The sequence below is a fragment of the Rhipicephalus microplus genome, unplaced genomic scaffold (assembly GCF_043290135.1).
Source record: "Rhipicephalus microplus isolate Deutch F79 unplaced genomic scaffold, USDA_Rmic scaffold_42, whole genome shotgun sequence".
Classification (NCBI taxonomy): domain Eukaryota; kingdom Metazoa; phylum Arthropoda; class Arachnida; order Ixodida; family Ixodidae; genus Rhipicephalus; species Rhipicephalus microplus.
In genome coordinates, this window is record NW_027464615.1 from 1,274,967 (window position 1) to 1,347,055 (window position 72,089).

The following is a 72,089-nucleotide window of genomic DNA, read 5'->3' on the forward strand; positions in this document are numbered from 1 at the left end:
AACTGAGGGTCGTGAGTTATTTGACGTATGCATGTGAGAGGTAGTGGCCAGATACTGCACCAGGCTGGCCAATCCTTCTCTGGTGAGGGAGTGCGTTCCCGGCGGTGGTTACCGGGGAGGCCGCAGCCCAGGCCTCTTAATGCAGTTCCATCAACACGCGGATTTTTATTTTTTTTTCCGGTTGGGAACTGCGCGGCACCGGAATTTGAACCACGGACCTCTTGCATGCAAGGCGGATGCTCTAACCACTATGCCATCGCCGCACCCGGATTGTTATGTTCTAAATGTAGGTTTCAGCGGTGTATCAGTCAAGTTTGTGGTTGTTTTTATAAAAATGTTTTATTGAAATGAGATTTCTGCTGATTACCCCCTTAATTAAGGGTCTAGAGAGTACGGAGTTGGGCCTCCGATTAGCCTATGGGGTGCTGTTTATTGATATATTAAGCGGACAAAATTTAAATTCGTTTGTGAGTTGATGTTACCAAATTAATCTTTTTTAGTGATTAGGATTAATTTTGGTCACGAAATAGTTCCGGTACTATTACTCCTGTCCTGATGAAACCTGAGCGGCGACAGGTCTACAATTAGGGCTTTGCACTGTATGAGTTAGAAGTTTCCCGGTAGGTTATTAGCAAAGTTAAAAGCGATCGTAAGGAAAAAAAAAAACACACGTGGTTCAAGACTTTGATCTGACGGGCGTACCTTTCTCCCGAGCAGTGAGCCACCCTTATCTTCTGAGCGAGGGAAGACGCGGGCGCCACACGTTTATTAGCGGTTTTCGTTATATTCTTTCTAACTCTGTATCTTCCGGTTACCTTAAGCTATCAAAATTATTTTTACACGGAAAAAACCAGACTGTTGTGTTCTAAAAGAAGATATTAGCTATTTTTCGGTGGCGTTTGTAGCTTCTTTTGAAAAATTGTTTTAATGGAATGAGCATTTTGCTGATTACCACCTTAATTAAGGGCCTAGAGTGTACGGAATTGGGCCTCCTGGTAGCCGATTGGGTGCGGTTTATTATTATATTAAGCGGACAAAATTTAAATGCGTTTGCGAGGTGATATTACCAATTTAATCTTTTTAGTGATTAGGCTTAATTTTGATTGCGGAATAACTCTGGAACTATAAACCTAGCCTGATAAAATTTCAGTAGCGTCAGGTCTACCCTAAGGACCTTCAACTTTATAAGTAAGAAGTTTCCCGGTAGAATATTAACGAAGCTACAAGTGATCGTAAAAAAACACGTGGTCTGACTGTTGTTGTTCTCACAGATTCACACTGTTTTTCGCTCCTAAAATTTAAATTTTGTAATAGCAGTATTTGTAGCGGTTGAACTCCTTGTATCTTCAAGAACAAATAGACACCACTCTGACCCTCCTAGAACCAAAATTGCTAAAGTTATAGGCAGATATGTGCAGAGCTCACTTACACGTGCTGCTGATGCGGCCGCTCCCGTGGCTCCATCCCCATTCTCTAGTATGAGCAGCCGAAATTACGTTCCCTTGTGGACATTAGTGTTTCAGAGATATTATTACCAGTCCGAAATAAGTTGATGTAGTCTTCCACAGTTTTATATCATTACACTTAATTTACCCCGATCAGATATATCCAACATTTACATGGTCATGGTCCTCTCGTATTGCATGTGCGTAAGAAGTTTAACCCAAACGATAAAATAAGATATCAAAGTGTGGGTTCTAGCTAAATATGTGCACGAAAAGGTACTTGCACCTGTCCGTATCTGCTTTGTTTGTTGTTCAAAAAATTTGATGCAGTAGTTGATAAAATCAGACTTTCTAGTCTTCACAATATGCTTATAGAGGACGTTCCAGTGCATAAGGAGTTGGCTGAAGCTCTGACTTTTGGCTCTTATCGTCCATAGTAGTGGAATGTCCAACTAAGAGAATTATGCAAAACATTGCATCAATAAAATCTTGATTTCGCAAATCACTTCTTCAATGCTAAAAAGTTAATTAAAGACAATCTGCTATTTATGATGATTGAAAAAGATAACCTTTATTTTCATGCCTTCAGTAATAAGCCAAATAAAATAAAAGAAAGAAATATTTTTTTTGTCGTCTTACTACGGACGTCCATCACTCCACATGTGATATTATTTCGCTACTTCCCGAACGATTTTTTTTGCAGTTTGAACTGTACAACGTAGTCACTTTCAACCCTCTTCGTAAACTATCAAATTTATTGCGACATTGCTCGTCAGGGTCGGATTCTACTGCGGAGTTTTTCAAACGTATATCATAGAATTTTCTCGTTCTGTTTTCTGAAACAGAAGATAAGTTTGGAAAAAGTTAGTGCTACAATTTTTTTTTTGACAAAAACTACTAATATAAAGGTACTCCCAGTTGTAACTTGGAAAAAAGTAAGGCATATCTATGTGAAAGCCTCAGATGGCAACTGGTAAGAAGAGCAAACTATAAAAGCTGATAACACAGTACGCCGCCGGAGACAGGAGGTGAGGGAAAAAATTTATCAGGTGGATGGAACTACAGGGTGCTGGCATATGCTGTTGTAGTTGCTTGGCATAACGTAGTGAGGACTCCCTCACTGGATTCCGTGCTGACCGGTTGTTCCCTCGCGATTTCCGACTTCAGCGTAGCTATGGCCGACTGCGATCGCCCTACGTCATCTCCTGACGCCGACCTCTGACGACAGTGTAGCTCTGACCGACTGGACTTGCTCTACGCCATCTCCTGACGCCGACAAGAGCTCTCGCAAGTGGTGCCCCGTCCTCGAACTCCTGTGACTGTGTTTTCATCTTTTCTATCTCTCCTATCCCCTCGATATGTCGTCGCTCTGGCTTACCTCACCTTTCTTTCTCTTTCTCTACACCTTTATTCCTATCCTTCTAATCCCTCTTCCCCCCCATCCCTTGTGAGCTACTGCTGAGGTGTCGCACCCTGATGCGGACAGTTGTGGGGCTAACTTTTCTTTTATTTTCCTTCTGCTAAACGTAAACACTCCCCCCCCCCCCCCATAACGTAGTGAAAACCACAGAGCATAATAATTTGTTGCATTTTGAACGAACGCTCAGGCTAAATGTAGGCTTCTTTCTTTTGTTATTCGAGTGCTTTGGTGATGCTAATAAGTGCGGCGCACTTTAGAAGCCCGGGCAGTCGTATGCTCCCTATACGCTGTGGTGGCTTTGTGAAACACAGGTATTCACCACTCCATATTACGCTCCACGTGCTGGCAACACTGGTCGAAAAACCAAAAGGACTACGCTAAACAGGGTCAGCGTGGCACTTTCGCTTCGCGCTGTGTTGAACTTTCTTGATTGTGGCATCAGATCTTGTTTCTTCGTCGACCATGGAGTGCCTTATTCTCATCAGCATGAAGGATTTCAATCACGAAACAGCGGAAATAGTTGCGTTTTGTTTGCAAACATCGAGTCTCTTAGGCAAACCGCGTCAGGTTTGGTTCAAGTTGAAGAACCTGTCTAGCACGCCCGAGATTAAAGAAGGCAATCGCTCATGGGTATCGGACTTGGCTCTCTGAAAGGTGCTAGCACTTTTGTGCTGCGCTGCTACGCTGTATACAGCAAGCCCTTAATAGTTTTTGAGGTAACTACGCTGCGACTCATAACAGCGAAAGCTGTTATGAGATCCCTTTTCGGATCACGCGCAGTAGTTGTCCACCGCCGCCACCGTCGGGGTCCGTAACCACATCGTGCGAAAAAAAAAAGGGCCTTCTACAGTGGGGCTTCGACCAGGGTCCACTGGGTGCCAGCTCAATACTCTACCACTTAGTTACGCCGGTGCTTGTAACTTGTTGTCAAACTTGGCTTAGGCATTCATGAGCTATAGCACCGATAGCACGGTGGGGCTCGAGCTCAGCTCCACTGGGTGCCAGCCCAGTATTCTACCACTGAGCTACTCCGGTGCTTGTCATTTGTTGTCAGACTTGCGTTAGGCAGGCTTGATGAGCAATCGCGTTAATACGACTTATAAAGCGGTTTGCAACAGCAAAAAAACAGCCAGTCATCACACAATGCAAGTAGCGTATCGACTGGGCCGTCCAATGCTCCAAACCATCACAAAAGCTTGTTCTTGTTCCTCTATTAACCGTGGCGCATACCTACTTGAGCAATTTTTTCTCATCTTCGTCATCCACTGCATGGACAATTGGCACAAAATTTCTTGCAAGTGTTTAGCGGATACCACGCTTCTCATAAGAATGACAAAAAAAAAGCATAGCGAATGCGAGCATACTACCCAAAAGTTTATTATTAATACCCTAGTGGGTATCAAGCAAGCTTGCTTGTAGTCGTTACCCAATGAGTGTCTTGAAAAGGCTTTGAAAGGCCGCTCTTTAAGCTTTCGCTGTGACTGTGCTGCGCCTACCGCGCAGGCCTTTTTTTTTGTTCGCTGATCCATGTTACTATGTTTCTATTGAATAAGGTCGTGGGCCTCCGAACACTCGCTTGCTCGGGTTGGCAGTATTTGATATTCAAAGCAGATATATGCACGCACACTACGCACACTATACATGCCGGACATGCCACATATACGCACTGACATACACACACGCACACTATACGCACGCGTGGCCGACGTGCGTCCGTTTGTGTGCGTGTATTTACACACATGCTAAAACAAAAAAAGGCTCGGGGAAGAATTGGAGCATCTTAATTTGAAAATCTGTAGCACTACGACTTGCGCAGAGAACAAGCGTATAAACACACACACACACACACACACACACACACACACACACACACACACACACACACACACACACACACACACACATATATATATATATATATATATATATATATATATATATATATATATATATATATATATATCTATATATATATATATATAATGGAACAATTTTCTAAAGCGCTTCATTATATAAACGAAACTATGCTCCGCGCTTAGAGAAGCCATAATAATATAGAGAATGCATACGCGCTAAATAATGGTGTACTCTTCAAAGGGGATGAAGTAGTTACGAGCGAATTTATTAGAAGAAACAAACTTAGTGTCCGTCACCTCCTTTCTAATGCGCACGTTTCTGATTTGCGCCCTTCTCTGTCGCGGGTCGTCTACACCCGTCAAAACGTAAAAGAACAATACCTTGCCATCTTTCTAGCGGGCTTCTACGCAGTGCCACACACTGCAATGCTCTCTGGACATCAATTTCTTTTTTTTTCGAAATCACGCGTGTGGCATGGCGAAAATAAAGAAACTATGCGAGCGCTTCTGAATGCGTGCACCTAGAGCGCGCATTGAGGCACCTTACGGGCCACGTGCTAACATATCTCTTTTCAAGATATACCTTGTTGGTACCGTTTTCAGGCGCGGCCGCTAGGTGGCGATCTTTCAGTAGGAGTTGCGAATACCAAATATAAAGTTTCAAAGAGAGGAAGCAAATAAAAAATACAAAAAAAGACAGAAAAAAGGAAAACAATTGCGAGGAAACACAGGAATTAACTTCAAAGAGAACAAAGTTAAGAGAAAACTCTAAAAGAGAACCAGAAGGAAAGAGAGGACGAGAAAAAGAGAAAACCAAAGTTAAACAAATAGTTCCTACAGGCTTGGTGCCGCAAGTGCGAAAATTCATTAATTTGTTTTTTATATCTCTTTCTCTCTCTTTCCTTGCATTCGTTCTCTCACCCAACAGTGATATTGCATCAAAACTAGAGAAACAGGCGCACGTATTCTGCGAGTTAAGTAACAGAAGATGGTGACCCGAATCATTGTCAACAGGACACTATTATATTCACGATCTTGATCGCGCTCTCTTCGGAGCTGAATCCGCATCATAATGATGATAGTGTCCTGTTCGCTCTGCACGGAGAACGTTCGGCTAAAACAGATTCACTGTTAAAAAGCGATGCAAGTACACATCGTGAAATTCTTGGGGAATGCCTTTGGGATGCTCACTTTTGTTCGCTGCTGGACGTTTTGTTTAACCCAGGATCAGCACGCCTTCGATGGTGTAGTGCCGCTACTCGATTAGCGAGACGCATTCGATTACACCAGCTTCACGTCGGTGTTTATGTTTGCGTGCCAATGAGTGCGTATATTTTTAGCCTGGAGTATCAAATGTCTGCGGGGTGTGTTTTGGCCTGAGCGGCACCGGCTGACGTAGATGCACCTCCTACCTGAATGAAATACATGGTGGAAAAGACAATCGCAAAGAAGAGCTCGTCTTTCTCCTTCCATTTTCCCCTTTAATCATATGGCTCACTCTGATTTACTATAGATGTAATCCGAGCGCCACTAGTCGGATCTCAGTTTTTTTTTAGATGTCATGCGTCCTCTCAAGCTTGCACAAAATGGCAATTTCATCATTGATGACACATTTACAGCAAGGTTACCTGACAGGGTGAGCTGTGATAGAGCTCCGCTGTAAAAAGAAACAGGATTTAAGACCTTTACGCATCAAATATAGAATTTGTGATATACTCCTGTTGTTGTCGGTTACTAGATTAAATTGCGTCATGTGTAGCTCTTTGGTGTGCTCGTAAATGTCAGCATAAAAGGGTCCGCGTGGCGCGATAATGAGGCATATACTTAAAATAACCGGCGCATCACCACCCATACATCCACAAACACTTTCAACACTCTACCCGCTGCCGTCTTTACGACGTGGACATGAGACTTACGTTTGCAAGCTTGCACAGAACAGGTAAATTTCAGCGATTTGTAACCGGTTGTAGCTTTTTCAGGATGAATTTTTCAGTTACTCATGCAAACTTTCAGATGCAGGTATCATCGCGGCGCAGTGCCAAACGGTGCCACGGCCTTGATAAGTTAGGTGAAGGATGCTGTTGATAATGTACTGGAGCACCGCATATATATATACGTCGACCGGCAAATAGTTATGGTGACACGCGGTGTTTTACAGATAAGAATTGACTGGAGGGAAATTGTGATTTACTTAGCGCTGGCAAGGGCTAACCCGACTCAGACCAGCAATCGCAAACCGACGTCTTTCTCTTTCTCGCCTTGACCTCCGTGTCCACTGCCTTTGTTACAACGGCAATACAGCCATTTGGGCTAGTTGGTATTAGTAAATTGTCGTACAGGAAACGGGGCACACATATAGGGACACGGGGAAACAAAACTTGACCCCAGCACACACCCTAAACTCCAGTTCATTGAAAGCAACAGTAGTGCCGTTTACGCAATAATTTTGTGGTAAGTTGCACTTACCTCATAATTACCACATAAGGGGTGCGGCGATGGCGCAGTGGTTAGAGCATCCGCCTTGCATGCAAGAGGTCCGTGGTTCAAATCCCGGAGCCTCGCAGCTCCCAACCGGATTAAAAAAAATCCGCGTGTTGATGGAACTGCATTAAGAGGCCTGGGGTGCGGCCTCACCGGCGACCACCGCCGGGAACCCACTCCCTCACCAGAAAAGGATTGGCCACCCTGGTGCAGTATCTGGCCACTACCTCCCACATGCATACGTTAAATAACTCACAGCCCTCAGTCCCCAGCAGCTGCGAAGCAACTGACCACGGCGGCGGTCAGATCAGCAACGCAGCAGAGGGTGCTAAGAATCTCTGGATCCGGACAGGCCGCCATTGGAACCTCAACTTGGCAACATTTAACGCTAGAACCTTATCTAGTGAGGGAAGTCAAGCTGTACTATTCTAGGAGCTAGAGGGTGTTAAATGGGATATAATAGGGCTCAGTGAGGTTAGGAGGACAGATAAGGCCTATACTGTGCTACAGAATGGGCACGTCCTTTGCTATCGGGGCTTGGCAGACAGAAGATAACTGGAAGTGGGGTTCCTAATTGACAGAAACATAGCTGGAAACATAGAGGAATACTATAGCAATAATTAAAGGGTGGTAGGTATTGTAATTAAACTGAATAAAAGATACAAAATGAAGGTAGTACAGGCTTACGCGCCTACATCCAGTCATGATGACGCTTCAGTTGAAAGCTTCTATGAAGACGTGGAATCGGCAATGAGTAAGGTAAAAACACAGTATACTATAGTGATGGGCGACTTTAATGCAAAGGTAGGGAAGAAGCAGGCTGAAGACCAGGCAGTAGGAGATTATGGCATCGGCGCTAGAAACGCCAGAGGAGAGCTACAAGTAGAATTCGGAGAACGCAATAATTTGCGGATTTTGAATACCTTCTACCGAAAACGAGAAAACCGCAAGTGGACATGGAGGAGCCCTAATGGCAAAAATAAGAACTAAATAGACTTTATAATGACTGCACACCCAGGAATCGTGCAGGATGTGGAAGTGGTTGGCAAGGTACGACGCAGTGACCATAGAATGGTACGGTCTCGAATTCGCCTACACTTGAAGAAGGAACGACAGAAACTGATACGCAAGAAGCCAATCAATGAGCTAGCACTGAGAGAGAAAGTGCAGGAATTCAGAGTGTCGCTGCAGAGCAGGTACTCGGTTCTTAGAGAGGAAACCAACCTTAGCGTAGATACAATGAATGATAATCTGACAAGTATAATAACGGAGTGTGCAGTGGAAGTTGGAGGCAGGGTAGTTAGACAGGACACTGGCAAGCTTTCCCAGGAAACGAACAACCTAATTAAGAAGCGTCAAATCATGAAAGTGTCAAGTACAACCGACAAAATAGAACTGGCAGAGCTTTCGAAGTTCATTAATAGACGTAAAGTATGCGATGTAAGAAGGTATAACATGGAGAGAATTGAACACGCTCTGAAAAACGGAGGAAGCGTCAAAGCAGTGAAGAGGAAACTTGGGATAGGCAAAAGTCGGATGTATGCACTAAGGGACAAAGAAGGCAAAATAACTACCAATATGGATAGGATAGTTAAAATAGCGGAGGAGTTTTACAGAGATCTGTACAGTAGCCGAGACAACCATGACCTTAATACTATAAGAACTAGCAGTAACCCAGATGACACCCCACCAGTAATGATAGAAGTCAGAAAAGCTTTGGAGAGCATGCAAAGAGGCAAAGCTGCTGGTGAGGATCAGGTAACATCAGACCTGCTGTAAGATGGAGGACAGATTGTGTTAGAAAAACTAGCCACCCTGTTTACGAGGTGTCTCCTGACGGGAAGGGTCCCCGAGTCTTGGAAGAACGCTAACATCATCTTAATACATAAGAAAGAAGATGAAAAGGACTTGAAGAATTACAGGCCGATCAGCTTGCTCTCTGTAGTATACAAGCTATTTACAAAGGTAATTGCTAACAGAGTAAAGAAAACATTAGAATTCAATCAACCAAAGGAACAAGCAGGATTTCGAACAGGCTACTCAACAATTGACCACATTCATACTATCAATCAGGTAATAGAGGAATGCTCAGAGTATAACCAACCACTATACATAGCCTTCATAGATTACGAGAAGGCGTTTGATTCAGTAGAAATATCAGCCGTCATGCAGACACTGCAGAATCAGGGCGTAGATGAAGTATATATAAACATTCTTGAAGAAATCTACAGGGGATCAACTGCTACCATAGTGCTTCATAAAGAAAGCAAAAGAATACCAATCAAGAAGGGTGTAAGGCAGGGGGACACAATCTCCCCAATGCTATTTACCGCGTGCTTACAGGAGGTTTTCAGAAGCCTAGAATGGGAGCAGTTAGGGATAAGAGTTAATGGAGAATACCTTAGTAACTTGCGCTTCGCCGATGACATTGCATTGCTGAGTAACTCAGGGGACGAATTGCAACTCATGATTACGGAGTTAGACAAGGAGAGCAGAAAGGTGGGTCTTAAAATTAATCTACAGAAAACGAAAGTAATGTACAACAACCTCAGAAACAAGCAGCGCTTCGAGATTGGTAATAGTGCACTTGAAGTTGTAAAAGACTATGTCTACTTAGGGCAGGTAATAACCGCAGAGCCTAACCACGAGATTGAAGTAACTAGAAGAATAAGAATGGGGTGGAGCACATTCGGCAAGCACTCTCAAATTATGACAGGTAGATTGCCTCTATCCCTCAAGAGGAAGGTATATAACAGCTGTATCTTGCCGGTACTTAGCTACGGAGCAGAAACCTGGAGACTCACAAAGAGGGTTCAGCTTAAATTGAGGACGACGCACCGAGCAATGGAAAGAAAAATGGTAGGTGTAACCTTAAGAGACAAGAAGAGAGCAGAGTGGATTAGGGGACAAACGGGGGTTAAGGATATCATCGTTGAAATGAAGAAGAGGAAACGGACATGGGCCGGGCATGTAGCGCGTAGACAGGTTAACCGCTGGTCATTAAGGGTAACTAACTGGATTCCGAGAGAAGGGAAGCGGGTTAGGGGGAGACAGAAGGTTAGGTGGGCAGACGAGATTAAGAAGTTTGCGGGTGTAAATTGGCAGCAGCAAGCACAGGACCGGGTTAACTGGCGGAACATGGGAGAGGCCTTTGTCCTGCAGTGGACGTAGTCAGGCTGATGATGATGATGATGATGATGAAGTTGCACTTGTATGAAAACAGTAAGACTCCGCATGTTAGACAAATTCATGCAAAGGTGCGTGCTCCATAAAGAAAAAAAATAGTGCGGGTGAACAAGAAAAGTAGCGCAGCGTGTGGATCATATAGGAGTACTCCTGTGTTACGACAGTATAGTACATTAATGGCTTACAGATTGATCCCTGAAGCTCCTAAGAAATTGACGCCGCATAAATACATCGTGTCAAAACTACAATCAAAGCCTTTCATTTCACATTTTCACCAGTAACACGCCCTCTTTATTTTTTAACCCGTTCTCATTCATTTTTTTTTCAAGTTTTTCATCTCAAGCACTGAGTTTTTTTTTCAGATTTCACTTCTAATGAGCTCTTTTGTGTTCGATTATCTCAGTCATTGACCTAATTCATTGCCTTGAATTTCAAACTGCTGGCTTAAGAAAATGCAGCCTTCCATTTTCTGTGGAAATGCGCTTTTCATGCCGCCTGTTGTCTCAACACGAAGTAATTGGGAAGAGCACAGTGCGTGTGCGAGACATCTACTCATGCTTTCAAAATAGCGCGCGCTGCTGCATCCTTAGTATCAAAATTCATAGTTTGTGCTGGAGGAAAGCAGCCCCCTTTGCCACCTATAAGCGCCAAGTCATGGTCTGTGGAAGAAGGGCTTGTTACCTCTCTGCTTGACCAGCCGTGAATGGCGGTTATTCATGCGGCTCGATTTTATGGCATATGTCACTATAGTAAAGGAAAAACCGGCTCGTTTTGTCTTTGCATGAGATATGCTTCTCCTAAGTGCTCGCACGCTTTTAATGGTGCGCAAATCATAAGTTTCTATCAGCAATGTCATCAATTCTAAATTTTATGGAGTATGAAGGTGACCGGTGACAGCCAAAATCCACCCCGAATTTACGTACGCTTGCCGTTGAAATGAAGAAGTGTATAGAGACAAAAAGGCACAGCGAAAAGCTATTAGCCTAGCCTGTTAAATCGAGAGGGTGAACAGGAGGCTTCCTAAGTAATACAATTTTAAAGAAGCAGAGAGAGTTACCGAAGATATATACGTGATTTCTTTGCGTGAATGGCGTATGAAGGCATTACGATGGGTCCTTCACCAGCCTGAGATCAACAAACTCTGTTATTACACTTCACTTAATTATAGATCATATGTGAGAAGCAACTGAACATAAAAATCATGAGGTCAGAATTTCATGAATTCCTAAATGAGTGCCTTAAGGTTACAGGCTGTCTTTGAGTACCTACTATACGGGACAGATTCAAAGGCGACCTTTGATTTTGGTAGCTGTTTGGTGGAGTGTATTGAAATTGTGAATGAGACACACCTCTCAACATATTCTGCACCTCAGGGGCTAAAGATTCTGGCTGTTTGCAAGACGAACAAATCAGAAGGCGGCGGATACTTCAGCAAAGCCTGCTACAAAATAACTAACTCATCTTAAGGAGTCTATTTTGAGAACGCAGTATTTCGAAGTATTATGCGCTTGTATATATCGGCGAATTGTACATATAAGTACTAAATGCCATTTGTAAGAGTTTTCATACTCAAATCTGTACGGTGGGGTTCAATTGGTGGATGGGAAGAAGTTCTTTTTATGTGTTTATTCCTGCGTGTCAGCTCAATTTGTTCACTGAATATCCTCATTCATATTCAAAATAGAATGCTCCAAGGACGTTTCGGGGGTCAAATACTCACATGCGATAATGTACTGGTGTTGCGAAGTGCCCACTCGCTGGGCGGCTGTTCGGCAGATTATCAAGAAACTGTGCCGATTATGGGACTGGTAGTGCAGTGGTTATTTTTTAAGAAAAAAGGAGGCAATACGATCGTAAATATTACACTGTGGAAAATGTCAGTCTTGTTCAGGTCTGTGAATTAAATTAAATTTATCCAACGTTGATAGCTCTACTATGCTACGAATAATGAGTTACAAGATCTACAATTCGCATAAAGCCTATGGTACGACACCAACCGGGGATTCAGTTGTAAAAGTTATGTTGCAAGTGGCAATAACGAAATGCCTACTTACTGCCCAGACGAACCATGACAGTGAACACTCCGCACTTTCTATCGGAGCTCATATATTCAAGTCTTTCAGTCCACCAGTATTCTCCATCTGTAAAAGTGGGATAGCCCGAGTGAAATTATTTGCGAATGTTAAGATCCATGACCATGTTTTTGTTACTACATCAGCGTAAGCTGGTATATATTGTGTTCCTTGATAATAAAAATAAAACAAACATTATTATACAGTGCATATGAAGAAGAAACCAAGAAACCACCAAAACTGGTTTCAATTATATTTTCAGTAAAATTCTACGACTGATTGATTGAACAGAACTCCGTAAGGTTTAACTAGCCACTGTATATTTGAACATGGTCAAGGCGATGAAGACGTGATAGCGCCACCAGATGGCAAAGTGCGTTTGCTTTGTGGCATCTCTCGAGTGCACCGTGAAAGAGGACACTACTCTAATGGTGTAAATATGGTGCGTCGTTACAATGCTCTTATACTGAAGCTCCGATTGTCAAAATACCGCTGATGCTTTTTTCTGTTATTCGCTCATAAGCTGTATGACAAATAAAAGGCAAAAAAATGTAGTATAAGAAAGAAAAAATAAAGTAACAGGGGAATAATAATGAGGTGGAGCGCAATCACCAACCATTCCGAAATCATCAATGATAGATTGCCACTATCCCTCAGGAGGAAGGTATATAACAGCTGCATTTTACCCGTACTTACATACGGAGCAGAAACCAGTATGTTGAATACAAAGAGGGTTCAACTTAAGCTGAGGACGACGCAGTGAGCAACTGAAAATAAAATGATAGCTGTATTCATAAAGGACAAGAGAGAGCAGAGTGTATCAAGGAACAAACGGGTGTTAAGGACGTCATAGTCGAAATGAACAAAAGTAATGGTCATGGGCAGGGCACGTATCGCGAAGGCAATATAACCGCTGGTCTTTAAAGACTGTATTAAAAGAGAAGACAAGCGGGTAAAGGGGAGACAGAGAGTTAGGTGGGTAGATGAAATTAGCAAATTCGCGGGTATCAAGTGGCAGCAGCAAGCACAGGACCGTGTTGACTGGCGGAACATTAAAGAGTCATTTGTCCTGCTGGGGGCGTAGACAGGCAGATGATCATGATGATAAATAGAAAGAAAGCTTAGCCTGGTAATTCCCATTAACAAGTGACAGATGCTCGCATGTTTTTCATAACAATTATTTGTCTTTAACCCTAAATAAAGGGTGAAAAAGAAACACTGAGAAAGGGTGAAAGAGAAACTGCCTTTAATAAAGCTTTACGTTTAACTGATATTTCGAATAAAGAAATAGAAGAAATTGCTCGAATGATACCCAGAGAGACAAAGTAAGAAATAAGATTACCGATACTAGACATAAAATGGAACATTCCAACCAATATGACAGTGAAAAAAAAATGTTGGTGGGGCTTGCATTGAAACAAAGCGTAGCAAAAGTAGACGAATAATGGAAATGAAATTCGTGATCCCTTATTGGCGGATCCTTACTATTATCTCAGGGATATTCAATGTTCCGATTACATACATTACATAAAAGACTGCTATAACGAGCCCCAAATGAATCTCTCATTGTAGACTAAATAATATGATCGGATTTGGGCAGGACTTGTAATTAAATTACCCGCGTAATATCGCTATCACCTGGTAACTTTCTGTGTCGGTGAAGGTCAGTTCTCAACAATATTTTTTATCATGGTCGAGAAAGGTTGCTGGTACACAGGTACAACAACCCAATGTTTAAAAGGTTGTTGTCAATCGAGATTGTGGTGTGATCGACAGCACAATACTGCGGATGGCTGGATCATATATCGATACGGCCTATGCGGCAGCGCACAATCTGAAAAATCCGTACCGCTTTCAATAACCGTTCAAAACAAGCATTTTTTGGAAGAAAGTGTCTAGGACGCCCAACGTTATATATTATTTGAAAGTGCCGTCATGTTTAACTAGAATTGTGAAAACTACCACTAAGACTGTTAACTCAGTTTGTACATTTTCATTGTGATACAAATGTGCCTACGCCACGACTTTGTAAGGGCTTGTGGTCCAAGTCAAGCTAATTAAGGCTTTTTTACCACGGTCTTCAGCATCCCTAATGTTGAAGATGAAGTTTCAGAGTTTCAAAGGGTCAAAGCATTTTGTTTATCTAGACGTAAAGATAACACGAGTACAAATGTTGACTTGAGCTTCGGAATCCGCCCCAGTGTTCGAATTTGGTGGCGCAGCAAGCTTACGCACCGTGGAGCGCCCGAGACTGAGATGATTATAGCTTGAATTGTGCGTTCCTAGAAACTTTCCTCGGTGGTTTTCTTTGTATTCTTGAAGCTTTATTTTAACATTTACTGTACTGCTCTAAAGCAGCATTAATTTTAATTTAAGAAAAAAATGTGCCTGACGCTTCTTCAGAAGAAATAGAGTGAGGGAACCTAAAGGGGCCCTGCAACACTTTTTGAGCATTGTCAGAAAACGCTGCCGATTGGTAGTAGATTATCACGACAACACGCCAGACAAATAATATAGCGCCGCACGCGGCATCGGATTCACACTGAATTATCAAAGTCAGCTAAAAATACATTTCTCTTCTCTCGACAAATAAGCCCCGTAAGCCCATCTATCAGTCATTGGCCGATTCGAACATGGCGCGCTTGGTTGGTACTGAGGTTACCGTGAGAAGCCGTCACTTGTCCACGCGTGCGCACGCGATCACACTGAGAAAGCCGCGTATTCGAAGAAAAAGGAAGAAGAAAAAGCTCAAGGTCACGAGGCGCGAGTGACGTTTTTTGTTTGCCCCTCGCATCCTTCCCTGATCCACTTCTGCAGCGCTTTTGTCGGGACGAGAGAAGAGAGAACGTGATTGCAGCGTGGCAAAAAAATTTGTAACTCCGCTCGTACTAAACGGAAGCTTAACATTTTTGAGGCATTCTATTTGTGAGATAATACGCTTTTCACGAGAATTATTTCTAAGGTTGCTCAAAAAAGTGTTTCAGGGCCCCTTTAAGGCGCCCCGCGACTCGAGAGCATGTATTAAAGGAGGAGTGAGACCACATTGCAAACTCGAGATGTGGCGTTCACTCGATATTTTGGTATGCGTGAGTTTTTTCAGCGAAGTATGAAACGCGTCCGTTACGTGGAAGTTATTCTATACGTGTACAAACAGCTTCCAAGGCTCGTGGGTGCGTTTCTAGTGAAGAGACATGGACAGTATTGTGACCTCTTCAGCAAGCTCCTAGGTCATGCGAGGAGATTGTGGTCACGTGTCAGGCATCAAGTGATGATGAGCGCGCATCGATGTCGTCGACAATTTCAGTTTTGTCATCATGCTGCCTGTAAGTGGTACTGGAGTAACTGTATATAGTCCCATATACAGTTACGCTGTGTGGTACGGTCTGGCGGTGAAGCCTGGTGGCCTAGCAACGGCTTCACTTGCTTCGGTTCGCTTGCTTCGTGCAGCACGTTTGTGTGAATCCCGCGTTTCCCTTGCGCCGCTTCGGGTCATTTGTCATCGAGCCGTGAGCGCGTGTGTGTTTATTTGAAGCTACGGTCATGGCGAACAAGTAACATGCACGCAGCGTTCATATGTCTTAACAGCCAGCGCGGCCTAAGCGTGCATCTGCCCCTGCCTCTTCGTTGCTCGGTACGGCATCGATTTCAGAATCACTGATCAGAAGAGGATGGAAGGGAAAATTATCCGTCACGTTCCGAATTGTCCCGATTACATATCACTAAATGTTTTCACCGTCACTTGTGTACGCTGATGACGGCGGTGACGACAATTAGGGTGGCGAAGACATGCCTATACACATGCGTGCCCGAGCAGGCGAAATGTCAACTGAAAATTGTTTCATCATTTCTTGTGGCCGCATGGTCAGATGGGGCGGGACCGCAGGGAGTTACCACTCGGTAGCACTGTCAGAGCGAAAAATGATGATATTTGCACTCTTTTCAAATTATTTTTGATACTAGTTTTACTAATCAATATTACACGCATTATTTCGTCCCTTTGTTGCAATATTAGTGCTGACTCGTTGCTACGGGATGGGCAACTACGCGTTGACTAAAAAAAAAAACACGACATGCGTCAAGTTGATGCCACTGATCCTTCAAAGGTGCTCCTGTGACACAAACAAACTACGTACACTAGCAGAGTAGAGAAAAGTACGTATTGCGATTGAAACGCTGGACAAAACTTAATAAATGTTTATTGTTATGTGTGGACGCATCGAAAAGCTTTTTCTAAAGCGATGCGGCACTTAAATTTGCCTTGCTGCGGGCCCCGCAGAAACTGTCTTAGGCTAATCGTAGGCGTTGCATCAGTTTTCTTTTTATTTTTTGGTGAAGGCAAGTCATCATGGAGCAGTAATCGTTTATTCTGCGAAAATACAGAAGTAACCACGTCGCGGTTCAGTCATGCAGACTTAACAGCTCAGTAACTGCATTTACGTGGCATTTGTAGTTAGTCTGTACTTAAGACATACTTCGAGCATAGCCGATGTACTATTACAAGTTCAAAGATTTTGCTTTTAGTTGCACTGACCTTGTTATGAGATGTGTTTTAATCATGAGAAAATATGAGATATGCTCCTTCATCGCAGCCATACGTGCTATTCTAGCCAATGCCACGCAGTACTGGGAAGATTGTCAGGCACATAGGCTGTTACAGATGCCGCAGAAAGGCTTCTGGAGAAGTTCAGTATCGTGAGAACTTCGAGGTGAGTAAAAGGACGGTGTGGTGGTAAGCAAATCTTTGTGAAGCACATTGTGCTTACGCTTTCCTTGGTGTCATGTAAAAGCCCAAAGCTATGCTGCAATTTCTCGGGTGTTTCCCTATGACGTCACTTTTATACGTTGTACTCTTTGCCATCCTCCGGTCCTACACTCCACGATCGCCGAGTTGCTCCCACGCCAGAAGTTTACCCCCTACCCACATGCTCTAATAAAATGTTGCAAAAAAGTATAACTATTTATGAGAAGTCAATCTTGCGAACAGCTAGAAAATTCCCGAATGAAAGACAGCTTCGTGTCTCTTTACTGTTGAAAGCTAGAAGACTCCTAGGAAGCTATTTTATACGTGTCCAGCCGGTGGTCTGTCTATTTCGTCTGCCAATGTTTGGCTAGAATTTCACAAGCTGCGTGTTCTCTGCTTTTGGGACATCTTACGTAAAGACATTTTGAATGCACTGAGATTTTGAGAACTGCCTATACAGATGAGAGGGACGCGTTGAGTTTGAACGCAACGACCGCAGTCGTCATCGATTTACTTTTGGCAGCCCATATCTCGGAGAGCGACGATTCACTCTGATTCCATGACCACGTTAGCCTTAGTATTAGGGGAAATACGGCTGCCGGCCTAACGCTTTTGTAAGGTCAGCTAGCATTCGCTGCATCATTTTAGAGCATCTAAGACACGTTTAAAGACAGATTTACAAGTTTGGTTTGCCTAGCTAGTGTACTTTTCGGGCACTTTCAACTTGCGTTGAGATTATGTTGAGCTGGTCCTTTGCGTTCACGTGTTAAAGAGTGTGATGATGTCAAAATTCACCAGTTTCTTGAGGACCTGAATGCACTCCGCAGAAACGGGAATGTCCATTCGGTGGACGTGTCCCTAATAGGTGCCCATTTTGAAAGGCTCTCTGGCATCTTTTTCGGAAACCTTTTTAGCTTCTAATTTGTTAAGGCAGAAGAGGCTAAGTTAAATGGGGAGGTGCCACATTTTCATGGAATACAAAAACGTCATCTAGCCTATTAAGTGGTGTTCGATCTTTCACAATATATATGTTCACAGAAAAGTGAAGTAGCATCCACCCTTTCTAATCTAAAATAATTTGAGGAACGCTCATGAAACGTCAAGTAAAACAAAAGCTTACCTCGGTTATCCATTTCTGCTTTGTGCAGAACTATTGTGCAACATTCTCGCTTTCTTAGTTGCATGAATTCCTTTAATATAAAGGACCCTGCGAGCTTCACGTTTTATATAATCTGTGTATTGATTTAGCTGACGTAGATTATACAGCACTGTGAGAAAAATAATGCTGCGAAGTATAGTACTTTTGCCACTTCCTAAATATAGCATACGCTAGTAGTGCCAGAGTCAGCATTGAAAGTGCGGCGGCCGAACGAAATTGTGCTATTGTAACCCAGCTTATCTCACAATTTCACGACGCAAGCCCTGTTTCTCTAGCGCAAATGACTCTAAACTTCTATTCATCTTGAAGGCCTTGCTTTTGGCCATATCGGTTGTTGCCACCCTACCAAAGCATTACCTAAAAGTCACAGGGTAGCAGAGCAAAATGAAGTAGGTTTATTATGGGTGCGTGGCGACGAGCGTTTCTGCATGCAACCAAATGCAAAACGTGTTCAAGCGATTGCTCTGGACTATTTAACAGTTGGTTGAATAGCGTTGCGCTAATGGTTCATCATTAATATATTTTTCTGCATAATGTTAATGTGACACGCGAGATGTTGAATCAGTATTACTAATAGGCAAAAGAGAAGTCAGAAAGTTTTCTTACTCACCTTCATATACATCCATAGCATTGTATAGGTCTCCCATGTGGCTTCTGTGTTTGTTTTGATGCTCCCACTTATGGAAAAATTTCCCCGTGAGCATTGCGTTAACTTCACTAATAAAAACGGTGAATTAGGTTAGCTGGTAAAAAAAATAGGAGCGTGATAGATGACGACCCGTACCTGTCACTTTGTTTGGAATGCCTAATATATGTAACATTTTTGTCCGTTATATTATAGGTCGTGTCCCCGACACAGAGATGAATTGTGCGCTTTGTTGTGTTGTAAGTCCACGACGTCTCATTTGTTTCGTAATACTGCAATAAAAGGATGCAAAAACTCACGTTGGTGTTCTGTGAACGAATGGAAACAAAGAATTTACGAGAACACCGCTCCTTATTCGCAGTGCCCTGGTGGGGTGCGTTAATGCAAAAAGATCTCTAACCATTGTACACACGATATTTACCCCAAATTTTTACACATGTGAATCGCATAAAACTGGAATACTTACAGTGTGATCATAGTGCTGTGCAAGTGTTTAGGTTTCTATGCATTTTCGACGGGATTTATAAAAAAAGACCTGGGTTGCTAAATATCCTCATAAGAAGCCCTCGCATACAGCCTCAGTTGATTCCTAAGAGCAGGGCTGGACAGAAATTCGCCAATTTAATAAATGCCAAGTTGTGGCTACTGGTACTTCGAGTCCATACTGTATCATTCCATGGTGATACTACGAAGCTGTCATCATTATCTGGTTGCGATGAATATCCATTAGTAAAGTTTGGCTGTGTATCTGCATGCTTCCCTACAAAGCACGTCGAAAGACAATAGCATTCTGTCTGGTGAAAGAATAAAACGTTTATTTGATGCTCTGCGTAAGAATATAAGAATATCGGTGGGTAGAATTCTTAATTCAGAATCCTATTGACGTGGCTCGCTGTCCACGCACGTTTCACGTGAGCTTTTTGAGTCATCAGATGCGAGCTGGACAGAGCTGCTTCCCTCCCTTTAATATTGTGTTTAGAGAGAGAGAGAGAGAGAGAGAGAGAGAGAGAGAGAGAGAGAATAAAACGTTCATTAGGATTGTCAATGCGAGCAAATATGATATGCCTCAACTAACAAAACAAATGCAGCAAATTGCTGATGATCCTAAAGACATCAAAGAAAACCAGCTCAGCTCAATCGATAAAAATCTAGAAGAATTGACATCCCTGGACAGTGCAATTTCGACGTGTGCTGACGAGGTCGCACTCTTACAAAGAGCAGTATGTTCACTAGAACTAAGGTTAGACGACCTAGAAAACAGAAAGAGGCGACCCAACTGAATTATTTATGGCATGTCAGAAAAGAAAGGGAAAAACGACCAATCTCTTGAACAAATAATTAACGACAAAATCGTTAAAGACACTCTGAGACTCCAATCAGTTTCAATAGAATGAATACACCGACCGGGAAAACCTGCACCTAGAAAAACAAGGCCTGTCATAATGAAGATACTTGACTTTCGTGATAAAACGAAGGTTCTAAAAAACTGTAACAAGCTCAAAGGGTCCAACTTTTCCATCGGGGAGAATTTTTTCCCTAGAGTGTGTTAGATTCGAAAACAGCTGTGGAACTTCGCGAAAACAAAGAAACAGTCTGTAGCTAAAATCTCTCTTCTTTCGATAAACTTCGTATTAATGGTTCCACCTATCGATGGGACGCTAAGATTAATATAGTTATCCTCGTTGGAAACACGTCTGACATGCCTGGTGCTAAAAAAACGGAGAACCAGAAAGACGCACATAGCGGTCTCACCACCTAAATTCAACCCAGAAATAGGTTTCCTCAATTCGAATGCTCGCAGTATACTTTCAAAACTAACATCGCTTGAAACCTTGCTTCTCATCATTGAGCCCGACTTCGTAGCAGTGACTGAAACGTGGCTGACTAAAGATGTTCAAGATTTCGAAATAACGTCCCCAAACTATGCACTAGTACGCAAAGACAGACCAACTAGAGGCGGGAGCGTAGCCATATTCATAAAGAATATTCCTTTCACTATTCTACCGATTGCAGAAGACGTGGAAGCAGTTTTTTGTCGACTAATTTTTAGTCCTCACCCGATTGTTGTCGGCTGTGTATATCGAAGCCCTTCTGCGGATATCGAGGTGATGCGTTCATTGTATTTGTACATGCACAAACACGTGATTGGATCTAGGCTAATCATGCCTGGCGATTTTAACCTGCCAGATATAAACTGACACACCATGGAAAGCAGAAGCGCATGCTCTGGTATGCTTATAGACTTGATGCTCGCATTTATTCTGTGTCAAATCGTGACAGAACCAACACACACACACAAGCAACAACTTCTAGCATTCTTGACTTGGTATTTTTAAGTGACCACTTTTCAGCAGGCGATGGAAAAATTGAACTGATTGATGGCATGTCAGACCACCAAAACATCTTATGATCCTTCCTTGTACACGATGCCTTTTCACCACAAAAACAAATCTCCACTTACTCCGATTTCAGCAAGGCAGATGATAACAGCAGACTCGACTATCTTCTTTACAAGCTAAGTGCTTTCGAACATCTGGTCGACGCTCCCGATAGTAACATAGAGATTATTTGGCAAAAATTCAAATCAATCGTACTGCACTGCATTCACACATATGTGCCCTCCCGTACAAAGAAAAAAAAAACGTAATCCTTGGATTACACGGGACATCCCCAACAAAAAAAGAAAGGGGAAAAGGCCAAGAAAATATTTGAAAACAAATTCTCAGACAACTCACAGAAACAGGCTCACACTACCCATAAAATTCTTGAAAGCAAAGGTAAAAGCAGCTAAAGATAATTACTTTCGTAACACCCTCAGAAACTTTCTGAAGTTCTCTCCATAAAAATTCTCGAATTACCTTTTGCCAAAGGCCAACCCCAGTGCTGAGTCTGCACGGGAACATGAAAACAGAGCTAACGTACTGAATGAATAATTTCATTCCGTTTTTACAGCAGATGATGGTCACCTACCGAGCTTTAAAACTTCCTCTAACATAGTTCTAGCACCGCTGAACATAAGCAGAAGTGGTGTGTTAAATCTACTACTGAAACTAGACAGCAAAAAAAAAAAGCCCTGGACCAGACAAAATTCCAAATGCCTTCCTTAATTAATATGCTGAGCAAATATCCTATTATCTAACAATCATCTATCAAAAATCTTTGTCAACTTGTACTCTACCAAATGATTGGAAGATCGAAAAAATTATCCCAGTCCAGAAGTCAAGAAATAAAACCGAACCTTCTAACTTTAGGCCAATCTCCCTTACCAGCACCTCATGAAAACTACTTGAGCATATCATCCTCAAACATAAATCCTTACCTCGACCAGAATAGCATTCTATCGCCAGCGCAGCATGGGTTCCGACAGTGATCATCCACAGTCACTCAACTTGTTGAACTTTACATGACATCTCGGGTAGTATTTATCAACAAAATCAGACAGACCTTATTTTTCTTGATTTTTCAAAGGCCTTTGATCGCGTATCACACCAAAAATGAATGCTAAAATTTTAACACACATTAGGCAAGGGACCCGTTATTGTATGGATAAAGAGCTACTTATTGAACCGGACGCAATTTGTACAAATTAACCACACCAGTTCTGAACTTATTCATGTCACCTCCGGAGTTCCTCAGGGTAGCGTTTTAACTTCTGCACTATTTCTCATTTTTATCAATGACTTACCCACTAACATCCCCGTCAACATAGGACTTTTTGCTGACGACTTTATACTCTACAAAGAAATGACTTCTCCAGTCAACCATGTAACATTGAAGAATGCACTGATGACAGTTTCCGCACGGTGTGCTAACTGGCAAATAAGCCTTAATGTTAAAAAAACAGTTTTTTTGCGAATAACAAGAAAACAGCACGTACAGGAGCTTTCTTATGCCATAAACGATGACCTGGTAACAGTAGTCGCGCAGCACAAGTACCTTGGACTAACAATAACGGGTGACCTTAGATGAGATTGCCATGTGAACAACATAACTTCAACAGCACTTAGGCGGCTCTTTCTTCTTAAGCGACGCCTTCGTCAAGCGCCCCGTGAGACTATATTACTAGCTTATAATGCACTCGTTAGATGAGTATTAGAATATGCTACCCCGGCATGGTTTTCATCGTCCAACAAACTGATCACCATTATAGAGGGAGGGCAAAGAAAAGCAATAAGGTTCATCTTCAATGAATATCAACTCTCAGACTCTCCAAGTGCTTTAATCAAATCGGCTGGATTACTCACAATTGAAAACCGCGCTGCGCTCACCCGATTGAAACTGTGTCATCAATTAATTGATAACAAGTTAATTGTTGATAGTACTAAGTACATCTCTATTTAAAACACAAGAATAACTCGACTTAAGCACTCTTACACCCTAAATGAATATAGCTTTCATACAAATTGTTTTGAGTACTCTCTCTTTCCGCTAGCCATACGACAGTGGAACGACTTACCTTTCACTATTACCAATACCACCTCACTAACTACCTTTTTATCACTACTTGGAAATTACTTACATGATACACAAACATAAAACTACAAATATTTCGTGCCTTTTTTAGTGATGTAGATTACTATTAGTATTTATCTCGCTATCCCCATTCCACTACCTTTGCATAGAATTTATGTTTTTTTTTCGTTTTTTTTTGTAAAGCTTACGTACTCATGCATAACTATGATTGTATAATCTCAAGTATATTATTATGATGTATCAGCGTTAAGAGATTTCACAGTTGTGTATAAATGTTTAGCATATGGAAATCTTCATATTTATTTTAACTTTGCCATTCGGCACAAAAAAGAAAAAAAAACGGTTATGTTATTTCGCGTTATTTTTTTCCTTTGTCTTTATCCTCATACATTTACAGTTTGTGTCCTTCCTGCAATAATCCCTAAAAGAATTGGCATTACGTACTAAATAAATAGATAAATAAATAAATAAATAAATTGGTGAGCGTGATCATTAGTCCGGGATCTCATTGGCACGAGCTGCTGTCCTCGTCGTGGAATCCGAGCTCGACAGAGCTGCCTTCGACCTTTTCATGTTGTGTTGGGTTCTCGGTTGCAAAGGGGAATTGCGTGGACACTCCGATACCATGTGGTACAGGATAGCTGTTTTATTGGCGCAGAAGCTGCACTGTGGTGGGTGTGCGTCCGGATCTATCTTTGACAGTACGTACGGATTTCGGAAGGACAGGGTCTATAGGGGACGCCACGCTGCTTGTGATTCCTTACTGATGTTTCGCCCTGTAGGTGGAAGTTTCTTTTGTTCGAGTCTTTGGTGCTGCAGAATTTCTGTATACGTAAGAAGCGGGTCCATACGCAGAGCTGAGGGTGGATGCGACATGCTGAGGTTGGGAGGTCTGGAAGAGTCCTTCTCAGGCCGTGGCATGGACGAGCTATTTGCCTCTGATTCCGCCGTGGCTGAGTATTCACATCAGCAGTTTCCAATATCTCTCTAAACGTGCGGTCAGAAGTAGTGCAATAATTTGGCGCGAAATGGGGCCAATGCTGCATTAAAAAAAATCGGTAGGCTGCTTATGAATATGCGAGAATGAAGGGGCGCTGGGTGTTTCGTAGAGCGAGAGAAATTTCTGTTTCTTCCATGCTAGTTGTGTCTGTGTCCTGTGCTGATATACAGTCAATCCGTTTTCCTTGATAAATGATGGTTGCCGAGTATTTGCCTTTCACTGGTCCAGCTGCGTCGACAAAGAAGGTGCCCTCGTTGTTTGAGTACTTCTCGTGAGCTTTGGCCCGTGCCCGACATCGATGTTCGTGAAACTGTGAGTGCATATTGCGTGGTAGTACTTTTATGATGACGTCCTGCCTCCATTTATGTGAGATACGTTGCTTCCCCCATCTGTGATTGGGAACTCTGATGCCAAGTTTTGATAATGTTTGCCGTCCTGTTTTAGTGATGGCGAGGTAAATGACTTCATTCGTATGGTGTGCTTGAACTAGTTCAGATGCCGTATTGTGGAACCAAATTTGAAGTAGACGTTCCGTGAGTGTCCACAGAAAACGGTTCAACGCCTTCTTAAGAATCATAGGTAGGACTATGCTTATTTTGTGCTCGTCTAGTCAGAATATGTTCAGGTAAAGAAAATCATAGGTTATGTGACAACTGATAAGAAAGGCCTGGATGAGTGAATTATGTCGTGCTATTTCATCACTCGTCATTGAGTAGAAACACGCCTAATCACACGAAAAATCTGTAGACAGGATGTTCTTAGTTTATGTATTGCAAATAAGTTCTTGCCCTGAATACAGAAAGGGGCTCCGAAAATTTGGATGGCTTCAACCCCTTTATTTGGATTCCATTCAGTTTGACATTGAGGGAGGTAGTCTCAGATTCCTCATTTCTATACACAAGGATTTCGGATTGGGGTGGGGGGGGGGGAGTGCTTCAGACCACTTTTGCGCCCTATCTCTTCTACAACAGAAGCAGCTTGTTGGAGGGCTCCTTCTATCTGGTCCAGATAGCCAGAGCGGCAACAGATTGTAACGTAATCAGCATAGATGGCGTGTCATACTTCTGAAATTTGTTTTAGGACCTCTGGGAGACGCATAAGGGCGACATTGAAGAGGAGCGGGGGGGGGAGGAGACCACACCTCGGAGAGTGCCAAAATCACCCGTGATTATGGGCGTCGATTTAGGGTACCCTGCGCAGATAGTAGCCCTGCTGTCAGTAAGAATGTCCCGCACATATGCGACAAGCTTTCAGCCGCCCCTGAGCACACGTAAGTTTTCGAAGAGCGTGAAGTGCCAACGTTGTCAAAGGCAACCTTGAAATCAATTGCAAGAATTGATTTCAACGTTTTGAAGAGCAGTCGAGGGTGGCGCCAGGCAGTGCAATCCTCAGCTTCGCTTCAAAACTTCCCGAGAAACGCAATAAAACCAGTTCATGTTTGGAATACACGCCGCGTGGTCGTGTCTGCTTCTCCCACGCGTACACGCGTCCCAACAGCGGTGACCAGAGCGAGGCTTATCACCTTTTTCATGTGATCGACACCATGAAGACTTCCCCTAACGCAGCGGCACTTCCCATCATCGGCATTAGGCTCCCGCCGTTTCGGACAGTGGCCCCTCAGCTATAATTCATGCAGGTGGAGCCTTAATTCACCGCTTGTACTGCCGCTGAGCCAACAAGGTACCACCACGTGGTCGCTAGACTATCACCAGCAAAAGCAAGTAATATACGCTATCTGCTTGCCACTTCACCTGCAGAGAACGCGTACACAACGCTCAAACAGCTGCTCATCAGCCGCCTAACGCCATCGGAGGCCCAGTGACTGCAGCAGCTACTGCACGACGAGCTCGGGAACCGGACGCCGAGTCAAACGTTGCGCCACATGTTTCACACAGCCGGTGCAACCACCACCGATGCCGAGAGCCGACTGCTTCGCGTGTGGTTTCTACAGCGACTTCTGGTCAACGTGTGCGTGGTCCTCGCCTGGGCTGCCGACAAGATCCTGTCTCAACTCGCCGAGCTCGCGGGCTCGGAGCTGGTGGTCGCTCCAACGTCCGTCATGGTGCTAAAGCCAGACATCGCCTCCACCGCGCCTATGACCACACTGCATGGCATCAGGGAGCAGATATCCCGCCTCGTCCATACCATCGCAGCGATGCAGGCCCGCAGCACTCTAGAGGAGCGCCAGCGCCCAGTAGTGCAACAAAGAATCTGCTGGTGTCGCAGGAAGCATCACAGTGCTGCTCGCAAATCCATTCGTCCTTGCGACTATGCGGGAAACGGGAGCAGCCGGAACTGAGGACGACCTGTTTCCAAGATGCCCACAAACGTCGTCCAGGAGTATTTTTCCTCGCCGACTGTGACAGTGACGTTCGATTCCTTGTCGACACCGGCGCGGAGGTGAGCGTGTTGCCACTTGCGTCGAATGGTCACCGTGCCCCCAGTGTGTCCCCTTTTCAGGTGGTCAATAACACAACCAACCCCGAAGTTAATTTCCTTCTCCTCGACTAGCTTTTGTACAAGCTAAGGAGGGAAGAAGATGTTTGAGGTTCAGAATGTGTCCCCTCGATGACTCGAGTGCACGGTGGCAGCGCGAAGGAAGAGCCGTAGTCCAGTGAAAAAACGCTTTATTGCAGCCTCAGGCGTCTGCCCAAGTCGAAGCCCGAACCTCCGCTCTCTCATTTCAGATTCAGACATCTTTTTTTCAACCCTCGATTGTGCAAAGTGTCTTCACACAAACCAATAACACGTATAGACTCGCATCCTCACAACCAATCGCAGAAACACTTTCGTAACAGGCACTACAGTGGTAAAAATCACGTTATGAAATATAACACTAGAGGGGATAGGTTCTCAGCCTGTCATGCTCTATCCCATGTCAGGCCGTGCTGCCTCCGCCGGTCGACTTCTGTCGGCAGCCGTTCTCACGCTCGACTCCCGTCAACTCTCATTAAATGTTGCTTCCTAGAAGCATCCTTAAGAGCCGTGAGTACACCGTTAGGCTCTGTGTGCTTTTCCAGGAGGGCATGCGACAGTGAGGCGCCCCGACATCCTAACAACACTCGGTAATGACGAACTGCGGGGGAGGATATGCGCGTCTCCATGCTGTGATGACTGCGACGAGCGAGCCGTAGGGGCAAAACCATGAGCGCGGAACCGAAACGAAAAGGAAGAAGAGAAGAAAGAAGACTGGTGCAGCGAACGTGCACAGCCGGCTTCGATGGTTGTCGGGGCTTTCGACCCCGTGTCCTGGGCACTCGCTTCCGTCGAGCGTGACCTGGACGCCAGCAAGATGTCAGGGTGCGGGACATCAACATAATCTCGAGTCAGCGAGCTACACGAGGTGTGTTCTCCCGTGGACGCTACCGCGACGGACTCAACGCCACGTTGCCCGGTGCTACGGTCACCGCAACGACGGTGCGCGCGAGTGTCGTCTTGAAAACTTGGTGGCACGGAAGTGAGTTGAGTGTTAAGATGCAGACCTAGGTCTCGCGTGGACAGGAACTTGCCAGTAGGCTTTCTTCACCTCGTATCGTCCTGATGTTCTTTGTGAGATTTCGTGTGTGTTCTTGTCCTCGTCCAATATAATGAACGTCTTCGTGTTATCAGGTTGTCTTGAGTGCGTACGATGACCTGGGCCCATTGAGTACAACCCCCTTACTCAAAACAATGCCGCCACTGTGTCTCGGTCAGCCCAGTGGTCGTGTCCCCACGTCATTCTCAGTGGCACGCGTGCATGCCAACAATGGCTTAAACTCAGATGGCGGCGCCTGGCCTGCTTCTTGCCAGATGCTCTGCCGAGTAAGCCTACCACTTCTAGTCCCAAACGGGGGCGACCTTGACGGCACCGCTCGTGAGCCATGTGAACGGACGAGTCTCCTTTTTTCCCGCGCGCAGATCCCCCGCATTCACTTTCGAGGAACCGATCAGCTTCGTTAGTTGATGGGTCGGGATCTGGCTCCACGCTCTGCATCAACTGCATTAATTGAGCTACACACAACACGCCGCTAATATTTTCCTCATACTAACTCTACACACATCGTGTGAAATAATTTTTGCCATGTCACGTGCTGCTGTTGGTTGTGTCAGAGCACAGTTGACTACACAGTAAAAATTTTTACACCCAGAAGGATGTAAATGAGCTTGTCCCACGGACGACACCCTAAAGGTGTTAATTCAGCACCTTCCAAAAAGGGTGCTTTTTCATGCACCCTTAGAATAGGGTGTACATGTAAAAAAACTGTAGGGTGTTACAAAAACACCCTTAAGGAAGGGTGCCTTCGATGTCCATCACTTTTTTAGGACCCTCTGAGGAGGGTGCGAGAATGGTGCACAAGAGTGTTGAGTGCCCTTGGCAGGGGTGGCAGTATTCTTTTAGACTGCACTAATAGATATCAGCATGCAGTGATTACACACTACTTGAAGAAAGTGGTCCTGATTATCAATGGTGCGTCACCTGTCGAGCTCCATTCATTGCGTCTGGGCAAAAATATAAACGCGTACTATCGTGTATGAACTTGTGCTGGATCTATATATACTTCACAGTATATGCATAATGCGCGTTACAGAAAATGAAGCCTTGCTGCCCTTGCATATTGCGTTTATTTAATAGGCAAATAAAACATAAACTTTTCTTCTGCCACACAACTTTTTCACCAGATATACATTCACGTATACGTACACTACACATGCAACACCTCAAATGTTTATTATATTTATTCAGTTTCACTTCATTGACAATTCTTTGCAACATACAATTACACTGGTTTCAGTTTAGTATACTGCTTCAAGTACATAGAGACTACAAATGAAATATACGCTAATATATCCCTATACTTCTTTCAAGTATCTACAATCCCAGTGGTTTCCAGTTTAATACTGCATCATGTACGCAATCGGTTAATAGGAATGAAATACAGGCAAATATATACTTATGATTCTTTCAAATATATACGGTCACCATGATTTCACTATATCCGCCTTCATGTACACAATCGTTCCCAAGAAGGGATGCACACAAATATATATGGATAGTGTTTTCAAATGTATACAATCACAGTGGATTAAGCTTTGTATTCCTGGATGTATAACAATTGGTTATGAGAAATGATGTACATGCAAACATATACGGGTTTTCGCACATATAACTTTAGCGAATACTTAAGAAACCAATACAATGATCAGAAACACAATAAGCTAAAAACGAACACAAAACTGAGTCGAAACACACAAAAAACAAAAGAGGTAATGCATAAATATGGCTAATGACACAGCTGGGTCACTTTATGCCAAATGTCCCAGCCATTTTGGCAACCATCTCAAATGTATTCTAAAAACTCGTGCTGCATTGAAAATAGTGAACTTCTGGAATATTTAGGAGAGGAAAAATATTTGGTCACGTGGCTGCCCTCTGAACTTCCTGGAATGCCGTCTAGGTGTTGTATGTGAAAAATTTTATTTTAAAAGCACCGCTCCTTCTTTCCATACGAAGCTCGGTCTACGCGTTACGTAACAAGAGCTTAATTTGGGAGAGTTGGTTCATTGTGGTTGTGTGCTAGTCACAGCGCGACAACTTTAGGAAGAGACAGAAAGGACAGGAAAGAGCACCGACTGTCAACTGAATTTAATGAATGTGCTACGAGCGCTTTTATACGGAGTACAAGAACCGTGTTCATGCGCGACGACACGTGTGAGCACTACAAAATAATCTTAACTGCGAAAAGAATACTCTCTCTCGGAAAGGATAAGTGAACGTGTAGTGATGCACTGATCATTGGTTTACCTGATAAAAAATACTTCTACAAACGTTAAATTGGCATTAAGTAAACCTATTCTCGTGACGAATGGGGCAAGATTGACTATTCCTGTTGCTGTTTAGTACACACACTTTTGAAAGCTTGCAAGGGGTGGAAAACAACACGCTAATATCATATCTGCAGGCTATTTTTTTAATTGTGAGATACATGATGTGGTATAACATGCAAAGGTTTTGGTCATTGTTTTTTGTTGGTCCTGTCTTCTTTAACTTTACTTTCTGCAGGAGGGTTTTGCAAACGGGTGTGATGATTCTGTTGGGATACCCAGCATCTTTTAGTCTTTTAATCTGGTTTTAAAACCTGACCTCACCCTTGTGCTAACATGACTTCTGAAGGGTGGCCTGAGTACATGTGGTATCAATTCCTCTTTCTACTAATTTTGAATGTCCACTATGAAAAGGCAGAACATTCTTAGCACTCCTGGGCTGATAGCACCAGCCAATACCCCAACAGCATCATCACACTTGTTTGCGAAACCCTCCTGCAGAAAGTAAAGTTAAAGGAAACAGGACCAAAAGAAAAAGAGAATGACCAATCACCTTTGCATGTCACACGGTACTACGTACATAAGGTGTCTCACAATTTTAGGAAAATTGATTGATATGTGGGGTTTAACGTCCCAAAACCACTATATGATTATGAGAGACGCCGTAGTGGAGGGCTCCGGAAATTTAGACCACCTGGGGTTCTTTAACGTGCACCCAAATCTGAGCACACGGGCCTACAACATTTCCGCCTCCATCGGAAATGCAGCCGCCGCAGCCGGGATTTGAACCCGCGCCCTGCGGGTCAGCAGCCGAGTACCTTAGCCACTAGACCACCGCGGCGGGGCACAATTTTAGGAAAAGAGCAAGCAGATATGGCATTGTTGTTTTCCACCCCTTGCAAGCTTTCAAAAGTGCATGTACTTACAGCAACAGGAATAGTCAATCTTGCACCATTCGTCACTAGAATAGGTTTACTGAATGCCAATCTAATGTGTATAACATGCCGCTAACATGTGGAAAAGTAAACATAGGACAAACTGGGCAATGCTTCAATGATCAAGCAAGACAACATGCTTTAAATGTTAACAAGGGCTATAGTAGTCTCATGGCCGGGCACCGTAAAGAATGTAAGTGTAGTCTTAGGTTTAATAAAACACGGTTTTTGAAACAAAAGCAAGCAGAAAAATAAGAGATTTTAGAACTTTTTATCAGGAAGGCCAAGGATCAATGCATCAGTACACATTCACTTATCTTTTCCGAAAAAGAGTATTCTTTTCTCGGTTAAAATTATTTTGTCATGGTCACACATGTGTTGTTGCAGATGAGCCCTGGTCTTGTGCTCAGTATAAAAACACTCGTAGCACGTTCAATGAAATTCAGTTGACAGCGCTCTTTCCTGACCTTTTTGCGATAAGATTTTTATTACAGAAAAAATTTCATTTTATTACAATTTAGGTATAATGATGAGTTTTCATTGTATCACAACATGGAGCAAATTGCATCTCAATACGGACAAAAATCACAATTTTGTGAAATTCGTGATATTTTCTCGTATATTTCAGCAGCTTGAGAGGTCTAAAGATATTTTTTCCTCAAAATATACCTTCTGTGGAGTAAGTATTCACTGCTCAGATATTCATACAAAGTGCAATATTGCAATAAAAAATGCAAACATAACACATTTTGGCTTTATTCTTGGAAGCGAATGTGGCAAAAAAATTGCACTATTATTATTGAGCTTCAAATACGTTACAGAAGCACATTCACTTAACAGGTAGACCGAATTTGCTTTAGAAAAAATAAGCGGTAGTTTTAAAACAAAATTTTCCACAAACAGCACACAGACGGCATTATGCCAGGAAGTTATAAGCCAGCCACATGAACAAAACTTTTTTTCTCGCTGAAATATTCTAGCAGTTCACTGTTTTCAACGCAGTAAGTCAGCCCTTTTTTTCTTCAAATACAATTCAGATGGTCGCCAAAGTGGCTGGGACGTTTGGTATGGAATGGTCCAGCTATATTTAACAAAATAACTTACACAAATAACAATGTTTGTTCATCTACCATGACCACACTAGAAAAAGTTGTTCAGGCATTGTGACACTAAAAATTTCGCGTCTTACTGCCTGAACAACTTCTTTGATAAACTCCAAACTCACGCCGAGAAAAAGCCGCTCAATCACGGTGGATGTTAAAGGCCTTGCGGCCGTAGACAATGTTGAAAATAAAAAAAATCAACTCATCAGTGCTGTCACTCCTTCTTCGTCATTACTGACACGGAAGATTTTTCGGTTATCCATGTGGAGGTTCAGGAAGTAGGCTTGCTCTAGGCTGGGGCCGGGGGGTAGACTACGCAGGACGTCAGCGGCACCCTCTCATCCTGTAGTAAGAGCAAATATGACTTCTCATAAAAGGATGTTCGTGCTGTTCTGGCAGCACCATATATAAAGAATGTGTAGTGTGTATCCTTCGAAATGGCGTGTAATTGGCATTACACTGAACTCGAAGCGTACAACCCATACATTCAAATAATTTCGTATGATAAAGATAAGAGTTTTGTTTTCCAGCATACAGCAAATTCCCGAAATGAGGTGAAGTGTAAGACTACAGCTCAAAAATGGCACTTACGAAAGCCTGAACTCACATAAGAATTAAATTCCTTCTAGGGCAGTGAGCCAGTGTGAAAAACAACTCCTAAAGTACAACGTTCAGAACATGTAACATTAATCAAAATGCACAAGAAACTTACCTCTTCATGTACAAACAGTGAAGACATGTCTGCTTTCTCTTTTACATGAGAACAAATGATCTTGGGCGTGGCACTAGCGAAGAGGTCTGCAAAAAAAAGTTAAAGATTTACTGATTTTAATCACGCCTGTAACAATCTGAGGAATTGTTACAAGTCCCCAATCAGTGCAATTCTGACTGCCTCTATAAGGGCATCAAAAATGAACAATTTTCTCGTTCTTTCTACTCTCACAAGACGCTCCGTCAATGGAATCTAATCCAAATTTGACGCTGTGCTTCCTATTTGCCTGCTTTCTAGACGTAGGGCTGCGAACATGTGTTTTGTGCACCTAATCTAGCACAGAAATTCGTCATCTATAATTCAATCATCTTAATTCATTGTAATTTGATAAAAGATGTGATAGCTCGTCCAGTTTTTAAAGAGTTGCGGGCCTGCAATAGGCACTGCCTTGCACGAATGAAAGTACTTCTTTTAAAAAAAAATTCAAAGCTTGCTTTCAGAAAAAGCGTGTGGGATATTTCGACAACCAAGCCCATCCTCTGATGGCAATCAGGGGCACGCTATTAGCGATTATTGACTACGGGATTTACAAACGTAACCCGTGCCTAAATACTCAGTTAAACACAATCACGCAAGTAAGAGCGCTCGAATGACACCAACGCGCGCGGACGCCGACTACGTTGCAGCAGCCACGGCTTATGCTAGAGCTACCGCACATAGCTCCAACAGTCACGTATACTCTCTCGATTCTGTTATAACGCCGAACATTATCGCAGATGAAAGCGAAGCACGAAAACAGCAAATAGAAACGAGGGAAAACAACGCACGGCGATGGCCACAACAACGCGCCTTTGGAAGTCTGCTAGATCTTTCCCTGTTGCTGGTGGCACTTGTCCTAAATAGCCTAAAAGACCGAGGCGCACGTGCTGGGAGCATCGCGGCATATCAGCACCTCCAACTATACCGTCTTTAAGCAAAAAAAAAAGCCATTTCGTACAGTGCGCCTCTGTACATAATTTTTGCTTTTTCTTTCTTTTTTTGCGCTTACACCTACAGAAGCACGTTGCACATTTGAGTATTAATAGAAATGTTATTACGATGTAGCCCGAAGCACATCTTAAAACAATATCAATCACTTTGTGCAGTGTAGAGACAATGTGCGATCAGCAACTAATCCCGCCCTTGTTAAGTGATCACATCACTCACTGTATGAGTGATGCAGGCACTTACACAACATCGCGCATAGCAGTGTGAACTCGTTAAGTCACACGTTTAATCGGGCATCTGCAACAGGCCCGCGAACGCATGCTGTTGTAAATGGCTGGAAGCCTACTTCGGCAGAGCTGCTGCAGGCGCCCAGCTAGCACTGTATGATTACTATTTACGAAAGCAGTACACTCACCGTTAACAGGCTCACGTTGTTCGTGTCCGCCACTCCATGAATATTCCTTAATCCGAGCGTCACTTCGAACACGGTGTCATGCGTGACCACCATTGAATATGCGCCTGTTCGCTAGAACACACACAGCGACCAAGACCCCAGACCAACGCAACGCATTTGAAAGACGATGAGACAGAGAGAGCGACGTTGAGAGAGAGAAAGAGGAGGCACTAGCGGCGGCGCCGCAGCTGTCGACGCAGGTGTTCGGTGACGCAACTATTCGCTTATCTACGCCGCCGTTGTGGGAGCAACGCTGGCCGGGGTGAGTGGGGGGGGGGAGGAGCGGGAAACCCGCCAGGACGGCGCCGAAGAGCAAACGCTATGGCGCATACGGCGGACGGCCGTTGGTCGCGGAATGACTCCTTGTAAATGGCAACTCTACTTCCAGCCAGTCGCACAGCGACGCAGGTTATTTACCAGCCTCGGGTTCTTGGAGTATTTTGACGGAATGCGATTGCAGTGGGCGAAAAATAGTGAAGCAAAACTTGCGGAAAACAAAGTGCACCATGGAATGGCCAGACACAATAATTATTTCGTCCTCGGTGGCATTAGCGGGAGAGCATCACTACACCTTTTTCCAGAGGAATTTCTTTTTGCATTGTCTGTGTCTGGCACTTCAGCGTATGGTGCCGCAAACACTGAATGCGTAGTGGAAGCTGGAACAAATTAATCCACAGTCGCGGATGTTTAGAAGGCTTGTCATGCACCACGAAACGTGCCGAGGTTGTTATAACAAACTTTTTGCTGACCACATGATCAGCACATAATTCCATATGGTTACCCAATGAGCTAGCTAAGCACCTGTAGCAAAGGCAGGGCACGTTCTTGTTAAACGTTGTTAATATAAACGATGGTTGTGCATAAGTGCAGTGACAGCTTTCCGTGGGAATTGGTCATAACCCTCGTTTTCGAGCGTAGAAGCACCTCAGCGGACCTAATCAGCTACCACAGCAAGTTCGTAAGCAACGATCAGGTACGAAAATGTGCAGATGCTTTCCATGTACTGAATAGTCCATGTACAGTGCGTTGACAACCGCCATTCCTTAAGCCACCTCCCATATAGACTCCCAGTCTGAACAGGTGTGGGACCTTAAACAATAAGAAGCAGTGCCTCCCCCCCCCGCACACACACACACACGAAATTCGAGGGCGCACGGGCTGATACACACGCATACTTATTCACAGGCGCACACACATACACGTATACACACATACGGTCACACACACACGCGACCGTAAACGCACGCATGCATGGGCGTAAACATGTGCACAGGCACGCTTAACACAAGCACGGACTCGCACATACACGCGCACGCACAGATGCACGGGTGTACACACAAACGCGCTTACACGCACACACACCCATATTCGGGCGAACATTATTTGTCTGTATATAATCCGTAGCAAACATGCAGCTTATAACCAACGCTAAGGAAAGCTTTCGTAACATGGATTGCAGTTAATTGCCATTATAGATGAAACGCGATTTGCTTCTGCTGACATTCTGCTGTATTCGGAGAGCACCTTCACACATTCTAAGTCAATTAGGCCGTCATTTAACGCAAGGTTTACATATTCGTGCAGTAGCTGCGCTGCTCGGCCGCCAATTCGAAGGTCGCGGGTTCGATGCCGGCCGTGGCAGTCGAATTAAGGCGGAGGCAAAAAGGTAGAAGCCTTTGCACTGTGCGATATGAGCGCTCATTAAAGAACACCAAATGGTGAAAATCTCTGCAGCTTTTCACTACGACGACCCTCATAATCATATCGAGCTTTTTGAGACGTAAAATCCCTAATATTATAATTATGTGTTCTTCTTATGCTACATATTCCATCTGATGAATCGGCACCTACACCCTTCTCAGGCACAAAAGCACCCTTAGAGCCTATTTTAGGGTGCTATTGAGGCAAGCACCCAAACAAAGGGGTGCTTTTTTTTCAATCGACCATTTATGGGTGTTAAAGGGTGTTGCAAAGGGTGCTTTCTCGTAAAAGCACCCTTTTTACACCCTTCTGGATGCAAAAAGTTTTACTGTGTACGTAGAGGACTGACGTCACAGCACAACTGTCTACGCAGGGCGACTCCTACGTCTACTACATGTCCTCATTCTTTGGACGCGCACTCGCGAAAGGAAGCGCAGGCAGCGTTTATCTTGAAATTTGACCTGTTTACGCGGTGCGTAGCGTTGGAAATTTTGGCAGATGCGATAGTGAACGCCCCATGTGGTCATTGCGCTCGCCAACTCCTGGTAGGAGGCCCTTTAGGATCCGACTAACAGTCCAATGGCATCATAGGCGGGCCCGGGGTACCCATCCAGGGTGGGCGAAGGCTTGTTGCAGTACCCCCCTTCCTATCATGCCAATGTATGGGGCTGATTTTGCACCCTCATTTCAAACTTGGGATAGGCAAAAAACAGTTGTACGAGCTAATGAACAAGGATGGCAAAGTAACTACCATTAAGAATAGGATAGTAAAATTAGCGAAGTTGTATTACAGAGATCTGTACAGTAGCCAGCATAACCACGACCATAAGAACTAGCAGTAACCCAGATGCCACCACAGCAGTAATGTTAGAAGAAGTCAGAAAAGCCTGGGAGAGCATGCAAAAAAGCAACGCTGCTGGTGAGGGTCAGGTAACATCAAATCTGCTGATAGAAGGAGGACAGATTGTGTTAGAAAAACTAGCAATCCTGTTTACGAGGTGTCTCGTGACGTGAAGAATACCAGAATCTTGGAAGAATGCCAACAATATCCTGATACATAAGAAAGGAGATCACAAGGAGTTGAAGAATTACAGGCTAATCAGCTTGCTCTCCGTAGTATACAACCTATTTACAAAGAAAATTGTTAAGAGAATTAAGACATTAGAATTAAATCAACCAAAAGAACAAGCTGGATTTCAAACAGGCTACTCAACAATTGACCCCATGCATACTACCAATCAGGTTATAGAGAAAGGCTCAGAATATAGCCAACCACTATAAATTGCCTTCAAAGATAACGAAAAGACGTTTCATTCAGTAGAAATATCAACAGTCATGCACACGCTGCGGACTCGGGGTGTTGCCGAAGCATAAATAATCTACAGAGGTCAACTGCTACCATAGTGCTTCATACAGAAAGCAACAGAATACCAATCAAGAATGCTGTGAGGCAGGGGGATACGATCTTACCAATGCTACTTACCGCGTGCTTACAGGTGATTTTCAGAAACCCACAATGGGAACAGTTAGGCATAAGAGTTAATGAAGAGTACCTTAGCAACGTGCGCAGCCGATGACATTGCATTGCTGAGTAACTCAGGGGCAAATTGGAACTCATGATTACGAAGTTAGACAAGGAGAGCAGAAAAGTAGGCCTTAAAATTAATCTGCAGAAAACGTAAGAAATGTACGACAACCTTGAAAGAGAACAGCGCTTCGAGATATGTAATAGAGCACTTGAAGCTGTAGAGGACTATGTCATCTTTGGACAGCTAATAACCGCGGAGCTGAACAACGAGACTGAAGTAACTAGAATAAGATTGTGGTGGAGCACATTTGGCAAGCACTATCAGATCAGGACAGGTAGATTGCCACTATCCCTCAAGAAGAACGTGTATAACAGCTGCATCTTGCCGGCACTTAGTCACGAAGCACAAACCTTGGAGACTTACAGAGAGGATTCAGCTTAATTTGAGGACGTCGCAGTGAGCGGAAAGGATTAGAAAACAGTAGGTGGAAAATGGAAAGGAAAACGGTAGATGTAACCTTAAGAGACAAGCAAAGAGCAGAGTGGATTAGGGAACAAACCAGTGTTGATGATATCATAGTTGAATTCAAGAAGAGGAAATCGACATGAGCCGGGCATGTAGCACGTAGTCAGGATAACCGCTGGTGATTAGGGTAATTAACTGAATTCTTAGCGAAGGCAAGTGGGTTAGGGGTAGACAGAAGGTTAGGTGGGCAGATCAGATCAAGAAGTTTGCGGGTATGAAATGGCAGCAGCAAGCACAGAACCGAGTTAACTGGCTTAACATGGGAGAGGCCTTTGTCCTGCAGTAGACGTAGTCATGCTGATGATTATTACGATGATGATACGTCTTGAAGAATAAACAATAAAAAGGGTCCATATCGGCACTTGGTATTTCATCTCAGCGTTGGGGTGTCATACCTTTACACCAAAACTTGACTCGGGTGCTAGAGACCCATTCATATTGAAGTTGGACAACGTATTTGGAAAATTGTTTTGTGCCTTTGCGTTCATTCTGCACTAAATATGAGTAAAGTAAGACATAAAGAGGTAGGGTCATGAAAGGTCGAGGCTAAAACAAGCCTTTTTCGAGTTTCCTCTGTATGAGAAGAAACTCCGCACGAATGACTGGAGTGAGCAAACGTTTATACTATAATTTATTTCATATTCAGAGTGTTCCTCAATGCTCATTCTCCCGATCGAAATCCGTCGCTAGCACGTCCAATTCTGAAGTACCCCAATAGGAAGGGCAGCGAAAGTTGTAGTGACGTCAAAACAGATATGTAGTGAGGCGATTGACCTCCGAATTTCGTCACAGCTAAGTAGCAAGGCTGCCGATGCTAGTGGTGCGTTTGTTTTGCTAGTGCTGGTATTGCACAAGCGTACGAGAGCAGAGAACGCTCAGCATGACGTGCATCACAGCTTTGCTCGGCTGCTGACCCGCACGTCGCGGGTTCGAGTCCCGGCTGCGGCGGCTGCATTTCCGATGGAGGCGGAAATGTTGTAGGCCCGTGTACTCAGATTTGGGTGCACGTTAAAGAACCCCAGGTGGTCGAAATTTCCGGAGCCCTCCACTACGGCGTCTCTCATAATCATATGGTGGTTTTAAGACGTTAAACCCCACATATCAATCAATCACAGCTTTGCGTTGTCACGCGACCAAGTAATCTACACTGTTAAATCACTGCCTTACAGCCCATAAAATGAAAAATAAAACTGTACACATAAATTAGGCAATTTAAAAGTATTTAGAGAGGATACATAAATCTTGGTGCGTATATCATGGTTCTTGCAGCTAGTAAACGCACATATACATTATTTAGCACATGTATACAGCGAAACAGCCCATGTCCCCCGTCAAAGCACCCCACAATAGAAAATTCAAGCTACACCACTGAATAAAACCGAAGAATATGCAGTGCACTGCAATGCAGAATGATAGATAACATTTCCATCACTTCTATCGCTCCATTGTTGGTGTGCGTAAAATAGTAATCACAGCTGCACCCATTTCAAACATATTGTTTCACCCTGTGACCCATCTGTATTTTTCGCAAGTAACAGTCCAGAAGAGACACAATATTGTAAAACCATCTCATGTACTTGAGTGGGCAGGTAAAGGTTATGGTGAGAGCAAGTGTTTTTGTTGTTCTTCCATAACCACATATGTGAGCTGGTGGAAGGTAATACTTGCTTAGGTTTGATTATTGGGCTTCGTGTTGCGTCCGACATGACGTTGGTGCAAGAGGGTGACACCATTGCGGAGAACGCTGTCATAGCCGGGGAGTATGCCACGTGTTATGGCTGGGCAGAATGTTCGTTGCAGAGGGAGAGGATGCGTAACGAAAATAATCTATGGGTATGCTACCGTTATTCTGATAAAATAAAGTGCTCCTTCTACACTCGCCCACGACAATTCATAGGCGAAAACCGACTTTTCTTTCTTTTTGTCTCAGTCGGTTGTACTGATCACCCCTTCCGGAAGCTTTGCCCACCTGTCGTGGTTTTACGTTGCCGCCGGGTTTTGGTGCATTGGAGGTGTACTGCACCTCACACCATATGGTAGTACCCTCGAGATTGGCCCGTCATTGAGCGAGCGACTCCGCCATCTGATGAAGTCACAATGTGAGGTCACGTTGTGCAGCGTCATGCTGAGGCAACAATTTTTAGTGATCCGTGACATGATAAGGTCATTGACGATGTCATACCATGGTAATTATCATGCAGTGCTTATATTGACGCCGACGGTCCATTCTCGTGTTTGGTGAGGAATCTCAGGTAATCACTTCAAAACTTCACCTCACCTGTAGGATTTGACGCTGCGCTACTCACAACAGCTGCCTTGAACAGTAGGTGGCAGTGCCTGCTCTCCATTTCCGAAAGTGGACGAGAGTAGGACAGTGCGTTTCACGCAAACATTTCACAGTCGTTGGTGACCATCCATACACGTTAAGTGTCGTCACCTGTAAAGTTGGGCAGGGAATTGTTACTGACCTTTTGTGATGTTTTCGATACTTATAATGACAATATACTGACTATATACGTCGAAAAAAAAAAAGATCACGAACTGGTGTGTATATTTTCAAGTAAAAACGTAAACTACATACTTTTAATTTTAACTGTCCGAAACACTTATTTACCTATTACTTTAAGAGCAGTTCTATGACTGAGATATTTTATTATCAGGTATTCTCTTATTAGGCGTTCCGTTCGGCCATATCAAAAGGCAACCACGAAGACGTGGGGACTAAAAGACATCTTCAGGGTAATCAGTGAAGAACACTACAGAGTCTACCACCGTTTCTTGACCCTCAACTGAAATTGCAATATTCCACATGGTGACATCACCAAGCACATCTTAACCAATTTCTTGAAGCTGTGTAAAACCATCTTATGGTTTTCATCGTTGCCGTTTAGAAATGGCACTCCAACGAAACCGGTCTAGCTGTCCTTCTAATATGGGGAGTACTTAGCTATGTGTTGTTTTTATGAGTCCTCAATGATGCACTTTATAGTAGTCACATTAATAAATGCCACTGCTACTCTTCCGTACTGTTTATCTTAAAGAATTTACAACAAGGGTAATCTTACTGGATATTTGGCCGCAGAAAAGATTTTAATTCATCGGCTTCTGCTCGGAGGTTTACCCGGAAGACGTTGTTTTGTTTTGGGCTTTGGCAGTCGGATTTTGATGTAGCCAAAACTTGGCTGCAGACACTCACGTATGAAAAAAATATAATCTTATTTTGATGCAAGCCTTCATTATGACGTGTAATATAACATGCCAGAATGTCATCAATATTATTGTAAGCCCGACTACGTGAACTGCAGGGAAAGGCTTCTGCCATGTTGGGCCAATCAACCCAGTTTTGTACTTACTGTGACCATGTTGTACCCGAAAACTTTTCGATACGTTTCTATAACTTATTTGAAACAATTTGCTTAGCTCGGCTTTTATTTATCGGAAACTTTGTGGCTAGAGGCCAACTCCAAACAAGTGGGGATATAAACACATGTGGCTATTTAACGTGTGTCTGCATATGCATTTGTACGTACCTTTAGCGTCACTTCAAAACGTTTCGCACAATGATAATATTACAACACAGTACCTCCCGTCCATATGCTTCGCATAACATTGATTCCCGTGGTCCATGGGATCTGCCATATTTTTATGAACTTTGAAGCATATCTATTAAATATTCTGTATATATACATTTGATTGATGATTGATATGTGGGGTTTCACGTCCCAAAACCACGATATGATTATGAAAAACGCCGTAGTGGAGGGCTCAGAAAATTTCTACCACCGGGGGTTTTTTAACGTGCACCCAAACCTGAGCAGACGGGCCTACAGCATTTCCGCCTCCATTGGAAATGCAGCCGCCGCAGCCGGGATTTGATCCCGCCACCTGCGGGTCAGCAGCCGAGTACCTTAGCCACTAGACCACCGCGGCGAGGCAGTTTATTATATATTTACTACCTTTCCATGTACTGTACATTGATAGTTCGACTGACTACTATCAATATTCTTATAAACCACGCGAAATGTTACACGCCTGACACAACTCAATATAATAAACATTGGCTGAACCGAGGACAACACTATGTAAGCGTAATGAATATCTTATTGTAATGCAGCTTAGTATTGAAGATATCATGTCAACAAGACTGTCAATTAAATATTCAGTTTCTAGATCACTATTTTGCACCAAAATTGTGAGCTGCTTTTAGTTAAAAGTTGAATAAAGTAATACCAATAAGCATACACGAGGTAAAATTTAAACTCACATTTAAGAGTAAAAAATAAACGTATTTACGTGTACGGCTTCAAGTGACCTAAAAAAAAGTCACAGTCGTCAGAGGGACTGTTTTTCTTTGGTGTACGTCAAACTTTTCATGACCCTTGAAAACATTTTATGGTTTTCATGACAAGAAAGCGTATACCGAACTTTGAAGACAAATCCAACTACACGAAAAAGAAATGTACGAAAAGCCATTGTTTTATAAGAAGAAATTGATTGCCGTTCAAACATGTAGAAGTGATTATGTTATCCGTAACATTTCAAAAATCAAGACAAAGTGTATCAGCAGAACAAATTAGTGTATGAAGAGGTTTCAATTGAGAGAACAGGCTGTCTATGAATATTTTGTGCGCTGAAAATTCAGTGCAACAAAAAAGCTTCTCACAAGTGTTCACAGTTCCCATTACATTACATCTGGGGCCGGAGACCATCTGAACTGGAAGGATGTGTTTCAAGAAGCGGAGATGGTGGGGGTCGAACGAGAAATCAGAAGGAGAAGGGGAGCGGGAGGGCGGGCTTTCAAGGCAAACGAAAATTTGGCGTATTGACAGGTTTGGCGTACAAAACTGAAATAGAGATCATGTTTATTTTGAGCACACGTGTCTGAAGAAGTCACCATTTTTCTGTGCCTTGCACTCACGCAAAGAGCTGCCGCGGAACAGAACAAAGCTTTTCTTTGACAGTGATTCACGGCCACCATAAAAGAATAGAAAATTTCCCAGTGTCAGCTCGGACTTTTCTCACTTATATTGAGAATAAAATGTCATGGTTTAAAAGGTTGTATCTTTGTCTTAATATCACTGGGTTATTTTCTAGGATTACAAGTTGTTTATTTGATTATACATTCTGCCATTTGAGACACATGCCGGGATCTAAGTCAGATTGGCTTTCACTGCATGGTGATGCCAACGTTCAGAAACACATACTTTGACGTATGTGAGCAACGGGTTAGAGTGGTGTCATAAAAGTTAAAGGAAGCTACAAAAATAACTGTTCAGATGGTTCGGTTTTTCTTCCACTGAGTAGCCTGCAGTGGTGGGTGAATGTTCAGGGCAAATGAAAGAGAAGAGCAAGACAGGACAAGCTGGATTGCCAATAAAGAGGGCTTGAACTGCTTGAGCCGCACTTTAGGGGACAGTATCCGCCTGTATTGTTAGAAAAATGGCACTAACCTTCATTGTAGAGAGTGGTCATAAAAATTTAACACAAAGCACATATTACACTTTGAGAACATTGGAATAGTACGTTTGGTTTGACTATTGAGAACTCTAATCAATATAGTTAACAAAAATGTCTCTCTGCCAAACTAAGCGCCAGAAAAAGGATGATTAATGCGTTAGAGCAGGTGTTTGGAAATGTTCTTGAGCAGTGGTAGTGACAGAGCTTTAGAAAATCCGTAATAAAAGAGACAAGAAAGTTGTGTAAAAAGTCCATAAAAATTAAAGGTTCGGCACAAGACCGAAGCAATGAATGCGATAGGAACCCATCGGACACGTATACGAAGCAAGACTGAGAGATTAAGGAATCATACGAAATGTAGTCAATAAGGTCAAATTCGAGTTGAGCTGCTGCGTTCTCCGCACGCGCAGCAGGAAGTTTCTGCGCCTGGGCACGTGTGTAAGCCCGCCTTACTTCAGCTCGACTAGCATTTTATTAAAGTGGTCGTGCAGCTGTTCGTACGACATGGTGTGGCATCCCAAATGCCAAAATACATACACTGTTCTAGCCGGCATTTGTACGACGTTTACTTCCTTGAAGTCAGTCTACGCAAATGATACCGGTGTCGGTAGCGAAAAGTACAGTTCCACTGCATTTCACCAAAACGTCCACCTCAGGTTGTCCGGCACGTCGCAGAAATGGCGTTGATGCCGGAAGCAGCTGGATGGGGGGAGAAGCTTGCTTGCTTGCTTGCTCCTTGATATATAGCTCTTACCCACAACGAAGAATTGCCTAGTTCCGCTTTTCGGTGGAATTAGCTGTTTCATCTGCTGTGCTCTATAACCACAATCCTTGGGAAGGTCTCTCCTAAAGCCTACAGGCTTTCTTCAAGACTGTGTCTTTTGCGTCCATTAAGAGCAAGACAGTAGGGAATGAAATGTACATACTTACACACACACACACACACACACACACACACACACACACACACACACACACACACACACACACACACACACACACACACACACACACACACACACACACACACACACACACACACACACACACACACACACACACACACACACACACACACACACACACACACATATATATGTATATATACATATATAAAATAAAGTAATGTATACCTAAGGGCTTGTTTTTCCGTGTTTTGACACAATAATTATGAGATATAACAGACAATAATGCCAAGGAATGTATAGGGGAAGTTATTAGAACAAATGTAATGTAAATATGTAAATAAGAAAAAAGAAAAGTGGGTGAAAAAATAACCAGCCGTGAGCAGGAATCATCGAATCTACGACCTTCGAATAACGCGTTTGATGCTATACACACACACACACACACACACACACACACATATATATATATATATATATATATATATATATATATATATATATATATATATATATATATATATATATATATGCCCTTCGTTAATCCTACGCCTCAGGATGCACTTCCTTTCCTTCACTGATACAATTCACCACTTAAAAAATCGGGAAATCACCAGACACTTCCAACAAAATTTGACGTATGGCACACACCGGACAGACGACCACAGTGTTATCACTGTGGTGAAGCGGGACATGTGTACCGGGAATGTCCCTATCGCCACCTTGGACTCTAGGGTTTCGCCGTCGACTCGCCACGGCCGAGATTCGGTGAAAGACCGAGAGCTATCGAAGATTACCTCTCACAGCAGCGCATGCCATTGCGGCGGCAGTTGCGGTCCCCGTTTCCAAGGCGATCTTCTCCAAAATTTCGGAGCCTCCCAGAAGCGACGCAGGCACGCTTACCAAGCCTCCGGCGGGAAAACTAACAACAGCGACCTTCGGGAGTGAGGCCGCTGACACTGGACGAAAGCAAGGCCTCCCATCGACGCAAGAGGGACCCGCAGCGATTCACCGACGACAGCGATCAAAGACGGAAGGAGATTTTCATTGGAGATACGGGTGGTAGTCGACGGTCATCATGACATTAGTGCACTATTGAACACAAGTGTGGGCTATTCAATCATAAGCGGCGAACTGACAGCTCGCATAAAGAATGTTGTAACATTTTAGTACGAAACACAAACTCGTACTGCCGGTGGGCGTGTAGTCAGCCCGATCGGCATGTGCACTATCAGGGTAAGCTTTCGGGGACGTACATTTCTCGCCAGCTGCCTCGTACTTCGTGACTGTTCCCGAGACCTAATCCTGGGAGTCGACGTTTTGCGGGATCACGGTGCTGTTATCGATCTTCGGGAGCGTACCGTGACGTTTTCAACAGCTCGATCTACCGACAAATCCGACGACAGTCGTTGCAGCACCTTTCGCGTTTCTGTCGACAGTATCACATTGCTTGCGCGTTTAAGCGTCTACTTGACTTGGTGTCTGACAAGTTACGGGATGGTGAGGTTGTCGGCGACGGCAACTTGGTGCTTTTGTTCGCGCTAGGTGTCTGCGCTGCACGCATCCTCGTCACGCTTCATGACGGACACTCTGTCCTACTTGTGACTAACTTCAGTAACGAGTACCTGCACCTGTTTTATCACACCGCCATCGCTTTCGCTTACCCTGTCGCAGATATTGCTGAATATTTCGCATCTAAATCAACCGACGATGGGCTTCGACCGACACCAAGCGACGTGACTTCACTACTTGCCAGCGTTGATGTCAATTTGACCCTCTTGAAACAACAACAGACTGAGCTACGTGAAGTGCTACATAAATTTAATGAGTGCTTAGCATCCGACTCAAAGGTTCGTGAGGCACCGATCACCAAACACCGAAGAATTACTTATACCGATGCCTCACCCATAAAACAACACCCTTACCGCGTTTCGGGAAAAGAACGTGACATGATAAATACTCATGTCGAAGAGATGCTGCAAGCTGGCATTATGCAAACTTCCAAGAGTGCCTATTGATCTCCGGTCGTTCTCGTGAAGAAAAATATGGATCACTGCGCTGCTGCGTAGACTGCAGAAAACTTAACAGCGTGATAAAAAAAACGTCTATGCGCTGCCCTCGCATCAATGATTCCCTCGACAAACTGCGGCGGGCCAAGTAATTTTCATCGATAAACTTCAAAAGAGGCTACCCACAGATCAAAGTAGATGGACAAGATCGTGAAAAAAACCGCCTTTAATAATGGACACTGTTCGGGGAGAATTATGGATACTGTTCTTCTTGGTCTAAAGTGGCACACGTGACAAGTTTATCTGGATGATGTTGTCGTGTTTTCTGTGACCTTTGAGGGGCACTAGAAGCGCCTGAAGACTGTGCTGAAAGCGCTCCGCTCTGCTAACCTGCTGCTGAAACCAGAAAAATGTCACTTTGGTTATTTTTTTATTTATTTACAAATTACTGCAGGCCATGTGGCCCATGCAGGAGGGGCAGGGTACAACATAAATACATCTACAAAGCACAATTGAATATCATAAACACATCGGGTAACAAGAAAAGCAACTCTAAATAAAGTAGAATTAGGAAATAGTGAAGAAGTAATTCTGTATTGATTCAGTTGAGTCCAGATGATCAATAGGTATTACGTTCCATTCCTCTATGGTGCGGAGAAAAAAAGAATATATAAAGAGTTTAGATCTTGCATCATAAGGGGAGAGTGCGAGGGGATGAAAATGACGGGTTTTGCTAGTGTCAGAAAGGGTTATGTAAAGACTGGGATCTATAAAAAATTTACGATTTAACAAAGAATAGAGGAACTTCAGTCGGGATATTTTGCGCCTCATTTGAGGTGTGTGAAAACCGTTAGAACGTATAAGATCCGTTACAGAATCCTCACGGCTGTATTTAGTTTTAATGCATTAAAGTTTTTCGGCCATGTTGTCAGTGTGGTGGTGTTCGATCAGACCCTGACAAAATCACCACCATGGCCTCGTTTCCTGTTCCACGTGATAAGAAGGCAATACGTCGCTTTCTAGGGTTCTGCACGTACTATCGCCACTTTATAGCCAATTTTTCTAGGATTGCTGAACCACTCACTCGACTCACTCGAGAAGACGTGCCATTTGTCTGGGAAGAACAGGACGCAGCTTTCTCTGAACTATGGAAGCCTTTGCAGACACCACCACTCACTCACTATGACCAAGATGCTGATTTTCAGATTCCCAGTAAAGCCAGCAACGCGGGTCTTGGTGCTGTCCTCGTCCAACTACAACAGGGCACGGAGCGAGTGATAGCGTACGCAAACCGCGCTCTTTCCCGCACCGAGGTCAGCTACTCCACGTCAGAGAAGGAGTCTCTTGCTGTTGTTTAGGCCACGATGAAATTTAGACCATACCTTTATGGACGCCACTTCAAGATATTGACCGACCATCATTAGTTTTGTGGGTTAGGCAACCTACGAGACCCGTGTGGGTGTGATGGAGTCTTCGTCGCGATGAATTCTTCGTGGGCACGATGGAGTCTTCGTCTGCAGTAATTCTATTTTACGATCACTTACAAATCGAGTCGCAAGTACGAAGAGGCTGATTCATTATCCCGTGCACCTGTCAAAGTTCGTGGCGACGACACCAAGGATGATCTTGGTTTGCTTGGTGCCCTTACTACAACGAATCTGATTACACGAGAGCGTGCAGACGACGAAATCCGCGCAGTTATCGAAAACCTCGAAGGATGTAACTCTTCTATACCTCAATGCCTTTCTCGGAGTCTCTCGTCGTTCTGCTTGCAAGATGGTGTTCTGTATAAAAAAAACTCCAACGGCAATGAGAGAACCTGTCTTCTTGTCGTGCCAACTGACATGCGTGACTACATTATTCTCGCCTGTCACCATGAGCCTACGTCTGATCACTTGGGTTCCTCTCGAACTCTCACTCTAGTTCGACACGCGTACTACGGGCCTAAGCTTTCCGCATCTGTTAAGCGATACTTGAAAAGCTTCTGAGAATGCCAACGCCGGAAATCTCCGCCACTGAAGCCCACGGGGCTTCTTCAACCAATCGAACTGCCTAGAGCGCCAAACTATCAAATAGGAATAGATTTACTGGGGCTCTTTCCTCTGTCATCTGGCAGCAACAAGTGAATCGTAGTAACCACAGACTATTCGACAAAGTACATCGAAAATAATGCACTACAACGCGCTACGGCTTGCGATGTTGCCCAATTTTCATGAACCACATAGTTCTTTGACATGGCGCCCCGTCGTGCCTAATCAAAAACAGAGGAGCATCATTCATGGCCCAGCTTATTCATGGCGTATTCAAGCTCAGCTACACGAGCCATCGCAAGACAAGGCATATGATCCGCAGATGAACGGTTTGACAGAACAACTCAACCAAACCATCGCTGACATGTTTTCCATGTACGTAGATGTCAAGCATAAGACCTTGGACCAGGTGCTACCGTACGTGACTTTGCGTACAATACTGCTGCCCAAGAAATTGCGCGATTCGCGCATTTCCATCTTGTCTATAGATGTAAGGTCCAGACTATGCTGCATGCGATGCTTCCACACAATTGCGACACTTTGATCACGTCTGATGCTTTGCAGCTTACCCAGCACATTCACCAGGTTCACGTGCTACGCAAGGTCTTTCTCTCAAAAGGACTGCGGTGGCGGGAGAGACGCACAGAAAACTGGCAAGATGATTCACCCAATAATAACAACTAGCCAGAGCGCGCGCTGGCCTAGAACATCTTCCATTCTAGCAGGCAGCCATGGCTCATGCTCACCGTATCTAGTGGGCACGTGGCAATATACTGAGAGTAATATTTCAATAAGCCAGTTCGTCTTCGTGAAGATATGGGTTATAAACAACGGAAGCGTTGTCAACCATATTTATGTTCCAACAGTTTTTGGGAGGCGTCCTGCCTTCGTCAGGGGAACTCATTTCCTGATGAAGGGAGGACCCCTCCCGAAACTGTTGGGAAATAAATATATTTATCCTGGCTGACAACACTCTCGCTGTGTTATAACCTATATATATATATAGTCAAGCAGATCCCCCTGTGAGAACAGTAACAACAGAAGCGTTTGTTTCGACAGATTCGGCCCCTGTCTGGGTTTTCATCAGAAATGACGGTACATTCTGTTCGCTCTCACATTTAAAATGTTTTCCGCCAAACAATAGAGGGCGAGAACGTCAGGCAGAAAAGAGACGGGAAAAGAAAAAGAAAAAAAATGGGAGCATATCCACGGGGAGAACGATGGAGAGTGGGGCCAAGCATGCCTCCATCCATTCGTTCTTGCTTCCGTGCGTCTACACGTCCATCCGTGTGACCATCCGTGCGTCTACACGTCCATCCGTGTGTCCGTCCCTGCGTTCGTTCATGCATCCGCCCCTGCGTCCGTCCGTGCATCCATTCATCCGTGCAGCCATGCAGCCATCCGTGCATCCGTCCATGCATCTGTCTGTGTGACCGTTCGTCCATTTAGTCAACACTCCAAGTACCACCATTTCGCATCTTTTCATCATATATGCGTCCGTCTGTGTGACCGTTCGTGCGTCCATCCACCCGTCCGTGCGTGCGTCTGTTCGTGCATCTACACGTCCATCCGTGCGTCCGTCCCTGCGTGCGTCCATGCGTCGGCCCCCGCGTCCGTCCATGCGTCCATCTGTCTATGCAGCCATCCATGCCTCCGTTCATGCATCTCTCTGTGTGTCCGTTCGTCCATTTAGTCAGCACTTCAAGTACCACCACCTCACATCTTTTCATCATATATGCGTCCGTATGTGTGACCGTCCATCCGCCCGTCCATGCGCCTCTTCGTGCGTCCACACGTTCATCTGTGCGTCAATCGCTGCGCTCGTCCATGCATCCGCCCATGCGTCCATCCATGCGTCCATCCGTCCGTGGAGCCATCTGTGCATCCGTCCATGCATCTGTCTGTGTGTCCGTAAGTTCATCTAGTCAACACTCCAAGTACCACCATCTCGCATCTTTTCATTATTCACTCCGCATATAAAAGCACCGCCATCCAGCGAACATTCCAAGGACTAAACGAGAGGTGGCACACGCACACTTTCTTCTGGCTTAAACTTCGTTTCTTGTTCTCACCTTTAACCACCTCGAGTTCATGGTATATGCATATATACTAGTTCACTGTATTCACGGCACTGCGGCCCAACGTTCGCTAAACCTCTTTACAACCAAGGAAGTTACGCCCAGTGAGTATAACCTAGCAACCCTTTTTTGTCAGATAGCGCTCAATGTACATGCTAATGGCTGCTAATTGGGAATAAGCGAAAGGAGAATTCGGCTTTTAGGTAACGCGTGCACTGACAAGTTTTTATTGTTAAAAAACGAACAGGAGAAATCTCCCACCGGCACCACCTTGCAGGTGAAAGGGTAAGACTGGCTACGCAGTACAAGTACGGCGAGGGAGAGGGGGGGCCACTTTAAGGAGCTTCGCCCCTTAAAATACAGAAGTCATTGCGCTATGCGAGTGGCGTCGTGAGTGCTTGAAAGCTGTTATGAGATCACCACTCAGGTCACACGCGGCGCCATAGTTGTCCGCCGCCGCCACCGGTTTTCATAACCACAATAGGAGGAATTAACAGAAAAAGACCTAGTACGAAGGACACAGCGGCGCTCGAACGTGGGTGCGCTGCGTAAAAGCCCAGTATTCTACCACTGAGCCACAGAAGTTGCCTTCGGCAGGCTTGATGTCACAAAATTACGTTCGGCAGGCTTGATGTAGGGAAAGAAGTCGCGTTACTATAAGTAACAAAGTGTTTTAGAACAGAAAAAAAACAGCAACCACGAGTCACACAATGCGGATAGCTCAATGAGTGGGCCGTCCAAAGGTCCACTTCTTTACGAAAGCTTGTTCTTGATCACCTATATTAACTGTGGCGCATACCTCCTCAGGTATAATTCCTCATCATCGTCAGCCACTGCATTAACAATAGGCACAAACTTCTTCGCAAGTGTATAGCATGTACCACGCTTTTCAGAAGATGAAAAAAAAATCCCAGCATATTCTCGATGAGTGGGGCGAAGCGTCCATCAGTCCGTTCGCTTTTCCGTCAGTATGTTAGTTCTTTCTCTCTTTCTATCTTTGTTTCTTTCTTTCTCTCCTTGTTTCTTTTTTTCTTTCTCTCTTTCTTACTTTTTCTTTCTCTCTTTCCTTCTTTCTTTCTTTCTTTCTCTTTATTTCCCATATTAAAACAAAAACATTACATTCTGGATGGTCTCCTGGGCTAAAAGCTGGACTGAAACAGCTTGAATAAGGCCCAGAGGACCAATTACATGGCAACAAGAGAGAGCTGAAAATTTTCGCAATGTCTTAGCCTGCGCTAAAGACATTACGCAAAGACGTAATGTCTTTAGCGCAGGTCTATGTAAATGTTAATGCTTGTTAAGAATACATGAGAGGTTATATTTCAACAACTGAAGTTTATAGTTGGTGCGAAAGCGCGGTATAAGCCAGCCTCTAACATTCAGAACATTGCTAGTGTGACTGTTACGTTGAAGTGCAGCCGTGAAATCGATAAATTGTTTACATGAAGAAGAACACATGTAAAATGATCGCAGGATGCGGAACTCGTACATATATTGGATTTTAATTATACTGTGCTTGCGAAAATATGTTGATCTCGGTGATAAATAACCAGTGTTGGCAATGTGACGGACAGCTTTTTTCTGCAAAAGCAATATTCTGTTTATGTTGCGTTGAGTTGTAGTAAGCCAAACCAGACTGCAATAATGTATGTGTGGTTGAAAGAGTGCTGAATATATACTGACTTTTATTTGTGGAGGGAGCCTTTCACGACATCGTGACGGAGCTCCCACTGTAAAAGAAAGTTTCTTGCATAAGTGGCTTACATGTGAGTCTCAACCTAAATGAGATGAGATAAAAATGTTACAACGAGAATTGTATGTTCTTCTACAATGTGTATTTTTGGTCTGCACAAATAATATCTTATTTAATGTCCAGAATCTTATTCCTAGCTCCAAATAATATTACCTTCGTTTTCTTCGGGTTAATTTAAGGTTATTTGAGAGTGACCATGTTGTAATATTACAAAAGAAACGATTACAACTTCCCACTAACATATATGTATCTTCATAGGAAAACAATACTGTGGCATCATCAGAATATATTATAAATTTTACTGACTTGCTAATATTCACAATATCATTGATAAAACTTTGAAAAGAAAGGGCCCTGATACACTTCTTTGCGGGACACCTCTACTGACAGGCAATGAAGATGAGTGATGGTTACCTGAACACACATATTGTGATCGCTCTGCTAAATATCATTTTAATAAAGCCAGGGGAGTGCCTCGAACGCCATAGATTTCTAACCTCTGAAGTGCCGTGCTATGATCAATAGAATCAAAAGCCTTAGTGAAATCAATGAAGAAACCTAATGTATATAGCTTGTTTTCCATGTTGTCTTAAATAATTTTTTTAGTCCTAACAAAGTTAACTCCGTAGACTTTCCTTTACGGAAACCAAAGTGAGAGTCGCTTATAATGTCACCTTTAGTAAAAAAGTTGGATAATTGGGAGTGAAGCGTTTTTTCGAAACCCTTAGCAAACACCGGTATAATCGATATTGGGTGATTGTTTCGCAGCAAGTTTTTGTTGCCAGCTTTATCCAGAACAAAAACACGAGAGCGCTTCATATCACGGGGAAATTCGCCGGACTCTACTGCTAAATTAAATAGATATACAAGTACTGGAACTAAATGCTCTTAAACAAATTTTGTGGGACTGATCTGAAAATTGTCGATATCTAATGCACTACTATTTTTAAGATTTATAAATGTTCTGAAAACTTCTGGTTCGTCTGCCGGGTTGAGAAATAGGCTTTCAGCATTTAGAATAATTGAGCTGTTGATTTGCAGAGTATTGTTAATAGGTGGTATACCAAAATTGAAATACCCATTGAAAGAATCAGCGAGCATTGCACCACTTAATACACGATTGTCTAACGTGATTTTATGCTTGTTTCTGTCCGTCCATGCGTCCGTCCTTGCGACCGTCCGTGCGTTCGTTTATCTGCGCGTCTGTCCGTCTGTGCGTCCATCCGTCTGTCCATCCGTCTGTCCATCCGTCCGTGCCTGCGCCCGTCCGTGCATTCGTTCGTGCATCTGTCCGTGCATCCGTCCGTGCGTCTGTCTGTGCGTCCATCTGTCCGTCTGTGCATCTGTCTGTCCATCCGTCCATCCATGCGTGCGTCTTTCATCTAGCGAACACTCCAAGTACCGCCATCTCGCACCTTTTCATCATATAGAAGTACCGCCATCCAGCGAATATTGCATAGAGTAAACAAGAGATGGTTACCTACTACTAAGCTGACTGCTACTGCTACTACTACAGCTACTACTAATACATTCATCGCGGACGCACGACCCATGGCATGAGGAGCTCAACCCCTAATTAGCAGGCCCTACATACAGTGAGAATCAATATGCGAAGCACGACCGAGGAAGGAAGATATGTCACTTTAAAATCAGCACAATATTTTGAGGCGGAGGCAAAATATGCAGTAAATGACTTCCATATTATTATTATCATGTTTGGACGGGGTATACTTTCGTCGTCTAATTCCCGTCACGTGATACCGAATTTGGTATATGTGGAGCTAGGGAAACCACAGTGAGCACATCATGAGTGTAGAATGTAGTCATGCTGTTATATGACATGCACCTCATGATTACATGTTCGCACCAGGCGCATACTTTCGTCATCCATTCACGTGACGTAATACCAAATTTGGTATATGTAAACCGCGCGAAAAGTTGGCGAGCGATCACGAGTGTGGCATGTGATCACGTTCTTATATGACACGCAACTCATGATTATCATGTTCACACCAGTCACATACTTTGTGTGGTATCGCTATTGGCGAGCCCCACGCTCTTGGAGTAAACGGACACAGGTTACACGGTCGGTACAAACCAAACAGCAACATACATTTATTTCACTGCTTTAGAACGACGATACCATCAGCCGAATAATTATAACACCAATCGTGACCAACTCGCTAAAACATCTTCACACAATATTACCATACACTACACATTATGACAAACAATAACACACCCAAGGCGGCGTCGCCAATGCTTGACTTACCACGAGGGCTCCCGACGCGCAACCCACGCTGCCACGCACCGGGGACCCACTCTAGAGACTGCCCTTCACGGCAACCGCCACGCGCAGAAGAAACTCGCTCAACTGTCACCCGCCACCAAGGCTTGCCTTCCGCCAGGGGTCACCACTACAACTCTACCAACCATGATGATGATGATAGTGGTGATCAACGCGATCGCAACGCTACCTACCACTCGGTGGTGTAACCTGAAATGTGGCTTTTGGGTGAGGCACTGTGCCACGCAGCACAAACAACTTTACTGAGGGTGTCAGCACCCCCCCCCCCCCCCGCCCATTTTCTCAACCCTAATTCAAACCATATCCCGAAAAACAAAGAAATCAGCTACACAAGCTCTAACAATAAAAAAAATGACAACGCATGTCCCTTCATAATGTCCTTGCATGACGACACCGTCACCGGTCGACACTGCTGCACTGTCAGGCTCGACGACTTCCCCTAAGCAGCGGTCCCGCAACAGCAACGTTGCCGTCGACGCGACGATCCGTCACTCGCTCCAACATGTCTTCCGGTTGCGACCAGCTCTCACGAGGGCGCCGGACTGCAGGCAGTTGCGCAAGTCCCAGGCATATCCATCGTACAACCTTACGACCGCATTCCTGGCCAGCGGCACTGACGATGTGCAGAAGACAGCCAGCCGTGGATTACATCACTTCCGCTGCGTACATTCTAAAACACTCGAGAAAAACAATGAAGCAGGGCCTAGGAAAGGGAGCTTCGGGCTTTTTGCCCACGTGGGACGATGGTCAGTACTGCTAGGACGATGGTCAGATGGGCATCTCGACAATGGCCGAGATGCCCATCTTTTAAAAACAAAAGTCACTTTTCATAACTAAAGCATCGCAAGATAAAAAAAAGTGAAGGAAGCAGAGTGCAACACCTCCACGCCACGATTTACCTAGTGGTGCCGCGTGCGACAGGCGGCTGCGCAGAGGCTTAGGCCTAATGAGTCGATGGGAAACAACTGGCATCCACCCAGCACCCAGTCAGCGCAGAAAAGGCAGCTGCAAGGAGACATCCACTCTGTAAGGTGGCCCTATCGCTCGCCGCACACAGCAGCTTACTGAGCGATCGGCGTCCACCGCCCCGGACGGTGTCACGATGCCCCGGCGTCGAGCCGCAATACCAGACAGCAACGACGCCCGGCTCCCTGAGCCCAGAAAAGACAAAAGAACCTATTTACCGAAAATCAAAGCACCCACGAGGCTTCCGTACACACCTGCTTTGGGCTTGGCCTACAATCCACATGCTCTAAGCCTTGCTCACCCAAGAATATAGCAGACCGCATGGCTCTCGTCTCAACTAAACAACGTTCTTGAAAACTAACAACAACCACAAAAACACTTGCGAGCAAACAAAAATAAAAACTCGAGTGCTGAAAAGTTAAAACACGTTACAAATAACTATTTCCTCGCTCTCAACAATGCACACCACCGACGCTGGCAAAGAAATTTTGTAGGCCTACTCTACCCCGGATCTAACAAAAGCTTGTACCGAACCACGAAAGCTGCCATCCGACGCTCCAGGAGCCCCACATTGGGCAGCCAGGGTGGGGTCTCGATATTGGCGAGCACCAAGCTTTTGGAGTGAACGGACACAGCAGACGTGGTTGGTGCAAACCAAAGAACAGCACACACATTTATTTACCTAATTTAGAACGACAATATTGTCCGCCAAATTATTCTGACATAAATCATGATTAACACGCTAGGACATCCTTACACAATATTACCATACAATTCGAAACATAACAAACCTAATAACACAACGAAGGCGGTGTTGCCAACGCTCGACTTACCATAAGGGCCCCCGACGTGCAACCCGCAGTGCCACGCACCGGAGACCCACGCTAGAGACAACCGTTTGCGGCAACCGCCACGCGCAGAAGAGAGCTTCTTATTTCTCGCGCGCCGCCACCAAGCCTTGCCTGGTGCCAGGAGCCACTGCCGGCGCTACCACTCTAAAACCCATGATGATTATGATAGCGGTGATCACCGTGCGAATACACAACGCCACCTATTGCTAAATAACCGTGACCCCGATATACGGCTTCTGCACAAGACGCGTGCGCCACGCGGTGCAACTTTACAACAAGCATCAGCATCCCCGCAATTTTTGTAATTCATTCACGTGACGTAGTACCAAATTTGGTATATGTGACATGATCTAAATTTCGGCGAGGGTATCATGACTATGGCATGCAGTTATGTTCTTATATGACCCACATTTTATGATTATCATGTTTGCTCCAGTCAAATACCTTTATTATCCGTTCACGTGGTGTAATAACAAACTTGGTATATGTGAAGCAAGCGAAACGTTGGCAGGTGATCATGAGTGCGGGGTGTGGTCACATTGTTATAGGATACGCACCTCAAGATTATCATGTTTGCACCAGCCACATACCTTTATTTCACTCACGTGATGTTATAGCAAAGTTGGTGTAATTGAAGCTATTGAAACGGCGGTGAGTGAATCATGAGTGTGACATGTAGTCATGTTTTTATATGACACGCACCTCATGATTTTCACGTTTGCATTAGTCACATACCTTCGTCATTCATTCACGTGACGCAATACGAATTTTTGTATATGTGAAAATAGGAAAACGGCGGCGAGCGCATAGTGAGTGTGGCATGTAGTAATGTACTCATATGTCACGTACCTCATGATTATCATGTTCCCACTAGTCACAAACTTTCGTCATCCCTTCACGCGACATAATACCAAATTTGGTATATGTGAAGCTAGCGAAACGGCAGTGAGCGCATCATAAGCATGGCATGTAGTCATGTTGTTACATTACACACATGTCATGATTTCCATATTAGAGTCTGTCGCGTGTGTTTGCCGTGCAGTCATGTCATGCCATACCAGTTTCGTACATGTCTTGTGAACGAAACAATCGCAAGAGCAGCAAGTCTATGAAATATAAATCATGACATTCACGACATACGTATTATTAGTTTCATGTTTTGACTAGTCACTGATGGTCGTTACAAAGGCATTATATGCCGCACTAATTTTGGTATCGATACAATTAGCTAAACGGCCAGGAGAGCTAAAAGTTGCAGGTGACAAGATAGACAGATGGATAGATAGATATGCTTAAGGTTACCCAAGTTCACTAAGAAATTCTTCGCAATAAAATAGCATAGTGAATGTCGGCCTACTACCCAGAAGTTTATTATTATTATTATTATTATTATATTATTATTATTATTATTATTATTATTATTATTATTATTATTATTATTATTATTATTATTATTATTATTATTATTATTATTATTATTATTATTATTATTATTATTATAACCATTGTGGGTACCCAGCAAGCATGCTTGCAGCAGTTTCCCAATGAGTGTTTAGAAGCGGCTCTTAAAGGCCGATCTTCTAGCTTTTGCTGCGACTGTGCTACGCCTTCCGCACAGGCCTGGCGTTTTTTGGCTGACCGCCACTGATCAGGCGTCGATGGCCTGGCCTGTGGTGGGACGGCCGGTTGGCTTCTTTCTTTTGCCGCGTGAGACGGCGTCCCGAGGCCCTATCAAGTCGGCACGCGTAAAATGGGTTTCTTAAGAAGGTGTCTTGCTTCGAGGGGATCAGTGTTGCCCAAAAAAGAGAATGGGCGTTTAAAATTAATAATATTTTTTTCTGAGAATTCCTGTTCGGGGATTCTCAGTAGCGTATGCGGTCTGTGTTAGATTTGTCAGGCTTACAACCGTTGATCGGTTAGTAAGACAGGCTAGTGGCCGACAGTAGAACATTACAAATGAATATTTCTGTGTTTCACTTACACTGAAACACAGAAAGATATTTCCAATTGCGGAGTCCTCATTGCATGCCGCGAAATCTTGAAATGCCATGAGTAATGTCACACACACACGCACACACACACACACACACACACACACACACACACACACACATATATATATAAGGGAAAGAAGTGTCTACTTAAGGGCTCGTTTTTCGTGTTTTACACCATATTAATGAGATCTAACAGACAATAATGCCAAGGAAGGTATAGGAGAAGTTATTAGGCCAATTGTAATGTAAATAAGAAGAAAGAAAAGTGGGTGAAAAGATAAGTTGCCGTGGGCAGGATACGAACCTGCGACCTTCGAATAACGCGTTCGATGCTCTACCACTGAGCTACCACGACAGCCATCCCACCAGCCACTTTATTGGGTATCTATGTCAATTTAAACGTGGGAGTGTCACTCAGCGCCACTAGTAGCCATGGCGGCGAGTGTGGTACACTCTTTATGAGCCTGTTTGGCGTCACGTAGCACGTGAACTTATTACTAATTGGCAGCTGACCAATAGTCCACCGTATACAACCTAAAGGTACCAAGTCTGCCAGTACGAGACCCTCGTTAATGAATAAGGGAAACAAGTGTATACTTGAGGGCTCGTTTTTCGTGTTTTACACCATATTAATGAGATCTAACAGACAATAATGCCAAGGAAGGTATAGGGGAAGTTATTAGGCCAATTGTAATGTAAATAAGAAGAAAGAAAAGTGGGTGAAAAGATAAGTTGCCGTGGGCAGGATCCGAACCTGCGACCTTCGAATAACGCGTTCGATGCTCTACCACTGAGCTACCACGACAGCCATCCCACCAGCCACTTTATTGGGTATCTATGTCAATTTAAACGTGGGAGTGTCACTCAGCGCCACTAGTAGCCATGGCGGCGAGTGTGGTACACTCTTTATGAGCCTGTTTGGCGTCACGTAGCACGTGAACTTATTACTAATTGGCAGCTGACCAATAGTCCACCGTATACAACCTAAAGGTACCAAGTCTGCCAGTACGAGACCCTCGTTAATGAATAAGGGAAACAAGTGTATACTTGAGGGCTCGTTTTTCGTGTTTTACACAATAATAATGAGATCTAACAGACAATGATGCCAAGGAAGGTATAGGGGAAGTTATTAGGCCAATTGTAATGTAAATGAGAAGAAAGAAAAGTGGGTGAAAAGATAACTTGCCGTGGGCAGGATCCGAACCTGCGACCTTCGAATAACGCGTTCGATGCTCTACCACTGAGCTACCACGACAGCCATCCCCCCAGCCACTTTATTGGGTATCTATGTCAATTTAAACGTGGGAGTGTCAGTCAGCGCCACTAGTAGCCATGGCGGCGAGTGTGGTACACTCTTTATGAGCCTGTTTGGCGTCACGTAGCACGTGAACTTATTACTTATTGGCAGCTGACCAATAGTCCACCGTATACAACCTAGAGGCACCAAGTCTGCCAATACGAGACCCTCGTTAATGAATAAGGGAAACAAGTGTATACTTAAGGGCTCATATATATTAAAATACCACGGTTCAGCTGACGCTTTATTCAAGCAACAGCAAGATGGCGCTGATGATGAAAAGGAACGGAACGAAGGCAGACGATGGTTATTGACAGATGAGGAAAATGACGTCCAATGAATTCCTACACTAATTTCCCCCGTCGACGGAAGCGGCCAGCGTGGCCGCGAATTACGCTGTGGAACGCATACGATAGGGCTTGAGACGCGAAACGTGCATAATCTCTGTCCCGCGGCAGCGTTGGTCAGTGCGGGCATGAACAGGTGTGACACGGTAGTTCACCGGTGACATCTGTTCGACAACTTTGTAGGGGCTAAGATAGTGTGACCCAAACTTCTCGCATAAGCCAGGTGTTCGCGCAGGAGTCCACAGAAGTATATCAACGCCAGGGCGGTAGAGAACGACGCGGTGAGTGGCATCGTAACGATGTTTGCGATCTTCTTGGCTAGCTTCGGTGTTTACACGGTCAAGACGACGGCATTGAGCAACACGGGACAGAAACTGGTCGCAAACGAATGTTGAAGAGTTTACGGGGCCAGAAAAGAATGAAACGTCAAGTGGTGATGTCGGTTGGCGTCCGTATACTAGGAAAATTGGAGAATAGTCTGTGGTTCCTTGAACTGACGTATTATATGCATACGTGACACAGGGAAGTATGACATCCCAATTGCGATGGTCCAGTCAGATATACATGGGCAGCATGTCACATAGCATGCGATGAAATCCTTCCGTTAAGCCATCGGTTTGTGGGTGATAGCTAGATGCTGTTTTATGAACTGTTTTTGATGCTTGAAGAACTTCACTGAGCGTGCTTGAAAGAAATGTCTTGTCCCGGTCACTCAAAAGAACACGAGAGGATCCGTGACGTAGGTAAATGGCATTCAAGAAGAAAGTTCCTACCTCCGAAGCAGTTCCTGAAGTGATCGAGGCCGTCTCAACGTACCGGGTCAGGTGATAAACCGCGGTGACGATCCATCTCTTGCCGTCTGATGATGTTGGGAGGGGCCCGAAGAGGTCGATTCCGACGACAGAGAACGGCTATGATGAACAAGGAAGTGGTTGTAGGGTCCCAACTGGAGCAGTAGTGGGCCGCTTGCGGTGTTAGCAAAGTGCACACGAGGCAATATATTTAGCTACTGTTGTGGAAAGACCTGGCCAGAAGAATCCACTGCGGATGTGCTCGTATGTTTTGTAGTAACCCAAGTATCCTGACGTCGGGTAGTCGTGGGAAGCGCGCAGAACTTCAGTGCGTAGAGCACGTGGTACGACGGGAACCCATCGGTGGCCTTCCGGGTGGAAAATGTATCGATATAGCACATCGTCTTCCAATTTGAATAGTTAGAGTTGTTTCCGGAGCCTGGAATTAGGGGAAGATGAAGCGCCGGTAAGCCGACTGATGATGTCAGTGCAATAAGAATCGGCTCGCTGGTGAGTGGTAAGTACTGACAGATGGGTGGATGAAAGTAGGGAAGAAATGGATGATATCGACGAGGCGTTCTCCGTGTAGCCAATTTGACAAGGGGATGTGACGTGCACCGAGGACTGCGGCAAAGGGCATCGTGACACATCGTCGGCATCTTGGTGTTGTCTTCCAGTCTTGTAGTTGACGTCAAAGTCATAAGATTGTAATCGGAGAATCCAGTGGTCAAGTCGTCCCGACAAGTTTTTGATTATGGACAACCAGCAAAGAGCATGGTGGTATGCCACTACAGTAATATGTCGACCGAGTAGATGCGGACAAAATGTTTGGATGGACCAGACAACAGCCAAGCGCTCTTGTTCGGTTATCGAGTACCTCTTCTCCGTAGAGGTCAGAGTGCGGCTTGCATACGTGACAACTTTCTCGCCAAAAAGCATGGTCGCGCTGGAGGAGTACGGCGCCGATTCCTTGTCCACTAGCGCAGTGTGTAGTATCGTAGGTGCCTTGTCATCAAAATAACAAAGCACCGGTGGGGATGTAAGTGCCTGCTTGAGGTCTTGAAATTAGGCTTCGCATTTATTGTTCTAATCGAAGGAACCGGTACTAGCAAGGAGCTTGCGGAGAGGAGCGGCCATGGTGGCAAAGTTGTGAATGAAGCGGCGAAAGTACGATGCGAGTCCAAGGCAACTGCGTAGTTCTTTGGAACGAAACGGTCGCGGAAAGTTGAGGACTGCGAAAATTTCGTCTGGATGGGGCTGGATACCATCTTTACTAACAAGATGTCCTGAAATTTTATAGCTGTGTTGCCGAAATGTCACTTCTTTGTGTTTAGTTGAAGTGCAGCATTGGAGAGATATGTAAGCACTTGATCTAGGCGTTGCAGATGATCAGGAAAAGTGGAAGAAATGACGACGATATCATCGAGGTAGCATAGGCAAGTTTTTCACTTGAGGCCACGAAGAACAGTGTCGATCATCCTTTCAAGTATGGCGGGAGCATTACATAGGCCGAATGGCATTACGTTCAACTCGTAAAGACCGCTAATCTCGTAAAGACAATATATATATATATATATATATATATATATATATATATATATTTATATATATATATATATATATATATATATATATATTTATATATATATATATATATATATATATATTTATATATATATATATATATATATATATATTTATATATATATATATATATATATATATATACATATTGCCACATGCAACCTGCAGAGAAGGGCTCACGCAGCAAGAACGGAAGACGAAGTTCTTGCCCGGTCCTCGTTACGAGCGCCTTGCATGTAATTAAAGTGAGCTCTGCTATATCCGACTTCTGCTGTGTCTGCGTCGTGACACTGGTGATAGTGCTGGGTACATGTCCAGGACACCTTCTAACAGCCCGGGATCGTGTGCACAAAGACTTCCGCTCACCGAAACACCCGTTCACCGCGCCAGCCGCCGCCTGTTAGGCCTTAGCCCTGAGTTCGGTCCTTGGCCGGAAAAAAATGACCGCACCCGGAAGCAGTAGCCCTGCCTGTGGATTTCCACTGCAACACATATGAGGACGCAGATGACTGGCTTGAGCAGTACGAGCGCATAGCCAACGTTAACGGGCGGAACGTGGAACAGGAGTTGGGGTACCTGTATTTCCCTCTTCAGGACGGGGCTCGCACATGGTTCACGAATCACGTGGGACGATACCCGGCGGAAGTTCCTGGACACCTTCGCATACACTGAAAGGAGGGAGCGTGCACAACGACTTCTCGAATAATGGATTCAAAAACCAAACGAATCTGTTGCTATGTTCGTTGAGGACATGTCTCGTCTCTTCCATTGAGCCGATCCCGATATGCCAGAAAGCAGAAAGGTCAGCCACCTCATGCGCTGTGTTAAAAGTAGCTCTTTGCTGGTCTCGTGCGGAACCCATCTTCAAGCGTCGATGAATTTTCGAAGGAGGTGACCACAATCGAACGCGCGCATCAGCTACGCTACCGCCAGTACGACCGGCCAAACAACAGCAGACAAATTAGCACAACCGCCGTGGCTACTGTGACTCCTGACGAGCGTTCTTTGCGTGACCTGATACGCGAAATCCTGCAAGAAGAGGTGAAGAAGCTGACGGCCACACCGAATGACTGCGCCATTGCGTTGGTCACAGAAGTTGTGTGCCAGGAGATAAGGCAAGCGCTTTCACTTCCCGAGCCGAAAATAGACATGGTTAGGGCAAACTATGCAGAAATTCTCCGTCGACAGCTATCTAACGTGCCGCCATCACAGCAGTAGCACCAGCAACAGCCGCCGACAGTGCTTTGGTACTATACGGAAACGTCGACGCCGATGCGTCTTCCACTCCACAAAACCGACATCTGGCGTACCCCTGACTAGAGGCCCTTGTGCTTCCATTGTGGGGAAGCAGGCCACATCGTGCGGTATTGTCCTCACCGCGTAACCTAGTACGAAGGATTGCCGTCCAGTACCCTCAGCGCTATTTCGACGGAACACGCAACGACGATACGAGCACGACAATCCCGCGGGACGTTTCTTCTGGGTTCCGGTCACGCTCGCCCTCTCCTGGTCATTTTCCCCAATCTAATAGAGGTAGCTCCACGGACATGATAAGAGGAAGATCTCCCAGTCCACACCGGGGAAACTAAAAGCAGTGACCTTACGGGGGGAGGTTGCGAATTGCCTAAGAGTTGAATATCCCCTATTACCACTGACGAAGCGCCACAAGTTTCGAATGAATCGTCGAAAGACGACATTGTCGCCGCCGACATTACACGTTCAATTGACGGCCACTATGTGACGGCACTGGTCAACACTGGTGCGGACTTTTCAGTAATAAGTAAGAATCTGCCCCCAAACTCAAGAAGATGAAAATGCAATGGACGGGACCGCAAATTAGAGAAGCAGAAGGCCAGCTTCTGACATCTACCGGGAAGTGCACTGCACGAATGAAGATCGGGGATTCATCATTTGTCGCAACCTTCGTTACTCTATCTGAGTGTTGTAAACAGGCAATTTGGGTATGGATTTTTTACTGGAGTACAGTTCCATCATAAATATACCGAAGGGTGTACTGGCCTTCTCAGCGAACCATAGCGCAGCGCTGCCGCGCAAGCCTATGCGCGTCATTGACGGCGTGACCATGCCACCGTTACCATGCCGCCTCGTTGCTGTCACGTGTAACACGCAGCATACTGGAGAAGGTGTCGCGGAACAAGTACCTACACTTTATCTCTCGAGGAAGCTCCATTGCCAGAAGCCTCGTAAGTAGAGTGTCTGGGCAGCGGAGGTCCTGTTGACGAACTTCAGCAACGAGCGTCGAAACATTACAGAGGGTACCACAGTTGTATACTTTGAAGAAATTGTAGAGTTCCGCTAGTGCTTCGCAGTGTAACAGGCAGAGACACCAGCCGCTTGCTCACCACCACCAGTCCACGTGAGCACAGATTTATCGCTAGCGCAGAGGCAGAGTCTTCTAGATGTTCTCGGCCAGTTTGAAGATTGTTTTTCATCGACCTCGAGGGTAAATCAAATGCCACTGACAAAGCACCCAATTATAACAGAAGAGACGGCCAGATGAATTTGACTAAACCCATACCGCGTGGCACCGAAAGAGCGTGGAGCATTCCAAGAACAAGTCCAGAAAATGCTCGACGATGACATCATTCAGCCATAAAAAAGCCCTTGACGTCACCGGTAGTGCTGGTTAAGAAGAAAGACGGCAGCTTACGCTTCTGTGTAGACTAGAGCAAGTTGAACCGCGTGACAGAGAAAGAGGTATACCCGTTACCACGTATTAACGATTCGCTTCACAGGCTGAGGCATGCACGCTTCTTCTCGTCGATGGACCTGAGAAGCGGAAATTGGCAAATCGAGGTCAATGAGCGAGACAGAGAAAAGCCTGCTTTTGTTACGCCTGACGGGCTTTACGAGTTTAAAGTCTTGCCCATTGGATTGTGCTCAGCTCCAGTAACATTTCAGAGACTGATGGATACCGTCCTATCAGGCCTTAAGTGGGAGACGTGCCTGGTGTACCTCGACGACGTCAATGTTTTCTTAGCAACTTTCGAGGAACATCTAAGATGGCTGCAGATAGTATTTCAAGCAATACGGTCCGCCGGCCTAACGCTGAAACCTGAAAAACGTCATTTTGGTTTCAAAAAACTCGGATTCTTAGGACATGTGGTCAGCCATGAAGGAGTTAGTTCGGACACCGAAAAATCTACGCCGTCCGAAAAATTTTGTTGCCAACGGATAAGAAGGCCATGAGACGTTTTCTTGGCCTCTGCGCCTACTACCGCCGATCTATCGCCAAATTTTCGCACATACCATCGCCCTTAACACGCATAACGAGAGAAGATGTTCCATTTTTATGAGGCGAAGAGGAACAAGCAGCATTTGACGATCTACGACAGCGCCTGCAGACACCACCTGTGCTTGCTCACTTTGACGAGGACGCTCTTACCATGATCCACACCAATGCCAGCAACGTAGGTTTAGGCGCTTTACTCGTCCAGTGGCAAGACTCAGCCGAGCGAGTGATTGCATATGCAAGTAGTGCGCTTTTTCACGCCGAGTCCCATTATTCCACAACGGAAAAAGAATGTCTTGCTGTAGTATGGGCAGCCATGAAGTTTCGCCCATACCTCTACGGCCGTCCCTTCCACGTACTCAGCGACCACCACTCCCTTTGCTGGCTGACCAACTTGAAGGACCCATCTGGTCGGCTAGCGCATTGAAGCTTACGCCTTCAAGAATTCGATATGATGGTTGTCTATAAGTCAGGACTGCAGCACTCTCATGGTCCCAGAAGAGAACGTCCAAGAAGAGAATGACATGACGTTTTTAGGAGTGGTCAACACGGTCACCATTTCGTTTAAGCAGAAAGAAAACAGCAAGTTGCTTCCTCTTATTACTTTTCCTAACAGCCAGTGTACAAGAGTTCCCAAGATATTTGCAAGGAGCGTGCCGTCATTTTGCTTGCGCGATGGTGTCCTATAAAAGAAGAACTTTGCCCCCAGCGGAAATGCCCACTTACTTGTCCTCTCGACATCCATTCGCGATGAGATCCTGAGCGCTGGCCACGATGAGCCAACCTCCGGCCACCTCGGATACACGCACACATTGGCCAGATTCCAACAGAAGTACTACTGGCTGAAGCTTCTAGGCACTGTAATGCAGTACGTCCTCACATGCCTCGATTTTCAACGACAAAAATTGCCACCTTTAAAACCACCCGGATTGTTTCAGCCAGTTCAAGGGCCCACCATGTCTTTTACACAAGTTGGAATGGACCTCCTTGGACCATTTCCGACTTCACATACTGGAAACAAGTGGGTAATTGTCGCTACCGACTATTTTACTTGCTACGCAGAAACAAAGCCACTATCGAGCGGAACCGCAGTAGAAATGGCACGATTTTTCATTGAAAATATCGTTCTGAGGCATGGTGCTCCTAAGATTATAATAACGTACAGAGGTACCAATTTCACGGCCATGCTCCCTAAGTCAGTGCTTGAGTTCAGTGGAACAGCGCATCGAGAAACTACCTCCTACCACCCACAAACCAAGTGATTAACAGAACGCCTCTACAAGACAATTGCCGATATGCTGAGTATGTACATCGACGTGGATCATAAAAATTAGGACGACGTTATACCATACGTGACGTTTGCCTGTAATACGGCGCAGCAGGAAACTAGCCGAAGCACGCCATTCAGTCTTCTTTGTGGCCGTGAAGTAACGACAATGCTTGATGCCATATTGCTCCACGACGGCGACGATACAGATTCCGATGCTATGCCTTTACTCAACGAGCTGAAGAGGCGCGGCAGCTTGCACGCGTGCGAGTCGCCCGGCAGCAGAGTTACGACGCACAACGTTATAACCTGCGACACCGATACGTCACTTATCAACCAGGCAAGAAATTGTGGGTCTGGAGCCCCATTCGCCGACGCGGCCTTTCTGAAAATTAGTCAAGAAGTACTTTGGTCCCTACAATGTTGTACGGCGTCGAAGTGACGTGAAGTATGAGGTGCCACCTTACTGTTCTTCGTGAACTCGCCCGCAATAATCTGAAATTGTACACGCTGTGTGGATGAAGCCATATTGCAGTGAGCCAGTTGCATAATACGTCAACTGCATACACCACGTATTTCATCGCAGAGCATCGGTAAAATTCCTGGAGGAAGGCAAATGCCGAATTCAACTTTCTGAGAAGAGCTCGCGCAGCAAGAAAGGAAGACAAAGTTCTTGCATACATATATATATATATATATATATATATATATAATATATATTATTAAGGAGATTTATTAAGCAGAAAGGTTGGTGCTTGGAAGGCTTGGAAGGCGATGCACCAGCCGCAATTTCCGAGCTCGAGACGCTGCTGCACACTCGATGCTGCTGCCTCTGCGCCGGAGTACTTCCTCTTTTTTACAATGGCCCCACGGAGAAAAAAGGAGCCATCCTGGTGACTTAGTCCTGGGCAGGCGGCATTGAACCGTGGTATTGTTTGAGCCTCTGGACGTGTACAACCTCGCGGTTGCGACGTCGCAAGTCTGATGGTGGCGTAAGAGGCTCAATGAGGTAGTGTACTGGCGAAGTTTGTTCGACAATACGATATGGCCCATCGTACTTTGGCAGAAGTTTGGAAGAGAGCCCAGGTGTGCGATGCGGCACTGACAGCCATACAAGAGAACCCGGAAGAAAAACGGGAGTTGAGGTCTGGGCATCACGAATTGCTTTTTGCCTGTTTTGGTCATCGCAGGTAAAGCGACGAGCTAACTGGCGGCATTCTTCTGCGTGTCTGGCGGCGTCAAAGATTGGTAGGCACTCGGACGCGTCTGGTCGATTTGGCAAAATGGTGTCAATGGTGTGGGAGGGGTGACGGCCGTAGAGGAGGTAAAAAGGGGAGAAGCCTGTTGTCGCTTGCGTTGCCGTATTATTGGCGTATGTAATGAATGGGACAACTAAGTCCCAGTTAGAGTGGTCAGGCGTCACATACATAGATAGCATGTCACCGAGAGTACGATTAAAGCGCTCGGTAGCCCCATTGGTTTGTGGGTGGTAAGCGGTACATGTGCGATGTACAATAGCACACTCAGCGAGCAATTTTTCAATGACCTCGGACAAGAAGGCGCGGCCGCGGTCACTGAGGAGTTCTTGAGGGCCTCCATGACGCAACACAAAATGACGCAGTAGGAAAGTGGCAACCTCCTGTGCTGTAGCCGTTTTAAGAGCAGCGGTCTCAGCATAGCGCGTTAGGTGGTCGATAGCAACTATTATCCACCTGTTGCCAGTCGGAGTCAATGGAAGTAGCCCATAAATATCTATTCCAACCCATTCGAAGGGTCGGGAAGGGCATGGTAAAGGCTGCAGTTCACCGGCGGAGGCGTGTGGTGGAGATTTTCGGCACTGACATTCGGCACAAGAGCGGACGAAGTTGCGGACGAAGGTATACATGCCACGCCAGTAGTAGCGATGTCGAAGCCTTACGTAGGTCTTGAAGACTCCTGCGTGGCCACATTGTGGGTCAGCGTGAAAAGAGGAACAAATCTGCGACCTAAGGGTTCGTGGAACGACGAGCAGCCACTTGCGTCCCTCTGGTGCGTAGTTGCGTCGATAGAGAAGCGTGTCACGTATCGAGAAGTGTGGAACTTGGCGCCGAAGCGTTCGCGTCTTTGGAAGTTCAGAAGTGTCGGAGAGATGGTTGAGGAGAGACGCAGTCCACGGGTCATTGCGTTGTTCGATAGCAATGGTGTCAAAGTCAAGCGGTGACAATGTGGAATCGCAAGCGGAGTCAGCTGTGGCATTCTGGGACAGGAGGGAACGGGAAAGGGCGTCGGCGTCAGCATGCTTCCGTCCTGACCGACAAAGCACGCGTATGTCGTAATCTTGAATTTTCAACGCCCAGCGAGCGAGGCGGCCAGATGGGTCTTCTAACGTCGAAAGCCAGCACAGCGCGTGGTGGTCGGTCACGACGTCAAAAGAACGACCATATACATATGGGCGAAACTTTCCAAGGGCCCACACAATGGCGAAGCACTCCTTTTCTGTGACGCTGTAGTTGCTCTCAGCCTTGGTAAGTGTGCGACTAGCGTATGCCACGACGTATTCCTGATGTTCCGGTTTACGCTGTGCGAGCACAGCACCCAGACCTACACCACTGGCGTCAGTGTGGATTTCAGTTGGAGCTTCAGGATCGAAATGGCGTAGAATGGGTGGCGTCGTAAGAAGCCGTCGCAGGGTGGTGAAAGCCTCATCGCAGGCAGGGGACCACGATAAGAGCTCTTTACAGCTGCTGAGAAGTTGCGTGAGAGGTGATATAATAGACGCGAAGTTTCGGACGTATCGCCGGAAATACGAACACAAGCCGATGAAACTTCGAAGTTCTTTGATGGTGGCAGGTTTAGGAAACACCGTAACAGCTCGCAATTTCTCGGGATCCGGGAGGATGCCTTCCTTAAAAACAACGTGGCCCAAAATGTTCAGTTGACGCATGGCAAATCGACATTTTTTGAGGTTTAATTGCAAACCGGCGTTAGTTAAGCGAGTAAGGACGTGCTGAAGGCGACGTAAGTGTGTGTCAAAGTTAGGGGCGAAGACCACGATATCATCGAGGTAACACAAGCATATCTTCCATTTTAGTCCACGCAGGATGTTGTCCATCATTCGTTCGAACGTTGCAGGTGCATTGCAAAGTCCGAAGGGCATGACGGTGAATTCATATAAGCCGTCTGGCGTGACAAAAGCGGTTTTGGGGCGATCGGCCTCCGCCATAGGCACCTGCCAATAGCCTGACCGCAAGTCTAACGAGGAAAAGAACTCGGCACCCTGCAAACTGTCCAAAGCATCGTCAATGCGCGGTAGTGGATAGACATCCTTCAGCGTGATCATGTTCAATCGCCGGAAATCGACACAGAAACGAATAGAACCGTCTTTCTTTTTGACGAGAACCACCGGAGACGCCCATGGGCTCTGTGAAGGTCAAATGACGCCTCTCCGAAGCATGTCGTCTACTTGGTCAGCAATGAGACGGCGTTCTGTAGCGGACTGTGATGTGTGGTGCGCGTTCAAAGTGCGCGCCTTCGAAAAGTGCGCGTCACGAAAAAAAAAAAAAACAAAAGGAGAAATACCAGAGTGCACGTGCGGGGCTGCTTAAACAAGAATGACGACGTTAAAGAGCGTCGAGCACGAGGATGCGTGGCAGGACGTGAAGTAAACAAAAGGTAAAACATCCAATGGGCAGCGAACACGGAGATTTCAAGGCCCAATGGCTTGACACCACGAGACAGCAGTATCTCCAATGAGAACGAGACAAGTGGGCCAGAGCTGAAGCAGGAGCCTGAGCAGACCAGAGCAAGGGGAGTTCGAAGAAGACGGGGCAAGCGGAAGGTCGTCACCGGACCGGGCGCTGAAGATGGGCCGTCGGGCGTAGGACCCGAGCCTGCAGGTCTTCAACCGGCCGGGGCCTCCTGCCGTCGTGTTCCCGCTCCAAAGGACCGTGGCCATCCGGTCCTGAACTCCTTTCCAGGGCCTGCGGACTTTGGTTCCGGCAGGCGAGCTACAGCCGTCGGGCTCCGGGCCCGAGCTGTGCGCCCAGCTGCTTGACTAGGTCGACCCTGGTTCTTTGACGCGTCACCACCAGCCTGCGTTCTCTCGTCACAGACGGGTCCACACTCCTAAAGCCAGAGCCACCACGTTCCGGCCTGGTTTCTCGACGTGTCGTCAGCAGCCAGCGTTCCTTCATCCCCGTCCTGCCCGCGTCCTGAAGCCGGAATCACCGCGTTCCGGTTTGCTCATCGTCGGCGGAATTCAGCGTGTGGGTGAGACCGAACAGATATCTTGCGCTACTCCCATCACTCAGCCCCTTTCGAACGTTAGGTTTAGTTACTGACTTTGAACGTTCTTGTTGGGTGTTTACAGATGTGTTTCGTCATGTCCAGTCAACTGTTTATTAAGTGTTTTGTTTTGTGAGGAATCTTTGTCTTTTTACTTTTCAATTAAACTTTTTGTGTGTTTCTTGGAAACCGAACGGCTTTGTCCTTATTAACAAAACTCTCTGAGGCTCAGCCCGGGAGAAAAACAAATCAGCAACAAGAACCCCGCATCACAAATTGGCGTCCGCAGCGACAGGACAAAGTCGTTTGTTTTTCCAGTAGATTTTTTTTGACGCGGTTAACACGATGACGAACACGTGGGAGTTAATTGAGTTGGCGGATAAAATGGGACTGACGGGAGCGGAGTTTAGAGTATGGTACGCAGAGCGGATGGAGAGGGAGCGTGAGGAACGGGCTGCGATATGTGACGCTAAAAAGCAGCAGATTGCATTGCAAACACACGCTAAGAGAGAGGAGTTCGAGCGAGAAACACGGGCTAGGAGAGAGAAGCTCGAGCGAGAGACACGCGCTAAGAAGGAGCAGCTTGAGCTAGAAATGCGTGAAAAGAAAAGGCTGCTCGAGATAGAGATGCGCGAAAAGAAGAGACTGTTGGAACTAGAATATGAGGATTTGCAGCAGTGGCTTGAGAGGGAAAACGCTGAATATACGT

General features: G+C 45.0%; 1 long non-coding RNA gene across 1 annotated transcript; it reads right to left on the minus strand.

Moving 5' to 3' along the window:
- Positions 1-2,019: 2,019 nt before the first annotated feature.
- Positions 2,020-19,280, minus strand: LOC142787041 (uncharacterized). Its single transcript, XR_012889227.1, has 4 exons — positions 19,145-19,280; positions 18,971-19,077; positions 12,443-12,529; positions 2,020-2,281 (listed from the first exon to the last, which is right to left on the minus strand). It is a non-coding gene; the product is annotated as an uncharacterized LOC142787041 (long non-coding RNA).
- Between the last annotated feature and the right edge of the window lie 52,809 nt (positions 19,281-72,089).